Source organism: Pantherophis guttatus, chromosome 5 (genome assembly GCF_059756535.1).
Source record: "Pantherophis guttatus breed Tessera chromosome 5, ASM5975653v1, whole genome shotgun sequence".
In the NCBI taxonomy this organism is placed as follows: domain Eukaryota; kingdom Metazoa; phylum Chordata; class Lepidosauria; order Squamata; family Colubridae; genus Pantherophis; species Pantherophis guttatus.
This window is the reverse complement of record NC_142067.1, coordinates 55,092-116,039: the sequence shown is the minus strand read 5'-3', so window position 1 is coordinate 116,039 and position 60,948 is coordinate 55,092. Positions and strand designations below refer to the sequence as shown.

General features: G+C 49.4%; 1 protein-coding gene across 4 annotated transcripts; it reads right to left on the bottom strand.

Annotated features, from left to right (window-relative positions):
- Window positions 1-941: 941 nt before the first annotated feature.
- Window positions 942-47,250, bottom strand: DCHS1 (dachsous cadherin-related 1). 4 transcript variants are annotated; one of them, XM_034426389.3, is made up of 21 exons: window positions 46,499-47,250; window positions 42,739-44,553; window positions 36,746-36,934; window positions 36,216-36,447; window positions 35,855-36,091; window positions 34,366-35,370; window positions 34,046-34,233; window positions 33,691-33,787; window positions 31,891-32,048; window positions 30,949-31,786; window positions 30,297-30,536; window positions 29,576-29,701; window positions 28,130-28,339; window positions 26,681-27,544; window positions 25,073-25,186; window positions 7,179-7,390; window positions 6,918-7,072; window positions 5,961-6,091; window positions 5,503-5,789; window positions 4,879-5,017; window positions 942-4,670 (listed from the first exon to the last, which is right to left on the bottom strand). In XM_034426389.3, exons 2-21 carry the CDS (start codon window positions 44,470-44,472, stop codon window positions 2,119-2,121), a joined length of 9,708 nt encoding a protein of 3,235 aa, XP_034282280.3. In that variant the 5' UTR covers window positions 44,473-44,553; window positions 46,499-47,250; the 3' UTR covers window positions 942-2,118. The 4 variants fall into 4 exon arrangements, with proteins under 4 accessions (XP_034282280.3, XP_087750682.1, XP_034282282.3 ...); XM_087894556.1 differs by lacking the exon at window positions 46,499-47,250 and adding an exon at window positions 46,074-46,126; XM_034426391.3 differs by lacking the exon at window positions 46,499-47,250 and adding an exon at window positions 45,941-46,034.
- Between the last annotated feature and the right edge of the window lie 13,698 nt (window positions 47,251-60,948).

Sequence of the window (60,948 nt, the reverse complement as noted above, 5' to 3'; positions counted from 1 at the left end):
CAAAGGAAGGGTGGAGTAATATTCATTGCACTTACCACCACAAGGTGGGTTCAAACAGTGGCTCCAGCCCCCTTGTACTCTGAAGCGAAATAGTGACTTGTGCAGCTCTCACCACGGGGGTGTTGCGCGACTGCATTGATTGGTACCCATTACTGTTCAGGCAAAAGGTTTCGGGTGGTCTCCAAGGGCAGCCCTGGAGGTGGCACATTGCAATTCTCTACAGGAGGTGATGGTGTTTGGCTGGCTCTAGACCATTTGGTGCCCTGGGTCGTCATATTCTGGCATCCCCCATGGCTTCCATTCTTATTAGGAATTTCAAAAAGGCACCCGTTTCATTTTCTCTTCTAAGATTTTGAGCTTTACGGTTGTATTTTCAGCCATGGACATTTTTTCCGTTTCTCAGCCCAGACTTACTTTGCAGAGTGAGATGGCAGCATATAAATTAAATAAATAATATTTTACCCTGTTTTCATGGTAAGTAGTTGTAATAGCAGCAGCACCCATTGTTGCTATAAAGCAAAAATTTTGCAAAATTATATTAAATCTCAAATGATCAATTGATATTTTACTTTCACCAGATGACTATGTGGAAAATTGCTACGGTTGCATTTGTTCAACAAATTTTCTTTTTAACTCCCCTTAAAACATGCATTGGCTTTCCAGCCTCAGCCGGATGTCTTTTTTAAAATGAACTTTTCCAGATTCCCCTCCCCGCCACGAAATAAGTTGCTTTCTAGCTGCGCCTGCTGCTGTGAGAAGCGTGAGGCAGGGGAGCTCCTGGTGGAAGAGGGCCCACAGCAGCAGTGCCACCTAGGGTGTCCTGCTTCCTGGCACCCTCTTCCCCAGGACAAGTGGGCCCATCTGGCACCCGAGGACACAGGAGCCCAGCTGGACTGCCTCCCCAGCTGCTTCTCCGCTCTGGTCAAAGCAGACAAGAGAGGTCTGGTTACACGGTGTGGTTTATTATTAAGGCATTAATTATGTCAAGAACTTGGCACTTGGGTTCTGGCCCATCAACAGGAGGACCAGGATGGGCAGTGCCCACCACTCAGGCTGTCCAGCCACACACAAAAGGATACAGAAAGAAAACAGGACAATAAATAAGAGCTCCCCTCCCCCCATCGGAGTGGCAAGCTGAAATGAGCTTGGCGAACTTCAGGTTCTGCCTCTGTGACAGGAGCGAAGGTACAAAAAAAGGATCCTTTGGGCGGCAAGGATACAAGACCTCCCCCCCCCCCCATCAGCCTTTCTGGGATTCATCCCCACCCCATCCCCTGCAGGAAGAGCCCAGAGCTCAGTGTGCAGCGCCCTCTGGAGGCAGCAGGGAGTGGGGACCAACAACCGGAAGGACTTGGCACCATCACCACCCTTCCCATCCCCTTGGCCTTTCCACCCTGGAGCCCTCAGGCATGGGAAGGCCAGCAGGAGCCCAGAGCAGAGACCAGGAGGGGACCTGAAGGATGCCATTCTCCTGTGAGGCCATTTTCCTAGGGACGTCCATTAGGTTGAGCCAGAGGGAGCCTAGTCTGCCTCTGAAGCGGTTGCTTCCATCTTCCCAGGTGCCCTGTGCTCACTCCCCACTGCTGTTGGGGGAGGGGAGAGCTGGAGGGCATTATTATTGCTCTACGTCGATCAGTACCGTTGATTTCCCCCATCCCGTTTTGCATGCTGCCAGCAGGGGTAGAGAGATAGGGCATTGTGTTGCCCTCCACAGCACCATATAAACTTCCTGAATTGGAAAGGGGGGGGGCTTTGGGGTCAGGGCAGCCGTGAGAGAGGGCCAGGTCTTCTTGCTGCCTCTGCTGCTTGCAAGGGGCGAGGCCCAAAGTCCCAGGGATGCGGGGTTGGCGTGACTGGCCTTCCCTCAGACTATGTGGGAAATCCAGCAGAGCATCCCAGCCCATGTGCCACGAGGGGAGTGTGCCATCTAGTTTATGTGTGCTCTTACAAGCAGAGCCCACTGACAGGCAAGCCCCACAGAAAAAGTCTCCCTGGATCTGCAGCTTCCTTCCCTAGAGGTCAGGAAGTAGTAGGATCGACTGAGGCAAGACCAGCCCCAATGTGGCTGCTGCTCAGGCCCGTGCCCAGCTGCTGCCAAGGGCGACTCCTGGGCTGGCCCTAAATGTGAAGTTCTGCCTCTTCGGGGGCCTCCAAGGAGTGCTCGATGCTTATGGTGGAGGAGGCGGTGGGCCCCTGGGAGACCCCAAAGGGGGACACCATGGGAGATCGGGCGGCCAGAGGGGAGAGTGAGGGGGAGAAGCTGGGAGACATGGCTGCCGAGGAGAGGGAGCCCTCGTGGCTAATGGGGGACCGTCGAAGGGAGGACAGGTGGGGGAAAGCCCGGCCGACTGCTGGCTTGGGGGGCACCGACTTGGCCCCGGGGTGAGCCACGGAAGTGATGAGGGGAGGGGGGTCAATGCGGGGCTTGGGCTTGGCAGGAAAGGGCTTGCGCAGGGAGCTCTCGTCCTTGAGGCGGGCGATCTCCGTGAACACGCTGGCCAGAGGCTGGAACTGAGGACACCAGTTCAGAAGATAGTCCCAGTTGTAGCTGCCACGCAGTTCCTCGTCACTTGCCACAATGGCAGTCAGGGAGCCGTCCACGCAGGGCTTCCCATCCTCAGGAAAAGAGTAGTCCTTGGCGGAGGAGACACTGAGGCCACAGCCAGAGCCCAGGTAGGCCCCACTGCTGCCACCATCATCCCGATAAAGCTGCGGGGGTTGCCCAGGAAGCAACAGACTTGGCCCCTTCCTATTCTTGAACCAGTGGGTGGCATCAAGCGTGGCCGGTTCACAGGAGATGTCAGAAAGCCGGTCAGCATCTGTCTGAATGCCAGAATCAGGCCCGCGTGCCACGAGATGCTCCTGCAGGGAAGAGGTGACGCTGGACATGCGGGGACATTCGTTGATCATACGGATCTCGTCATCCTCGGCAGCTTCAGCTGAGCCTCGCCCACTTGAGTGGGATGGGTCCAGTGATCCCCCTCTCGTGGTGTAGGCCCCCCCTGAATCTGTGCCATAGCCAGGCAGTGCCTCATGGTACAGACAGTCCCCCCCAGGCAGGGCTGGGTCTGCGTGGCCCAATTTCTGCAGGGAGCCACTCTGCATGTGTGCCAAATCAGCCTCCTTATGGCTACGGCCCTGCTGTGACCGGAGGAGAGCGAGCACAATGGCCACGGCTGCCAGCACCACCACCACACTAAGCGAGGCAGCCACCGCTATCACCAGCAGCAAGTTGAGATCGGGCACCAGACCAAAGGCCGTATGCGTCACATCGATGGTGACCTGAGTGGAGGCTGACCGAGAGGCACGTAGGGGACTGTGGGCTTGTACCTCCAGGACCATTTGCCGTGGTTCTGACCTGGTGGCCCCCCCTGAAGGCGCCTGGCTGTCCATCCGCAGATACAGAATCCCGCTCGTTTGGTTGATCTCAAAGAACGGGGATGGCTTGGTCAGGGCATAGAGGACTACCCCATCCGGGCCCTCATCCTCATCTGTGGCAGTCACTTGCCCTATACTTTGGCCCCGACGCGCCCCCTCCGGAACATCAAAGTGGAAGCTTGAGCTGAGGAAGACAGGGTCGTACTCATCTTCTCCAGTGACCAAGACGCGCACCGTGACTGTTGCAGAGCCATTGCCAGCATCCATGGCCTGCACGAGCAGCTGGAAAGCCTTGCTGCGCTCGTAGTCAAAGGGCAGGCGCGAATGTAGCTCCCCAGAGCTGCTGTTGATGTCAAAGGCACCCCAGTCCTCTGCCTGCAGAAGGGCATAATGCAGCTCCCCAAAGATCCCAACATCAGGGTCCACTGCACGGACGGTGGTAACCAGGCTTCCTGGAGGTAGGTTTTCCCTCAGGCTGGTGCTCAGCATGGCTATCGGAAAGTAGGGAAGATTGTCGTTCACGTCTTTCACCTCCACAGCCACGGATGCCAGGGAAAAATGCCCACCTGCTCCATCTGAGGCCTGAATCACCAAGTTGTGCTGGGTCCATTTCTCACAGTCCAGAGCCTTGACTAGGCGAAGTGCTCCCGAGGATGGATGCAGCTGGAAGAGCCCACTAGGGTCCCCGGAGCTGATGCTGTAGTGTACTTGGCCATGTGGGCCCAAGTCGGGGTCATGAGCTGCCACCCGCAGCAGCTCTGTACCAGGCATGGTGCTCTCACTCACAGCCATATGGTAAGCAGAGCGGCCAAAGACTGGTGGGTTGTCATTGACGTCCAGCACGGTGAGAACCACAGGCACTATGGCACTGTGCTGTGGCACTCCTCGATCAGCCACTGCCACAGTGAGGTTGTAGAGAGCCACACCCTCGAAGTCAAGGGGTTCAATCAGGACCAAGGCACTGGCCTCACCCACGTGGCCCTCCAGCTGGAAAGCATGACCGCTGTTCCCACTCACAATAGTGTAATCCAGAGCAGCATTGTCCCGAGTCACATCCGCATCTGTGGCTTCCAGAGTCAGCAGGATCGTTCCTGGGCGCAGGTCCTCTGTCACAGAGGCATTGTACTGAGGCTTCAAGAACTGAGGTCTGTGATCATTCACATCCAGGACCTGGATCTGCACAGTGGCCCAGGCCGAGAGGCTGGGGAGACCCTTATCACAAGCTTCCACTACTAAATCCAGCGTGGGACGTTCGAGCTCCAGCATCAGACACTGGGTGGTGAACAAGGTTCCTATGAGGAAGAAGAAGGAACAGTCGGAATTTGGAGAGAAGACCTTGGTGGAAGGGGCTGGGATCAAAGGCTGATAAGGAGGCACACAGCCCTTTGCACCCAACGCAGGGACCACCTAGTAGAACACGAGGGAAGCTAGGACTGTCCTTCCTGCTGGAAAACCAGTTCCTTGCTCCCAAACCAGCATGGGGTCTCCATGAGCACGTACCATTGCTTGCATGGATGGCCACAAGATTGCTTGCTGTAAGCAGTTGATAGGTGACTTCTCCATTGGTGCCCGAGTCCAGGTCTGTGGCGCTGAGAGTCAGGATGGGAGTGCCAGCAGGGGTTTGTTCTGGGACGAGCACCTGCAGGGGCAATGCAAAACACAGCTGCCACTACCTGGCATTTGCTGGGCATCAGGCGTGACTGCTGGAACAGCTGGGGCAGCCCTTCCCCACCCACGGGCAGGATGCTCCCAAGACCAAGCTGGACACTATGCAAACCTCCCCCCCCCATTTCTCCTATTAACCCAATTTGTCCACCATTTGTTCTATCATCTGGGATACTTTGCTTTTAAAGCTTCGCTTCCATTCGTGGAGCATGCAGCTTTAGAGAGCACAGGAAAATTTTCTTCCACCCCAAGCAGAGGAGACCCATTTCCATTCCTGCTCTCACTTTTGGAGGAGAGATCACCTGCTGCTCTTTTCCTCTCTTTCTAGTCATTCCTTCTTTGGACGGGAGGAGGGCCACTCCAGAAAGGGCCTCTGATGGAGGGACAGCGGGCCACTGCCTCTCCAGAGCCACCTTGGACAAGGGAAACCTGAACCTAGAGGGGTGAGAAGGCAGGTACCTGGTAGAGTGCCTGGCCAAAAGTGGGAGCATTGTCGTTCACGTCCTCCACCAGCACCGTGAGGTTGGCCTCTGTCTCATGCTGGGAGTCAGAAGCACGCACCGTGAGGGTATAATGGCTGCGCTGCTCGTAGTCCAGAGGCTCTGTTAGCACAATGTGGCCCCCATAGGGTAAGATGCTGAAGGTCCTAGTGTTGCCGCTGTCCAGGAAGAGTGCGTAGATGAGTTGTGGTCCACAGTCCACATCATTCCCAGTCACCACAGTGATCTCGGTGCCTAGCAAGGTATCTGCAGGAGCAATAGAGGAATTCAACCGAGGGACTTAGGCTTTGCAAGGGGACTCACTAAGTTACCTCTGGGAAGTGTGGGCCCAAAGGGAGGTCTGGGTTTGCAGTGAGTTTCCAGTGGAACAGGACAGCCCCAATCACCACAGAGGGGACTTCCCTTCCCACCACTTACCCTCCGCTACCCGCACTTCCCAGGGTGCAGGGATGGTGGGACTATTGTCATTGAGATCCATCACCACCACTGTGAGTGTGGCTGAGCCCACAAGGGGAGGGTGTCCTCTGTCTGTTGCAGTCAGCACCAGCCTGTGGAGAATAGGGCTTTCTCAGAGGTTTTGTGGGCTGGGAGCAGTGATGGGTTGCCCCCAGTATGGACCGGTTCTATAGAACCAGTAGTAAAACTGGCAGGAGGCTCCACCCACCGACCCCAACATCATCAGGAAGCTTCTGTGCATGCAGCCCCATTGCAAACCGTTAGTAAAGGTAAGTAGAATCCGCCCCTGGCTGGGAGGCCCAGTTCAGATTTGCCCTAGGAGACAATTCCAGGGCTTGTGTGGCACCACAACCTCTACTGTTCTTTCAGCTAAGTGTCCACTGTTGTATTCACCCACAGCATTTATCAAATTGAGTTCCAACTCAATTTCTCTGGGACCTGGGCCACCCAGAGCTGCTACTTGGAAACAGACTGACTCTCTGCCATGCCCTCCAGCCCTGACTGGTACCCTACAAAGCTTTGTGCCAGCAGAGTTCTTCCAAGGTTTCGTGAAGTCCCTTCCCCAGTGGGCTGCAGGCAGCATAGGTTGTGAGAAACATGTACTTTGTTAGCATGTGCCAGGCAGCCTGAACATGCCAATGACTTTTGCAACGGAGCACCTTTTACATCTCCACCTCCTTTTCATGGAGATGGGCTGGAGGTCTGAACCCCAGCAGTGCTTAGTTGCCTGGACCTAAGCTTGCAGCACAGCTTGTTTGAGTGGAGGGTGACTCACCACGGACCCTCCCCGAGTTGAACACTGATTGAATTAGTGGACTGCAGAAGGTTCAGCTGCCCACTATCTCAAGCCTTAGCTGCTGGCTCCCAGGCAGCCAACCCCACTGGTCTTCTGCAGAATTGCTGGGCTGGCTGACTCACCGGGTTTGGGCCCAGATCTCCCTGTCCAGAATGGCTGCTGTGGTGATGGCTCCCGTCTGGGCATTGATTCGGTAGAGCCCATCCATTGGCTGCGTCTGGTTGATCCTGTAAACCACCTGGCCATTGGGGCCCTGATCCAAATCGTTGGCTACAACCTGCAGCCAGAGAAGCATAAGCACCGCTGCCCCAGAAAGGATTCTCGCCTCCCCTCCTCCTCCAGCCCCGAGCCCCCAGGACCAGCGTCTGCTTTCGCCAGAGTACCTGGATGACCGGCAAATCGTAGCCCTGGGCCTCCCCAACAAAGGCCACGTAGTTCTGCAGCTGGAAGCGTGGCTGGTTGTCATTCACGTCCTGCAGGTTGACGGTGACGGCCATGAAGCTGAAGGAGGTGGGGGATTCGGCTTGCAGCACCAAACGCAAGCGGGGCTGCAGCTCAAAGTCCAGCCCTTCAGTGTTGGAGACGGAAATCACTCCTGGAGGGAGGCAAGGCGAGGCTGCTGGCCTGCTCGGGGAACCAGCAAAAAGGCTGCCCTGGCTGAAGATCCCAACGGGCAGCTGGGCAGCCTTGCTCATGTATAACCAACCCTGCCAAAAGCTGAGTGGGGTTAGCAGCCATCTGGGGAAGCAGGATGACTGACCCGTGGCTGCACGCAAGTGGGGCCAAGGGAGGTGGGGAAAGGGCTTCCCAGCGGGGGTGGTGGTGGTGGTGGGAGCGGGTTTGGAGCAAAAGCCCTATCTGCTCCTAAGCCTGGAGCTCGGTAGGATCTATCTGTCTCTGAACAGGCAGAGCAGCTCAGAACCAAAGGCTTAAGATGCACGTGCGGGCGCAGGAGGGAGGTAAAGGGGTACCCACACATTTAACAGCATGATCCAAGTGGGTTCATGACCCTCAAAGCTGAGGCTTCAGGCCTCCTCTGCCATTTCCTCTCTCTTTGCCTGTCTCTTATCTTGCTCTCGGGCTCATTTGCACCAGGGGTGAAATCCAGCAGGTTCTGACAGGTTCTGGAGAACCGCTAGTGGAAATTTTAAGTAGTTCGGAGAACTGGCAAATACCACCTCTGGCTGGCCCCAGAGTGGGGTGGGAATGGAGATTTTGCAATATCCTTCCCCTGGAATGGGGTAGGAATGGAGATTTTGCAATATCCTTTCCCTGCCACGTCTGCCAAGCCACGCCCACCAAGCCACACCACACCCACCAAGCCACGCCCACAGAACTGGTGGTAAAAAAAATTGGATTTCACCACTGATTTGCACCCATGTGTGCACATGGAAAAACTTCCCTCTGACAACCCCGCCCCCCACCATAGGGGATGGTTCTGGAAGCAGCATAGTAGAGAGGTGACCCCGAGGTTGCCGAGTTTAGAAAAACAACAGTTGATCAGTGAAAATCATCCACTTCATCTAACTAGGAAACTCCTCTCTGTCTTGTATCAAAAAGCTAGAAACATCAAATAAAATAATAATAATAATAATAATAATAATAATAATAATAATAATAATAATAATATTATTATTATTATTATAAAATAGTTGCTGCAGGGTTCAAAGGGAGGGGCCCTGGGTAGAGTTCCAGGCCAGAGTAGGACACTGGTGGGTCCTTCTCTGTGCGTAGTCTCAGGCCCACTGCCCCACCAGGTCTCTCTCTAGCACAGGGGTGTCAAACTCAAGGCCTGGAGCCCACATCCGTCCCGCAGGGTGCTTAGATTTGGCCCGCGGATCTGACTTACAACAGATAAAAAACTTTAGATCGATATCTTTATTGAATGCTGACTACAAAATATACACCTCAATAATTGCAGAAAGGCTAAAAAGATTCTTTAATCAATTTATACATCCAATTCAAAATGGTTTTTTACCTAAGAGACAAATCAAAGACAATATGAAAATAATTTTAAATACACTGGAGTATTATGAAGGACATCCACAGAAACAAATGGCCTTGATTTTCCTAAACGCACAGAAAGCATTTGATTATGTGAACTGGCACTTTATGCTAGCACAATTAAAAGACATGGACTTTGGGGAGAGATTCATTAATATGATTAAGGCGATATACTATAAACAAAGTGCAAAGGTGATGGTAAATGGAGATATGACTGAGAAGATTAGCATCAAAAAAGGTATAAGACAAGGATGTCTTCCTTTATGTACACTGAGAGCATATGCACCAAGATAAATTCCTTGTGTGTCCAATCACTCTTGGTCAATAAAAAGAAATTCTAATTCTATCCTATGTCCTTTGTCTCCCCTATTATTTATATTGACACTGGAGGTATTAAATAGAAATGTTAGAAAAGATATAGAGATAAAAGGTATGGAAATAAAAAAGGAAAAGTATAAATTATAGGCGTTTGCAGATGATTTAATCTTCATTTTGGAAGATCCACAAGAAACAGGGCTTAAATTAATAAAAAAAAAGAAGAAGAATATGGCGAAGTGACAGGATTGAAAATAAAGAGAAAACTAAGATTTTAGTGAAAATTTCTACAGATAAACAGAAAAAAGAGTTAATGAAGAGAATAGATTATGAAGAAAGTAAAATACTTAGGGATCCAGTTGACAGCAAGATGTGTAATGATCAAGGAAGATAATTATTATAAACTAATGCAACAAATTAAAGTTGACCTGGAAAAATGGTAACATTTGCAACTATCACTGGTAGGAAGAATAGCTACAATTAAAATGAATATACTGCCGAGATAATTATACTTATTTCAAACAATTCCGATAAAATTGGGAAAAAAATATTTTGAGAAACTTAATAAAATAATACTAAAGTATATCTGGCAAGGGAAAAAAGCAAGAATTAGTTTAAAAATGCTACAGGACAAGAAATAGAGGAGGCTTTGGACTACCAAACTGGGAGTTGTACTACCAGGCCGCAATATTAACATGGATGAAATAATGGGTTGAATTGAGGCATACAAGACTATTGACTTTGGAGGGACATGACTTGCAACTGGGTTGGCATGCTTTCTTGTGGTATGGGAAAAGTAAAATACATGGTTACTTCCAAAGACATTACATTAGGAACGCACTGCTGCTAGTATGGGAGAAAATCAGAGAGCAACACTACTTGATACCAGATTGGCTTTCAATGATGGAAGCACTGATTCACCCAAACGTTATTAACATGGGAAATATTGTTAGATATAAAGATATTTTGAATGAAAATGGGGAGCTCAAAACTAAACAAGAACTGAGTGATCAAAGTATTGATATGACATGGTATTCACAAGTACAGATAAATTCTAGATGTGAGAAAGATATTAAATTATATGGTTTCTATAAAGAATTGACAGAATTAGGTAAGATATTAACAGGGACAAAAGAAAGATAGATAAAGAAAACCTACAGCTACTTACTGGGCATCAAATTGGAAGATGAACAAGTGAAGGAGACAATGATAACATGGGCAAAAAACTTTGGCTACACAATAGAACTAGATAAATGGCAAAAATTATGGGACAGGAACTATAAATTAACAATTTTTTAATAGATGTTTTATAGATGGCACTTTGCACCAGCGAAGTTGGCAAAGATGTTTAAAGATAAATCAGCTAAATGTTGAAAATGCCACCAGATACCTGGGTCTTATTATCATATGTGGTGGACATGCATAGAAGCCAAAAAAATACTGGACAAAAATTCCATGGATGGAAAAGATGATAAAACAGCACACTGACTTATAACCAGAAATGTTTGTTGGGGATTTTACCTGAAATCTATAGTAAGGGGAATGCAAATTTAATTACTAGCTGGATACCTGTGCTTTGCTATGAAACTATGTGATTGAGCTCGATAAATCGACACAGCTTGAAAATTAATGAGTAGTTACAATTGGCCTCTCCTCTCCCTTTCTCTTCCTCACCCTTGCCCCACAGAAGTGTCTCCTATCCCCCTCTCCCCCCCAGGCTTGCCCCACAGAAGCCTCCCCTATCCTACTCCCTTCTCTCCCTCAGCCTTGCCCCACAGAAGCCTCCCCTATCCTATCCAGTGGTGAAATCTGAATCGGTTTACTACTGGTTCGCTGGCTGTGCATGCGCAGTGCACACCACGCACCAAATGTGAGGTGCGCATGCTCAGTGCACGCCAAAAGGAGGCATGTGGTAAGTAGAACAGTGCGCGAGGTGTGGAGATGATTAGCTGTGGTGCGCAATCTTTTTTTTTACTTTTAAAAGCATTGCTTTTAAAAATAATTTTAAAAAGCCTCTGATGATCGCACTGCTCATCTGGGCATGTGGGGGGGGCAGGGATTTTTGCTACCGGTTCTCCAAACCACCCACCGCCATTGCTACCAGATCGGGCGATCCGGTCCGAATTGGGAGCATTTCACTCCTGATCCTATCCCCTTCTCTCCCTCAGCCTTGCCCCACAGAAGCATCCCCATCCTATCCCCTGGTTGCTGCTGTGAAAGTAAAACTGAAAGTGAAACTCCTCTCCTCTGCTTGTGTTTTGCATTTGGAACAGATTTCTTTTCAGGTGGGGAGGGGGAGTAGAACTCCTTAGCATCAGAGGGTGTTAATCATAATATAGGAAATACCAATGCTCTGATGGTCATTTCGAAAAACCCTTTCTTAGTGAGCACCTAGAAGCCAAGAGGAACATGCGTGGCAAATTTCAAGTTTGTAGGCTTTATGGTTCTGGAGATTTAGTGATTACGGCATGATTGGTTTTTGCTTTTATATATACAGATTATGACTATTAGGATCATTATGTTTAATACTACTATTATATCTTTATTAGAAGATATGTTAAGAGGGAGAAGTGAATATATTTATGATTTATTATTTTATTTATTTATTTATTAAATTTTTATACCGCCCCCTCTCCCGAAGGACTCGGGGCGGTGAACAGCCAAGATTAAAAAACATATAATATAAACATTAAAATACATTTAAAAGGAAAATTAAATCCAAAATGGCTCCCCAATTTAAAACGCCTTACCCATAACCCTATAATTAAACAAATTTAAAATTTCCACATTTAAAAGGGGGAAGATTTAGGCCTGGCTGGCTTGATGAAATAGAAGAGTCTTAAGCGCGCGGCGGAAGGTGCGCAGATCCGGGACCCTCCGTATCTCCGGGGGGAGCTCGTTCCAGATCGTAGGTGCCCCCACAGAGAAGGCTCTCCCTCTAGGGGCCGACAGCCAACATTGTTTGGCTGACGGCACCTGGAGGAGCCTCTCTCTATGGGAGCGTACTGGCCGGTGGGAGGCTATTGGTGGTAGAAGGCGGTCCCGTAAATAACCAGGTCCTAAGCCATGGAGCGCTTTAAAGGTGATAACCAGAACCTTGAAGCGCACCCAGAAGACCACCGGGAGCCAGTGCAGCTCACGCAGGAGAGGTGTTACATGGGAACTCCACGTCGCTCCCATAACCACCCACGTGGCCGCACTCTGCGCCAGTTGGAGCCTCCGAGTGCACCTCAAGGGGAGCCCCATGTAGAGAGCGTTGCAATAGTCCAGCCGAGAGGTAACGAGGGCATGAGTGACTGTGCGTAGGGAGTCCCGATCTAGAAAGGGACGCAACTTGGGGATCAGGCGAACCTGATGAAAAATCCTCCCGGTCACGGTTGTCAAATGCTCTTCTAAAGACAGCCGTGAATCCAGGAGGACGCCCAAGTTGCAAGCCCTATCCGTGGGGGCCAATGATTAGCCCCCAATAGTCAGCGATGGCACCAGCTGACTATATCGGGACATCGGAAACCACAGCCACTCGGTCTTGGATGGGTTGAGCCTGAGCCTGTTCCTCCCCATCCACATCCGTACGGCCTCCAGGCACTAGGACATCACTTCAAGGGCATCGTTGGGGTGGTCCGGGGTGGAGATGTACAGCTGGGTGTCGTCAGCGTACTGATGGTACTTCACCCCAAAACCACGGATGATCTCACCCAACGGCTTTACATAAATGTTGAACAAAAGGGGCGAGAGGGCTGATCCCTGCGGCACCCCACATATAAGGGGCCTCGGGGTTGACATCTGCCCCCCTGTCAACACAGATTGTGACCAGTCAAAGAGAAAGGAGGAGAACCACCTTAGTACGGTGCCTCCCACCCCCAACTCTTCCAACCGGTGCAGCATGATACCATGGTCGATGGTATCAAAAGCCGCTGAGAGATCTAACAGGACCAGGAGAGAGGAACAACCCCTGTCCCGAGCCCTCCAGAGATCATCAACCAACGCAACCAATGCCGTTTCCGTGCTGTACCCAGGCCTGAAACCCGACTGGAACGGATCCAGATACGACGCTTCATCCAGGTACCGGGGAAGCTGTCCCGCAACCACACTCTCAACAACCTTCGCTACAAAACGAAGGTTGGAGACTGGATGATAATTAGACAATATTGCCGGGTCCAGGGAAGGCTTCTTGAGGAGGGGCCTCACCACCTCCTCCTTAAGGGCGGCGGGGAAGACACCCTCACCCAGTGAAGCATTTATAATCCCCTGGAGCCAGCCTCGTGTCACCTCCCGGGAAGCCAGCACTAACCAGGAGGGACACGGGTCCAACAAACATGTGGTCGCGTTCAATCTACCCAGAATCCTGTCCACGTCATCTGGGGTCACAGGATCAAACTCATCCCAGATAACAGTCTCAAGACCTGCCTCCGTCACCCCCGCTGGATCTACCCAGTCAGAGTCCAGACCTTCCCGAATCTGAGTGTTTTTGTCATGCAGATACTGAACAAAATCCTCGGCTCTTCCCTCCAAGGGGTCCTCCCGCGCTTCCTGGTGGAGCAGGGAGCGGGTCACCCTAAACAGGGCGGCCGGGCGATTATCTGATGACGCAATAAGAGCAGCAAAATGAGCACATTTTGCTGCTTTTATCGCCACTAGGTAATTCCTAATATGAGATTTTACCAGTGTCCAGTCCGATTCAGAAAGACTAGCCCTCCAACTACTCTCTAGGCGTCTTTTCCGGTGCTTCATCTCCCTCAACTCCTCAATGAACCAAGGAGCCAGGCGAGATCGGCGCCGGGTCAGAGGCCGCAAAGGCACGACTCGATCCAGAGCTCCAGCGGCTGCCCTATCCCAGGCGGCCACTAGGTCTCCAGCCGAGGTGTGAGCCAGAACCTCAGGAATTGGCCCAAGCTCCGTCTGGAACCTATCAGGTTCCATCAGGCGCCTGGGGCGGTACCATCTTATCGGTTCCGCCTCCCTGCAGCGGGGTGCCGCGGTTCGAATGTCAAGGTGAAGGAGAGAGTGATCCGACCATGACAAGGGCTCGATGACTATATCCCCTATCTCAAGATCACTCAACCACTGTCCAGAGACAAAAACCAGGTCCAGTGTGTTTCCCCCAGTGTGCGTAGGGTCATGAATTAGCTGGGTCAGGTCCATGGCCGTCATGGAAGCCATGAACTCCCGAGCCACCTCAGACACCTCACCCACGGATGGCAGGTTGAAATCCCCCATGACCATAAGTCTGGGGGTATCAACCGCCACCGCGGCGATAACGTTGAGTAGCTCGGGCAGGGCTGCTGCCACGTGGCAGGGAGCCAGGTACGTGATCAGCAAGCCCATCTGAACCCCATGGCCCCACTTCACAAGGAGGGACTCACAACCGGCCGTCTGAGGAACAGTGATCTCCCTCGGCCTAAGGCCTTCTCTAATAATAACCGCTACTCCCCCTCCCCTCCCCTGTGACCTCGGCTGATGAAATGCATGGAAGCCTGGTGGGCACATTTCTACCAGAGGGACTCCTCCCTCCGGGCCCAACCAAGTCTCTGTAATACCCGCCAGGTCCGCCCCCCCCCTCCTGAATAAGATCACAGATGAGGGGGTGATGATGTTCAATATTAGTATTGTAAAATCAGAGAATTAATATTAATGCAATGAAACTTTTATTATTATTGCACAAAGATATTTGTACCCAGACAACACCCTGTTTAATGGAATTATTATACTAAAAAATAAAAATAATAATAATAATAAAAAAGATCTGGCCCGCGTGGCCGCCCTGGAAACAGCAAAGGACTGGCCCTCGGTGCCTATGCCATCAAAAACAGAGCTCGGAAGGGCCACGTGTCGCCCTCCCGAGCTCTGTTTTTGCTTGCAGAGGGTTGTAGGAAGCTGTTAGAGCCGAAAATAGAGCTCATGAGGGCTGTGTGCAGCTCTCCTGAGCTGTTTTTGTTGGCAGAATACTCGGGCCACCACAGGTGCCCCCGACACAAGTGATGCTGAGCTGGCTATGCCCACCCTGGCTACACCCACCCTAGCCCCCTGAAGTCAAACACTACCATGATGCAGCCCTCAATGTAATTGAGCTTGACACCCCTGCTCTAGCGACTGGGGGAGCCAAGTCCGCCAGTCCCGGGGGGCAGGGCAGAGGACTTGGAAGGGCATCCCTTGGACTCTGGGAAGGTGCAAAACAGAGGCAGCAAATAAACTTGCCTCAAAATTTCAAGGTAGCCACACAGTGACTTTTCCAGAACTTGTCAATTCTGTGGCTTACACAGTTTAAGAGGAACTTTAGTTGCCGGTGACTTAATGGGCTAAGTATTCCCACAACTAAGCCCGTTTTCTGATTTCATATTTAGGCACATATTAATAATACATGGTTACTAGCACACAGAATTGCAGATTCAAATATAAAATTGTTTCAAAATAATTATGAGGTGTTGTGGCAAAAGGTACAAAAGGATATGGAAACCTGGAAAAAACTGCAGCTGTCTCTACTTGGAAGAATAGCAGCAGTTAAAATGAATGTTCTACCTAGATTTTTATTTCTGTTTCAAATGATTCCGGTGCTTAAAAATGATAAACACCTGATGGAATGGCAAAAAGGAGTGAATAAGTTTGTTTGGAATGAGAAAAAGCCAAGAGTTAAACTGAAAATTATGCAAGATATTCGTGAAAGGGGTGGTCTTAAACTTCCAAACCTGCGATTGTATTATGAAGCAGCAGCGTTTACACAAGCAAATGAAAGACTGGAATATTGAATATCGAGAGCTATGACCTTGAATTTGGTTGGCATGCATATTTATTCTATGAAAACAAGGTGGATAAAGTATTTAACAGCCATATACTTAGAAGCTCCTTGATGAGAGTTTGGAAGAAGCACCGACTTACATGGGATTATAAAATACCATTGTGGTTGGATCTTGGCCATATCATACGGAATATAAATATAAAGTCACTCGGGGGGGTTTATACAAAGAAGTACTTTTTAATGATGGGGGCAGATGGCAATTGAAGTCATTAAACACACTGTTGGAAGAAGGGATTAATCTAACTTGGTTACAGTATAATCAACTTCAACTGAGATGGAGAGAAGATCAAAAAACTGGTTTAATGTTGCATGAAGAAGAATTGGTTAGACAGATAAAAGATAGAGGCTCAATGCATATCAAGAGGGTTTATAATGTTTTGTTAGAAAGAGATTCAGAAAATGAATTGGTTAAAGATTGTATGATAAAATGGGCACAAAATTTTGGAGAACCAGTTATGATGGAAATGTGGGAAAAAATATGGGTTCAGAATGTTAAATTCACACAGTCGCAGAATTTGAGGGAAAATTTTTATAAAATGTTTTATAGGTGGCATTTAGATCCTAAGAAATTGTCATGCATGTATCCTAATGTTCAACCAAAATGCCGGAGATGTGATTGCTTAGATGCTACATATTATCATATATGGTGGACATGCAAGAAAGTAAAGGCTTTTTGGATAAAAATTTGGCGGGTTATGCAAAATGTTTTGAAGAAAAAAATTCAATTTTCTCCTCAATTGTTTTTATTGGGTATAGTTAAGGGCTTTTCAGTGGGTGAAACAAAATTGATATTGTATATGGTGACAGCAGCTAGGTTATTGATTGGTCAATATTGGAAAAGGGATGATATGCCTACAATTCAAGAATGGACTTTGAAGATGGCCAGTTTTGCAGAAATGGCGAAGATATCAGCATATTTAAAAGACCAGACTCAGGAGACTTATGTATGGGAATGGAAGAAATGGATAGATTATGTGCAGAATAAATATCAAACTAGGAAGTACCAGATAGCTTTTAGCTGAATGTTGTGTAGAAATGTATAGTATACAGGGGGCAATATAGCTTATTGTTATGTAGAAATGTATGGTGCACAGGGGGGAGAATAGAGGGGTGGTAAAGCATGTTATAATACAATGTGGACGGATTTCACCTTGGGGAAGTCATGGGAGGAGGGGAGGGTTAGGGGAGGTTAGGGAGGGATGGGGGGGAAATGGGGAAAAATTGGTATTTGTAAAACTTTTTCAATAAAAAAAAAGAAACATACTTAGACAGATTGGAGAAAGAAAAAAAATGGAATATATTATGTAACAAGATAACAAAATACTATAGTTTGATTTAAATGGATGTAATGTTGCCTGGGTGTTTGATGTCTGAATAACATTAGGACATACTTTCCTTCTTCTCTTCGTTCTTTCTCTATTTCTTTTTTTTTTCTTATTTTCTCCTTTGTCTTTTTTCCCCTCTCTACTTTTTCTAATTCTTCTTTTTTAATCTCTTTTGTTATATTTCTATTCTCTTTCCTTTCTTTATTTTTGCTTCTTTTTTCTTTTTTTTCTTTTAACTATTATTAATATTGTTACTATTCTCTCTCTTTCTTTACTATTATTTTTATTGAAATTGATCGTATAAATATACAAATAATTTGACTACAAGAAAACAAGAGTACAAATGATTGAAAAACATGATTTCTGGATGTTCTAATGCCTTTTTAAATTTTAAATTTAAATTTTGAATTTTTAATAAACTCTATTTACAGACCTAATAACTTAGAAGAAAATGTTTTTCAAAGCGCTGGATATTAAAAAGAACTATTTACAGACTTAACAATTATAGAAAATTGATTTTAAAGTGACTTAAAATGTTGTTACTTATAGAAAATAAGAAATAAGCATGGAATGGGAGAAAGCCTAGGAGAGAATAGGTGGTTTTTTTGTTTTTGTTTTTGCTTTAATTTATATGCCGCCCTTCTCCAGAGACTCAGGGCGTCTTACAATGCCTTCATACTTCTGTTTATTTATACAAAGTCAGCTTATTGCCCCCACAATCTGGGTCCTCATTTTACCTACCTTTGAAAGGATGGAAGGCTGAGTCAACCTTGAGCCTTGTGAGATTTGAACTTGCAGTAATTGCAAGCAGCAGATTCTAATTACAGTGCTTTAGTTCACTGTACTACAGGCTCTTCCTTAAGTTAAGATTTAAGATTTTTGTTGATATACATTCTTATTTTAAATTAGTAAAAGATATGAAGGAGAATGGATCGAAAAATAAATATGGGTAATACATTGTGAATTAATTTAAAGTTAAATAACTGAATAAGAGATGTAGGAATAGAGGAAAACATAAAGCTGGACAATAACTAAAATAAAATGCTAGGAACCAGCTAAACAAATGAAGTTAGGAGTGGAGGGAAGCATGATTCTGGAGAACAGTGAAAGCAAAGCTGCGATCCAGTCTTACAAATAAGGTAGGAGTGGAGGAAAGCATCATACTGGAGTGGAGGAAAGCATACGCTGGATAACAGTTAAAGCAAAACTGTGAACTAGCCAAAAAAATAAAAAGTTAAGAGTGGAAGAAAATATATCTGGAGATCAACTGAAATAAAGTTGTGAACCAGTTAAAAATAGAGGTTGGAGCGGAGGAAAGCATTGCTGGAAAGCAACTATTTGAGTTGTGAACCAGTTTCATAACAGATCTAGGAGGAGTGAAGGAGATAACGTTGGTGTGCAGTTAAAATTGTATTGCGAACCAGCCTAAATAAGTAAGGTTAGAAGTGGAGAAAAGCATCGATGAACAATATGGTTTCAATTTGGGGGAATCAGAGTTGGATCAGATAATGAAAGGATGAAAAAATGATTAAAAGACTGTATCATTATTTGTTGCAAATTAGATTGGAAGATGAAGAGGTAAAAGACAACGATAACATGGGCGAAAAATTTTGGATACGCAATAAAATTAGAGAAATGGCAACAACTATGGGAAAGGAATTATAAATTGACAATGGCAATTGCATATAAAGAAAATCTATATAAAATGTTTTATAGGTGGCATATGCCATCAGAAAGATTAGCAAAGATGTTTAAGGATAAATCAACCAAATGTTGGAAATGTTTGCATTTGCCGGGATCATACTATCATTATGTGGTGGTCATGTTTAAAAGCAAAAAAAATATTGGTCTAGAATACAGAAATGGTTGGAAGAAATATTACATAAATCTATAGAATTAAAACCAGAGGTTTTTTATTGAGTATTCTCCCAGAGAAATATAGTAAAGAAGATGTATATTTAACTATACATATAATAACAGCAGCAAGAATTATATTTGCACAATATTGGAAGACGGAAAAAATTCCATCAGAAGGTGAAGTAATAAAAAAGATTTTAGACTGTGTGGAAATGAATAGATTAACTTTAAGAATAAGAGATAAAGAGGAATCAGTGTATTTCAAGAAATGGGGAAGATTTTATATATGGTTAGAAAAGAAATATGAAGATAAGACGATAGATAAATGATTTAGATAATAGAAAGTTAAACGAGGGAGAGGATAAAAAAAATAGAAATCCAGATGACACCAGAGTAAATGAAAAAGGGGGATGGGAGGGGGGAAAAGAAAGAAGATAATAAGAATAAATGTACAATTATGATGATAACACTGATAGATAGAATAAATCTGAAAAGAAATTGAAAGAAAGTATATATACTGTTAGAATACAGGAATTGCTCAGATACCAAAGAAGGAGACTATTCCACAGCAAGGAAGATAGAAAGGAGAGAGGAATAGAGGGTAGGAAGAGGAGAGGGAGGGAGAGGATAGGAAGAAAGGGAAAAGGAGAGGAAGGAAGGGTAGGGGACAGGAGTAGGAGAGAAGGTGAGAAGGGGGAAAAGAAGAGAGGAGTGGGGGAAAGGAAGGGGAAGTAGATGAGGTAGGAGAGGAGGAAGGAGAAAGTAGGAGAAGAGAGGAGGGAGGGAAGGGAAAGAGGAGAAGAAGAAGGGTTGTTGCGAAATGAGGGAAGAAAGGGTAGAAGAGCAACTCCGAATGTAATTAAAATGTCTTATTTTAATGCTTTCTTTAAGGAAAACATGTATATGTAGGATTAATTATGTATAAGAAAATGTACATTTTATGTTATGTGTATAAGAAATAAAGCTGAAAATTTTTTCAAAAAAATAATTGTTAGTGTGGACAACAAAGATGTATAAAACTATGGATATAATATGGAAAAAATTGTAAATAAGCTAATGTAAGTAGAAATTTAGTTGAAGTTTTCTTTTCTTTTTCCTTTTTTTTTTTGGTTGCATTACTGTAATTACTGTTAGCATAGTACAGTTATAGTTATTAGCTTGTATGTTGAGATTTACCATTGATTTCTCTCTGGTTCTGCTTTATTTGCATTGTTATCTTGACATGGCACTGTCTTTTCAATAAAATAAAATAAAAAAAAATCCCAGCCTTCACAGAACTGGGGCACACACTCGCTTGGAGCGAAACCGACCTCTGAGCCTTCGACTCTACATCTGGGAAGACAGCCATTGAGAGCTCTCACAAAGCCGGAGAAGTCACGAGTGAAGGGAAGAAAGAGGAAGCAAGACATAACATCTGATGAGAAAGGAATTGTTGTCTTGGAAATAAAACTTCTACTTTTTAAGAGATAACCTGAACTGTAAAAAAAAAATAATAATTAGAAGAAAAAGGAATGGCAAGAGTGAAAGGGTAGGAAGTGGATACTTGGCAACCTCCCCTTTTTCGGATCAGCAGCGACATAAGAGCTGGCCACATATAAAAATTAATTTTTTCAAAGAATATGAACTGATTTAGATTAATAAATAGAAAGTAGAATGGGCAGAGTGAATTAAGATTGAAATACGAATGATTTGGGGCAGGGGTGAAATCTAAAATTTTTGCTACCTGTTCTGTGGGCGTGGCTTAATTAGTGGGCGTGGCTTGGTGGTAAGGTGACTGGGAGGGCGTGGCTTGTTATTCAGTTGCTTGCTGATGCAATGGATTGCAGGGATTACAGCAAGGCATTGCGACCAGCAGCTAAGATAAGCAAGCTGAGGGGGGGGAGGGAGAGGGATTTTTGTTACCGATTAGCAGGCAACAGCTGAGGTTGTCAGAGGAAAAAAGTTTTTTTCTTTTACATGGCTCTGGCGATCCAAGCTGAGTTGCCTGATTAGCAGGCAACTCAGCTGGGATCGTTAGAGCTTGGCTTGTCAGAACCATTTAAAGGGAAAAAAAGGCTCTGATGATTGCATGGCTCAGCTGGGCATGGGGGGTGGGGGCAGGGATTTTTGCTACCGGTTCTCCAAACTGCCCGCCACCATCACTACCTACTCGCCCGAGCCGGTCCGAACCGGGAGTATTTCACTCCTGATTTGGGGACTTTAAGCTAGAAACCGGAAAGATCTAAGTCTGAACAATAGACTTTAGATCAGTGAAAATAAGTTGTGAAGGTATACAGTGCCATCTAGTGGTGAAAAAAAATCCTTTTTTTGGGGGGGGGGAAATGTGGAATGAACAAAGAATGACCTTGAATAACATTTGAGATAAACTGTCTTATGAATAAAAGAGAAGGGGAAGAAGACTACTTTGTTGGAATTGTTTTTCTGCTGATATATTATTTTTGCTGACTATCTGGAGTACACATTTTTGGATCTTTTCTCTTCCTTTCCTCTATTTTTTTGTTTGTTTGTTTAAAACCTGAAATGTGGAAAAGCTTAAATTTGGATATTGTATTTTTCTTTCCTTTTTTTTCCTTTTTTGGATTTTGCATTTCTTGATATTTAATATTTTGCATTTGGGATAATTACTCTTTTTTCTCCTACTTATTGTTTTTTAGTTCATTTCGATAATCAGATTTTTATTTTTTATTCGCCTACATTTTTTTATTCTTTTTTATAGTTGGGTTTTTTATATTTTTTGGCTGACTTTTTAATATTTAATATTAATAATATTTTATTCAATTTATATCCCGCCCTTCTCCTAGTGGACTCAGGGCGGTGCACAGCCAGAACTAAAACACATACCAATACAAAATTTAAAATTATTAAAAGAATTATATAACTGTGGCTCAAAATTTTAAACATTGAAACTAAAACTCATTTGACAATTTAAAAAGCTAAAAAAGGCTAAAAGGGGGGGGGGGTTTCACGCCAGCCCTGCTTGATGGAAAAGAAAAGTTTTTAGGGCACAGCGAAAAACCCGGAGATCCGATATCCTTCGTATCTCCGGGAGCAAATCGTTCCAGAGGGCAGGAACTGCCGCTGACATTGCCTGGCTGACGGCACCCTGAGGAGTCCCTCTCTATGGGAGCGTACTGGTCGGTGGGAGGCTATCGGCAGCAGAAGGCGGTCCCGCAAATACCCAAGTCCCATGCCATGGACTTTTTTTGGACTTCTTGCTTTTTTTTCTGGATTATTAAAAAATTTTTGGCAGTTGGCGGTGTGTTTTTTTTTCTTTTTCTTTTTTCTTCCACTGCCTGGATATTCTTTTTCTTTTCTTTTTTTTTCTTTTTTCTTATTTCAGTTTCCCTTTAGGGGCAACATTAGTGTGTGGTTTGGTTAATATTATTTTTTAAATGTATGGATTAGGGTATCAAGAACCTGAAGATCTGTGGTGATCAGGACGATAAACATGGATTATAAATATTGATTTACAAAATTTGGATTATAAAATTGGGCGATTTGAAAGTAAAGATTAAAATGAAGAAGCAACCACAACATTTATCATCACCATCAATAACAGCAGCACCAAGTTCCGCAGCACAAAAAGCAGCAGAAACAACAAGACAACAAGACAAAACCAACATGGAATTAAAAAGCATGATACAGGCAAGGCATGATGATCTCAAGGAAATGAAAGAAATGATGGGAAGAAATGAACAAAGTTTGATAGTAGTGGAAGAGAAAGCAGAAGCAACAGAGAAAAAGGTGAAGGAGATGGACTATAGATTCACAACTACAGATAAAAGCCAGGAAAAGACAATTATACAATTGGAAATGGACAAGGCAGACTTCTACTTAAGATTCCAAAACATAGAGGAAGAAAAAGGAGAGAATTTACCAGAAAAAATTGCTGAAATATTAGCGGAAGTTATGAAAGAAAGTCCAGAAAAGATAATTAACGAGATAGATGAAATTTGCAGAGTATATACAAGATATGCGATGAGGAACAATCTACCTAGAGAAATACATGTTAGATTTACCAAAAAAACGCTGAGAACAGAAATCTTGCAACTTATGAGGAACACAACGATACAATATAAAGGCAGAGATATAGTGGCATTGAAACAAGTTCCAAGAAGAGTGAGAGATCTAAGAAAAGAATACCAATTTTTGACAAAACATTTGATTAAAAAAGGAGTGAGTTTTAGATGGTTGATACCAGAAGGAATCCTGGTGAACTTACAAGAACAAAGGCACAAATTGGATACAGTAGAAAAGGCAGAGCTATTTTATCGGCAATATATAGAACAACAAGAAGAAATGAAAGTGAGAGAAGAAGAAGGGGTAAGCTGCCAGGAAGAGAAAAGAGAATAACTAACGCAGACAACCAAGGAACAAGAGGAAAGAGCATTGAGAGAGGGGGCAAGAGCAAAAGAATGGAATGGAATGGAATGGAATGGAATGGAATGGAATAGAATAGAATAGAATAGAATTGGAAGGGACCTTGGAGGTCATCTAGTCCAACCTCCTGCCCAGACAGGAAACCCTACACCACTTCAGACAAATGGTTATCCAACATCTTAAAAATTTCCAGTGTTGGGGCATTCACAACTTCTGCAGGCAAGTTGTTCCACTTATTAATTGTTCTAACTGTCAGGAAATTTCTCCTTAGTTCTAAATTGCTTCTCTCCTTGATTAGTTTCCACCCATTGCTTCTTGTTCTACCCTCAAGTGCTTTGAAGAATAGTTTGACTCCCTCTTCTTTGTGGCAACCCCTGAGATATTGGAACACTGCTATCATGCGTAAAAGAGGACCATGGTTTTGTGGTTCTGCTTCTCACCTGAGCTACCTAGAAGGGGAGACTGGGAAAATGTAGAAGACCTAGAAGCCAGGCCCCACTGGCCCATTCTGGCCAACAGCCTGTTCTCCAGTGATCCTCTGACCGCCCAAGGAAGCTCACTCTCTCCTGGCAGGGGCCTCTCAGAGGTGTTCTCATGGACATCCAGGCAGACATTTCTGATCCCTATCATTTTCATGAATCGATCTAACAGTTTTTAGAAGCCCATCAAGCTGCTTTGAGCACTACATCTTGTACTAAAGAATTCCAAAGTTAAATTAAGCATTGTGCAAAACCATATTTCCTTTTCTCTGCCCTGATTCTGTCAGATTCTAATTTCATTGGGTTAAGGCAGAGCAGGGAAAGAATCTGGCATTTGACTATTCTGCTCTGAACAAAACATGGCATGGCAGTGTAGCCCCCCCAACACAATGGATACCCAGGGTAAAGAGTGGGGTCTGGCCATCAGCTCACCCAAGTGCCGGCCAGCCAGCTGGCCGAGAGGGAGTTTTTTGGTAGGATGGCATCATGGAAGGAAAAGATGCCACTTGGGCAGCTCTTGGTGGCTGCCTTCCCCAGAGCCTCCTTGGCTGGTGCTCCAGCCTCCCCTCCCACCCCCGATGGTGACTTGTCTTTGCTGGGGCAATCAAGATGGGCCTAAAGGCTGGCAATGCAAGGCTTCCTTTCTTATTAAAGCACCTCTGGGGATATGTTAATGGGGGAAGCCAGAGGGCTACTTTGTAGGCATGCTGATTTGATATGGAGTTGAACATTTGTTGCTGAATGTGATAAGAGTAGCATAAGGCTGAAGTAAAACCCATCTGAAAATGTTGGCGTAATAATTAATGTTCTTAGCGAATGGTGAAACTCTGAGCCGAGAACAGGACAAAGATATGCAAAGACCTCTTGATTTTTTAATGGATGTATGGATAAATGGGATAAATCCTATATGTGGATGCACGCCAGAGACTCAGGTCTTTGCCCTGTTTGGGGCCCAGAGCCTGTAAGGGCCCCGAATGGGCAGCTTGGCTCCTTCTCAACTGGGACCTTGGTGTTGCCTGGTCGGGAAAAGGGCCTACGGGGAGGACTCCCCTGCCCTCCTCTCTGAAGGGAGAGATTCTTTCTCAGCACTCCCCACCCCACCCCACCCCTGCCTTGCCAAGTACCTGAGTCGGCCTGGATCCGGAAGGCGCCATTCTCGTTGCCACTCACGATGCTGTAGGTGATCTGGCCGGATGATCCTGTGGTGTGCCTGGCTGGGGTGCTCAGCACCAGTGTGCCTGGAAAGACAGTCAGCATCAGTCAGGAATGGGGAGGGATGGGGGTGCAAAAACCCCAACGGGCATGGAGAGTTGTGACCTGGCATGGGGAGTTGTGACCTGCCTGTCAAGTTTCCCTCCCTCCTGCTCCTGGCAACTTGAAAGCTTTGCAAGTTGACACTGCCCTTCATGGGGCAGAGTGCAGTGCATAAACCAGAAAAAAGGAACATATGGGTCATAAAGCTTGCTGAAAGGATGGGACTATCACCTGTATTGGCTCACCTCACCCAGGAAACAGAAGCCCTCTATCCGTTTCTTGGTTCAGGCAAGGTGAAATGAACGTGCAGCAAGACATGGTTTCAGTATTAGAGGGTTGCTCCAGAGTGTCCCCCCATTCTGGAGTTGGCAATGGGGAAGGAGGCAGAGACCCAGACGATGGTCTCCAAACTGACCCTCTCCCCTCTTGAAGTGATGGGGGCAGGTGCTAGGTTATGAGTGGGGGGGCAGCCCAGTTCCAGTCCCTCCCCCAGTACAGGAGCTTTAGACCAGACCCTTCCCCTCAGCCCAAGAGCAGGGGGGCATAGAGGGGAAAGGGGCTGGACTGCCAGGGGCAGACCGAAATTCTACATCCCTCAGCCTAGGAAATTTAAGGAGGGAGCTGCGGATGCTGCTGCCTTAGGGACAGAGGGGAGAGGCATCCAATCAATCAATCAATCAATCAATCAATCAATCAATCAATCAATCAGTAGTTAACACCTGTGGATCTAAAGGTCCCACTCACCATCTGAAGCTGTCTAAGAAGCAACCACCAAAAGTAAATCAGGAAAATTGAATTGTGGCCACTCCCAAAAGGGAACCCACTTCTGGGATGGTGCCACACAATCTGTGCAGAAAGGCTGTGTGACGGATTGGCTGCTTCCCGACAGAGCTGTGGAAAAGGTAAGTGACTGAGTTGTGGCAGGGGGTGGGAGGAATGTGTAGGACCCAGTGGGATGATAAGGGTCCAATGGGGGGATGGGAATGAAGACAGGCGGGGGGGGGGGCACTGCAGCATTCCTGCGGTTGGTCATAAGAGTGGACAGATTGCCAAGCAACTGAATCAGACACTGTAGCAGCCGTAACTTTGGGCAGGGGTGGTAAGTCTCTTCATTCAGCACTGTCATAATTTCAAACTCTCTCTGAACAAACGGTTGCAAGTCAAGAATCACCTTTTGGGATTTTAACTTGGGGTTTCTTCCCCATTTCTTTCTTTTCCACATTGTACCTATCTTACATGAATGTAAGATATTACATGAATATTTTACATGAATAGGTACTCTTGGGGTGAGGAGGACCAGCGGCCCCCCCCCCGTTTGCTCTTCCCTCCACATCAGGGCAGAGGCCTCAAGATATCTGGGAAGTGGCAGCCATTCTGCCAGGTAGCTTGGTGCTGGGCTTCTGTCTCAGTCTGCCACTTGGGACATGCCCCCCCCCTAAGCCCCCCACTCGCAGACAAGGCTTGTGCCCTGGCAGTACCTGGGGCAGTGTTCTCAGGAAGGACCACGTCACTGGTGCTGCGTGGAAAGTGGACTCCCTGGTGGCTTTCATCCTGCAGATGAATGACCACCACGCCAATGGAGGAGAGGGGGGGCTGCCCCAGGTCGCTGGCCAGCACGAACAGGGTCCGCTGGCGCTGGCTGAGGCTTCCCAGGGGCTGCAGCAGCTGGATGGCCCCAGTGTATGTGTTGATGGCGAAGGCTGGGGCAGGTGCAGCAAAACGATACAGGATGGAGGCGTTGGCCCCGGCATCATGGTCCTCCGCACGCAAAGTGGCCACCACTCTCTTGGGCGGGGTGTGGCGGGGCAGGGTGATGGCGAGTGGGCTGAGGGGGAAGGATGGGACATGGTCGTTCACATCCTGGACAGTAACAGTGATGACTGCAGAGGCGCTCCTGGGGACTGAAGGGGAAGAATCGACAGCCAAGCCCTGGAAGTGGTAGATGGCCTCGCGTTCCCGGTCAAGCGGCTGGGTGCTGTACAGGCGGCCTGTTTGCGGCTCCACCTGGAAGGCTCCCAGTGACTCGTTTGCCAGGAAATACGAAATCTGTCCGTTGTTGCCTTCGTCTGGATCTCGTGCCTTGAGTTGCAACACGGGGGCTCCCACAGGCAGGTCCTCGGGCACCTCTGCGGTGTAGGCCTCTTGCAAAAAGTGGGGAGTGTTGTCATTCAGATCCAGCACCTGCACTTGAATTGCTGTGCTGGCACACCGGGCAGGAAAGCCATTGTCGCACGCTTGAGTGGTTAGCATGTAGGTGGGTTTGCGTTCCCGGTCCAGCCCTTGCACAGTGGACAGCTGGCCAGTTAAAGAGTCCAGAGCAAAGTCCCCTTCGGGGTCCCCAGCTGCAGAGAGAAGGATGGGGGCAATTAAGAGCTCCTAGGCCAAGACTAAGGCTAAGGCTAAGGGTCATTTCCCCAAGAGCCTGTAGTACAGTGGACTAAAGCACTGTTATTAACATCTGCTGCTTGCAATTACTGCAAGTTCAAATCTCATCAGGCTCAAGGTTGATTCAGCCTTCCATCCTTTCAAAGGTAGGTGAAATGAGGACCCAGTTTGTGGGGGCAATAAGCTGACTTTGTATAAATATACAAAAGCATGAAGGCTATTGCTTAACACATTGTAAGCCGCCCTGAGTCTCCGGAGAAGGGCGGCATATAAATTAAAGCAAAAAAAAAAAAAAAAAACACAACATGATTCAATTACAAGGCAAGCATAAAGGTCCAGTTTCCAAAAATCTATTATTTACTTATTTTAGGGTATCTATAAATTGCACCACCTAGTTACTATAAGTTTCTTGGTTGAGAACGATACCCAAATAAAATCATCAACAAAACTAAGAACAGTGAGAATTCCGTACCTTCCAGCCCAAAGGCCCCCAGGTTTCTTGTGGGATGCTGCCTGCCATGGAGCTCCCATCCCTCATTTACCTGCCAGTGAGTAAGAGATGCGCCCATTGTCCCCCGCATCGTGGTCTGTGGCTCGCAGGGTGAGCAGCTTCTGGTGACTTTGGTTCTCTGGCACAGCCAGAGAGTAAGCATCATTCTGGAAGACGGGGGCATGGTCATTCTCATCCACCACAAGGATACGCACGGTGGCCTTGGCCTGGCGGGGGGGCAGGCCCCCATCCTGGGCATACACTGCAAGAAGAAACAGAAGGGCCAGCATGGCACATATTGGCCCCAACTTTCTCTGCCCCAGAAGTCTGTGCTGGGTAACTCTGATGCTGCACCAAAAGCTGCTTACTATCTCCAATAGAATAATTACTCCAAAAGTAATATCTCCAATAGAAGAGAATATGTGAAGCTCAGGGTTAAACTGAAGCTCAGGGTCCTTGGTGCTCTCTTTGCAGATGTTTTGTTAACCAGACTAGGTAACATCATTAGTTAGGTTTCCAGGAATTCCCCAGTCAGAAGACACAGTGAAAGCTCCTTAATCTCGCAACACATGCACAGGCTCAAACAGTTTCAGTTGGGAAACTGTAACCAGCCTAAACCCAGCCAAATCCAAAAATGCTAGGGAATTTCTGGAAGGCTGGCATTGAGACAAATCAGCCATCTATAGACAAATAAGCCACATTCACACACTACTATGAAGGAAACAAACAGACCAGAACTCATCACTGCAGCAACCGACATTCAGTTACACAAGGACTAACACCAAACAAGCAAGCAAGCAAACAGAAAACAATGTCCCATCAAGGAACTACCAAGCAGAAAACTGCACCCCTGCAACACTGGCAGGGCAAGCTGCAGTGTACACGTGGAAAGCCAACTCCCCACCCCACTCCCTTGTACTGAAGATGTGATCTAGTCAGCTAATGATACTGTATGTTTGCAAGCATATCAGCAAGCTCAGAGAGCACCAGACTCCAAAATAACGCAGAAAAGGTCATTTTAGACATTACTTCAATGTCCTGCTGTTAGAGCCCTGTGCACTACAACTGGCAGCTGCCTTAGGCGCCAGGGGGGAGGATGATGGTTTATGTTCACTCAGGCACTGCATCAGATCCCTTTGTGGATGCTGCTGCCGCACTGTGGGCATCTGCTTATATGCAAGGGAAAGACGCACACGGCGAAAAGCGAGTCCTGCACTGGGGAAAATCAGCACTGAAAATGCTGATTTGAGCAACTGCTGCTTTTCCCTCTAGCACTGGAGAATTTGACTGGCAAAGGTGAGATTTTGTGCATAAGGACCATCCAGAGCCAGGTGTGACCCTGTGCAGTCACCTATTAACAGAGTTTAGTTTGCTCAGATTTTCACAGTCAAGACTTCTGTTGCCAAAAGGGTGCAGCCTGCTAATGAAGGACCCTGGGAAGAGGATATCTACTCCTCCCCCCAACCCGCTACAGGCCTTCCTTCCAGGGGTCCATTACCTGTCAGGAGGTGTTCAGCTCGCTCCTCATGATCCAAAGGGCCTAAAGTGCTGATCAGGCCCGTGTGGGGGTCAATCATGAAGTCATCCCCAGCGATGCCACCGTAAGTCACCTGGCCATTGGTCCCTGTGCAGGAAAGGGGAAAAGGTCTTCTTTTTCCAGGCTTTTGGGAACCCTCTTAATCACAGCGATCCACCACTACATGGGTCAGCTGACTGCAAGGCAAGGAGGACCACCAACCCTTTTTAGCGGTGGGAAGGGGCTTTGTCAAGATTCATGGCTTGGCCTTTTGTGTTTCCCATTTAAGATGAGACCATTCAAGACCATATGGCCAAGAGAAGACTTCTGTCCCTCTGGAGGACCAGTCGCTGCAGCTGGATTTAGGCCTGGCAGGGAGTCCGGTGGGGAGGGAGAAGGAAAGCCTTATCAGTCACTGGAGGGTAGATCTCCTCACTGGATCGCTCAGTCTCCCCATGGGGAGCACAGGGCACCCTGTTACAGATACTGATGGGCTCAAGACCAAACTGACACTTTGCTTTGGATGTTGTGGCTGTCCAACCGAAGGAGGTTCCCTGGGCAGCAGATGTCCCTGCAGCCTCCCCCAGGGGCGTATCGGGGGCTCAGGGCCAAGGAAGGGCCCAGCTGGGCAAGGAAGGTAGCTCTGCTGCCTGGCCATGGTCTTTGAGCCTTTCCTGTCTCCCGGGGCAGATGAGACTCCTACCAAGGTCCTGGTCGGTGGCGTGGAGTTGCAGCACTGGAACGCCAGCAGGAAGGTTTTCGGCCACCTGGCCTTCATAGACGCTCTTCTCAAAGGTCGGTGTTTCATCGTTCACATCCAGCACCTGCACTAACAAGAGCTGTGTGGTGGTGTGCCGTGGGGATCCGTGGTCTGTGGCCACCACGGTCAAGTTATGCTGAGATACTTCTTCCCGGTCCAGACCCCGCACAATGGATAATGCCCCTAAGAAAAGAGCAAGAGAGAACAAAGCAAGGCAGCTGTTCTGCACATCTGGGCATAGGTTGTGCCCCAGGAGGCAGGCAGGTGGAGGGAGACTGACAACAGAAAAGGCCTCGGCTGGCATATCCCTTGGCAGCCCTTACCAGCACCTGGCAATGAGCTCAGACTGTAAGCACTGAACTGGCCAGCGTGATGGGGAAGGACAGTTCACCTGGTGAGGGCATAATTATGTTCTGGATGCACTTAGGTAATCTTGGAGAAGTTGAGATGGTTTCCCAACAGCTCTCATGGCTGGTAGGCTGTTCTCAAAGGTGAGAACTCCACACTGGCATGGACCATTTGCCTAAAGGCTGCTCCTTGTGATCGGCCCTGGGGAATACATGCTCCACCTTTTCTGCCCGCTTCTGCTGCCTACCTGTGCTGGGATTGAGGTGGAATTGACCATCAGGATTCCCTGCTTGCAACAAGTAACTGACTCGCCCATTCTCGCCCATATCTCGGTCTCTGGCCACCACCTGCAGCACCAGAAAGCCTGTTGGTTGATCCTCGGGAACATTGACTCTTGGTGGAGAAAGGAACTCGGGTGCATTGTCGTTCTCGTCCATGATGAAGATGTGAGCGGTCACGGCGGCCGAGTGGCGCTGGCTGACATTGTGGACTTGGTCTGTGGCCATGACAGCCAGCAGGAAGGCGGACTGGCTCTCTCGGTCCAGAGGAGCCTGCAGGCTCAGTTCCCCCGTGACGGCATCCAGCTGGAAGATGGGGTGCAGGATGTCCTGCTGCAGGAGGCTATAGCGCAGCTGGCTGTTGGGACCGGGACCGTCGCCATCCAGAGCCTGGAAAGTGAAGAGAGCAAGGTCCGGCGTAGCGCTCTCCGACACCACCACTGTGATGGGGTCCTGGGGCCAGGTGGGGCTGTGGTCATTGCTGTCCTGCACATGAATCTCAACCAGGAGCAGGTGCTGGCTGGGATAACCGTGCCATGAGTCTTCCACGCTCACATGCAAGGTATGCCGCCTCTCTGCTTCATAGTCCAGCTCTTGCACCAAGTAGATCTCGCCCGTGCTGGTGTCCACGATAAAGAAACCATCTCCATTGTTGCCCCCAACCAGCATGTAAGTTACTTGCCCATGGGGTGGTAGTTCCAGGGGAGCCACCGAGCCAATGCTGGAGCCAGGTGGCAGGTCCTCCATGGCATAGAAAGTCAGTACGGTTGTTTCAGGGCGGGGGAGAACATGGCTGGAAGAGACCACCTATGGAGGGAGGGAGGGGGAGGAAGAGCATTAGGGGAAGAGGAGGAGAAGCTTCCAAGCGAGGAGCTGAGGGCTAGCAGGTTCCCCAGAAGCTCTGCAAGTACCTGAATGCGCAGCGTAGCAGCCGTACTCCTGCGAATGGCGCCTCGGTCACTTGCAGTGACAGTGAACAGATATTCTCCCTGGTCAGCTTGCCGCAAGGGGTTGGCCGTGCGCAACTCCCCCGTAGATACATGCAGGGAGAAGTGTTCTGCCCAGGCACCTGCCAGCGAAGGAAGAAAATGTGACCACATGGAGAAGCCAAGGAGGGGAAGAAATGGCTGGCCCTGGCCTTTCCCTCAGGAGGGTGAGACTAAGCAGCTGTGCCCAAGACCCAGCTCCATGCCAGCCCACTTGAACCAGAAGGGCTGCTTCAAAGGGCCAGACCGAAAGGATCCCTGTCTTTCCCTTTTCTGGTCCAGGGTCCTGGCCTGGGCATACATGGCCATCACCTGCATTTCACGAACACAGCAACGCTTTCCCTGGGAGACTCCGGAAGAACCAAAGGAGCAGCTCAGCTACAAGGCCACCTTGGATGCTGGCTGCCAGTGTGCCTCTGTGCCCTCCGTGCCTTTTAGGGGCAGCATGTGGAAGGACCATTTTTCCTGTGATGCCTACTCCGGGAGAGCTCCTCTGAGGAGAGGAAGGAGATTGGGGCCAGCCCTGCTGTCTTATGAAGGACTCATTCCTGCGGTTGTAATAGAGGCTGTAATAGCGATTTTATAATGTTTTACAGTGCTTCAGTTCTGAATTTTCACTCTCCATACTTTCTTCTTACAGCTCTCCCTTTTGCGTACAACTTCTGCAGCAAGAGCTCCGGCTGACCTCACCTGGTGGTCAGCACAGCCTGCCCTATGAAAGGGCTTTGCACACATTTTCACCTGTGGACTGCACATCACAGCGAGTTCTGACCAACCTCAATTTTTGGGAGGGGGAGGAAATAGGATAGACTGCGGCCACATGGAGAGAGAGGCTTGAATGGGTGGAATATTCCTTCTGTATCCCCCTGCTAACCTCACCCCGATCTGTATCTTTGAGTACAAGGACCCAAAGTGGCCTCTGAGCCCTGGGTCTCTGGGTAGTGGAGTCCAGCCAGTCAATTGGTCTGGTGGGCAAAGCAAGAGATGGAGACGCTTCTGTCTGGCCCTCCACATGTTCCCCCAGTAAGGATCAGGCCAAGAAGAGAGGAAGCAATGAGAGCAGAGAGACGTGCTGACTGCCTTTCGTGTGCGCAGTTGCTGCCTTCCTTGTTTTCCTGTATTTCCCTTCTGATCCTAAAACATTTTATGTCGGGAGGTTTGATTTAAAAAGGGGGTCTTTCATTAAAACTCTCTTCCTGTGCACGTTGCCCAGCCCTTCACTCCTGACAACCATGATCAGGTCTGTTGGCTTCCCAATTGCTAGAGCTGCAATTCCAAAACTCCTTCCTCTCTCTCTCCCCCCCCCACATCTTTCTGAGAAGGGGACTGAAGGGAAGGGAGTGAGGAGACTGGCTGGTGGCCAATCATCTCTTGGCCCCGGAAAAAGGGCCCTGCCAGGAGAGGCCACATCTCACCTCACCCTCCCTGCTTATCACTTGGACCAAATCTCCAGACAGCCAATGGGGAACTTTCCACCCCCAGGGCCACCTACAGGCCTTCCTTCATCCATAGGGAGGTGCTTCCCCTACTTCCAGATTGAGATTGATCCATCTGCCTCTTGCCCACCCAAGCGGACATTTTGGCGAAGCAGAAGAGGCTATGATAAGGGAGCAGGAACTGGTTCCCTTACTTCCGGTTCCATCGCCCAGAGGCTGGCCCAATGCTTGCGGGCTAGCAGTGGTGGGGAAGACTGCTTGAGACGGGAGGCTCACTAGGGCTCCTCACCTGACAGCGTGTAGAAGACGGTTCCATTCTCACCCTTATCTGGGTCCTTGGCCTGCAGTGCGGCCACCAGCAGCCCAGCTGGCTTATCTTCCAGAACCTGATGGACAGAAAGCCAGTAAGTGGGGAACTGTAAATGACCGCTGACTCCTCCTCATGCCCTCCTGGCCACTAAGGCAGTTTCCTCGCCACTAAGGCCTGCTGAGAGACCTGGTGTGTTGGTGTGCAAGGAAGCCCACCTGCTCTTCAAAGAAGCTAGGATGCCTTTGTCTGGTACCCAGCCCGACTGCACAGGCTCCCTCTACCCCCGAGAGAGCCTGAGCCCCCTGCTCAGAGATGACCCACTCAGCCCCCTGACCTGCAAAAGAAGCTCACGTCCCTCGGCCACATGTAGAAAGGCCGGCGCATTGTCGTTCTCATCCAGCACAGTGACGTAGATTGTGCCTGTGGTGCTGCGGGGCGGCGTCCCCCCATCTTGTACCAGGACTTGCAACTGATAGCTGCTTTGCTGCTCCCGGTCGAGGCTCTTCCGAATGCTCAACTCACCTGCAAGCAAAGCAGACAGACAGAATCCTTCAGGCTGGTGGTGCTTGGGCAGGAAGGCCTCACTTGCACACAGACGTTCCTCAGTGGGAACATCCAGGCTTTGTTCTCCCCCCTCCCCCAGAACCCTCTCACCAGTCTGGGTGTGGATGAGGAAATGGCCCTCGTGTGGCACCAGGCGGAAGGTCAGGTGGCTGTTGGACCCAGCATCCCAGTCGGTGGCTATCACTCGGCCCACACTGCTGCCAGCGGGCCGGTTCTCCACCACTGTGAAGAAGTAGCGCTCCTCGCTCAGACGAGGACTGTTGTCATTCTCATCTGTGACAGTGACCCGGACTGTGCTGGTCCCTGTCTGGCGCCCTTCACCCTCTCCAGCTACAGCCAAGACGGTCAGCACATACAGCTCTTGCACCTCCCGGTCAAGAGTCCGGCGCACGTGCAGCCACCCTGTGTCAGGTGCAATCCCAAAGCTGGTGGCATCGCCATCTGCACGCAGATGGTAGGCAAGGAAGGCATTGTGCTCCCGGGCCAGGGCCCTCACTTGCAAAAAATGGGTGCCCACTAGCACTCCCTCCCGCACTTCCACACGGTAGGTGAGAGTATCAAAGAGGGGCCCCAGCTGGTCTTCAGCCTGCACGTGGACTAGGAGGGTGAACGTGGCACTGAGCCGTGGGGTCCCTCCATCCTGCGCCAGAATGAGCAGCTTGTAAGGGCTGAGGCTCTCCTGATGAAGGGCTCCCATCAGCCGCACCTTCCCTGAGAGACGTTCCACGCCAAAGGCAGCCATTCCACGGGACGCCAGCTCAAAATGCACTTGTCCGTTGGCTCCGCTGTCAGGATCCTCGGCCTGCACAGTGTAGACAATCGTGCCCAGAGCCACCCCCTCTGGCAATGACACAGAGTCAGAGGACAAAGGGAAGCGGGGGGGATTGTCATTGACGTCAGAGACAGTGATCTGCACCCGGGCACTGCTGTACGCGGGTGGGGAACCGCTGCGGGCCTGGACCTCCAGGGTCAGAATGGACTGTGCCTCATGGTCCAGGGCCAGGTTGGTGTGCAGCTGTCCTGAGCTGGGGTCAATGGAGAAGTGGCCCTGTGGGTCCCCCGCAGAAATGGAGTAAAACACACTGTCTGTTTGGCCTGGAGAGATGAACAGACCACCACTGAATTAAGGTCGCAGTGCCCAAACTCTCTACATCCCACCCTTGATCTCTCTCTCTCTCTCCCTCCCTCCCTCCCTCCTTCCCTCCCTGAAAGGTCAGAGTTCACAGTGCTTCTTCCTTTCCTTTGGGGCATCTTTGGGAGCTAACCTGGACCACATATGAACAGACATGGCACTGAGCGCATACATTAAACACAAGGAGCAGCTCAGGTGCACTTCCCTCTGGAAGCCTGTGCCAGGCAAGACTCTGCCAGAGAGAGCCGCTTCCCAGAAGTTGGACATGGGATTGGAAGTAGGGGAAGGGAGCAGCAGCCAGGAGCCCCTGTCTTCCAGGTCCATCACACTACTATGAGGAGATTTAGTAAACTGAGTGGAAGCTTCCTGATTCCTCAACGGACCCCCCCCTCCCATACTCTGGGAAAGAGCTACACAAGGTCACTAAGCAAGGTGTGGAAGTGATACCTTGGGCATTGTATGCATGGATGGATCCCACACTGCTGCCTGGCCGGGTATCTTCTGGGACTGTAAAGTAATACTGGACCCGCTCAAAGCTCGGAGGGGAGACAGTGCCTGCCACAATGCTGATGTTGACCTGAGCAGTCGGCTGGGCTGCCAGCCCTCCTCCGTCTTCAGCCTCTACCTCCAGCTGCACCAACAGGTTGGCCTTGCCAGTGAGCGGCCTCCGCAACGAAATGACACCTGTACAATAGAGGAAGCCAAGGTGTAATTATGGGACAGGATCCAGGCTCCCTTGCGAGAATGGGATTTGCAGCCCATTCTGCCAGAGACCCAGAAAGAGGTCCCCCTCCCTGCCATGCGGTACCAGTATCAGGGTTGATGGCAAAAACGGTCAGCATGTTGCCATTGGCAATGCGGTAGGTCACTCGCCCGTGTAGGCCCTCGTCCTTATCATGGGCAGTGACTCGCAGAACGGCAGAACCCGGCTGGCTTTGGGTGCTGATGCTGGCAGCGTACTCAAGGGGGTAGAATGCCGGTGCGTTGTCATTGACGTCTTCCAAAAAGACTTTCACGTAGGCTGTGGAGCTGAGACCACCCTGGGAGAGAGGGAAGACCCTCTGGAAGTGCTGCCAAGAGAAGCAACGCTCTTGGCCGCATTAGTGGCTACCCGGCCTAAGGAACAGGTATTCTCCAGAGGCCTCTGATGGGGCACCGGCTGATGCCTTCTGCCTTGGCACTGTGAAAGTGCTGAAATGGCTGGCAGCTTTTAGGGTTTCTGAGGACTTTCTGTACACCCCGCTTCCAGTACCCAGCAAGGCCTTTTGCTAAGGGGGTCCCCCCCCCCAGAGCCTAGAATGCCTTTCTGAGGCTGCTCAACTCCTTGTGGCTGCTCACCCCATCAACGGCTGTGACTGTGAAGTCGTAGGCAGAAGGCCCCTCGTCCCGGTCCAGGCCTTGTGCGGTGCAGAGCTGGCCGGTCTTTTCGCCAAGAAGGAATGCCGAAGGAACCAGGCTGCCGAGCCCCGTGCCCAGGGCATAAGAGATGCTTCCCAAGGAGCCACTGTCTGCATCAGTGGCCATGATCTGTGGCAAAAGCGGAAGCACCTCGCTGACCCACAGGATGGGAAGATGCCAAGGGTCAGTTCCACCTTGCTAAACGACCCTTGTTGCACCCCCTCGGTTCTGCTGGGACAACAATCAGAGGACTGGAGGATTTCTCCCAAGCCAGGACAGCCTCTGTTCTAACACACACACACACACATCCTTGCAATAGGATGGGGGCATGGGGGAGGGGAAGTTTCCCTCTCTGCTCCAATATTGAGACAACTAGAAGAGGAGGGGCTCCTTCAGTGAGGACTTCAGGCTGCCAGGCAGATTACTGCAAGGGACTTTGCTAACAGGGACACCACACCCCTTTTCCCACAGGGTCCGGAAGCAGAATCTGGAAGTGACCAGGTGCCAGCACCCGAGGAGTGAGGGGCTCAACCAGTCCGCTCACTTGGGGCTAGGCTGATGATACTGCTCTGCCCCCTCATCCCCCCACTCCGGCCTTCCCCCTCATCTTCTACCCATATTGGTTCCACTGGGTGGCTTGGAGGAGGTTTCTGCCCATCAGGAAGAGGAAGAGAGCCCCTAAGCTGTGGCCAGTGGACAGGAAGGAGGCTATGGGAACGGGTGCTAGACACAAATGGGACAGGGAGTTTGCAGTGGACAGTCCCCCCCCAGCTGATTTTTGTCTTAAAGAAGGAAGCTGGACCTGATGCAGCTAGTTCTGGAATGGGGGACCTCAGAAAACCCTAGACAAATTGATCCCCAAGAAGAGATCCCCTCCCAAAAAAGCTCAGTGGAGGGAATTCCTCTCTGCTTAAAAAGGACAAAGCCCGCAGCCTGAAGAAGCATGCATCTCTGCTCAAGGGGGGGCATAGGTGGGATGGGGACCTCTTCTGTGGGCAAAGCAGGGCAGACATGCTGTGATCTAGTAAAAAAAGAGGCTGGAGCAGTGGTGGAATTCAAATTATTTTACTATCGGTTCTGTGGGCGTGGCTTGGTGGGCGTGGTGGGCATGGCAGGGGAAGGATACTGCAAAATCCCCATTCCCTCCCCACTCCTGGGGGAAGGATATTACAAAATCTCCATTCCCAGTGGTATTTGCTGGTTCTCTGAACTACTCAAAATTTCCACTACTGGTTCTCCAGAACCTGTGAGAACCTACTGAATTTCACCCCTGGGTTGGAGCCCACCCATCCCCCACCCTGCAGGAGATTTGGGATGGAGGCCCTCCTGTCTGTGGAGCCCAAGCTCACCTCACTTTTGCCACACGATGTTTTGTTCATAAGTCTTGGAGGGCCCAGACCGGATTCCTCATCCCACTAAGTCATGCCCCCCCCCACTCCAAGGGCCGCTGCTTAGGGCTCTCTTGGGAAAAGGGACCCTTTTAGGGTTTCAAGGCCTAATTGTAGGGGAAGTCCATCGTCCAGAAGCGACCCTTTGGCACACACAACTTAAGTCCAACTTGAAGGACTTGGAGCTGCCCTTACATCAGAACCCCACCCCCCACCCCGAGGCTGTCCTGCGCATGGAGGGCAGGGCATTTATGCTCCCTCCAGGGGGGAGCCAGAGAAAAGTTGACCTACTGCATTTGTGTGACTGGAAAAACAGGCAAGCTGAGCCAAATATTATTTTCTTTTTTTTCATTTTCATTGGACATATAAATTTTAAAACTCCCCAAATTTTTCTGTAGGCATGCTGGTAAATAGTTCTCAGCTTCGGCTGCCATCCCATCAATTTTCATGGTCTTGGGGGGACAACAGGATGTTTTTCAGCTTCCACAGTAGCCTCTGGCAGGACACTCAGGATCTTTCCTTTTTTTAATAGCAGTAAAACCTACGGAAATCATTTGAGCTGATTGCTCTGAGGGGAGCCCTTCCTTTCCAAGCTCAGCACATTCCCCCCCCACCCCCGGATTTCCTGCCACTTCTTTTAGTTGGTTAAGAGCGACAGGCTCCCAACTACTCTGCAATAACCAGCCCAGGACAGACTTGTTTTACCAAAAGTTTGTGCAGCTTTTTCTCCAGCAGTGATTCCTACCTTGCCTGCTGGCCTGGCCCACCCCATCCCCGAGGCGCTGAATGGCAGGCTGCCCAAGAGGCCCCACTCTACAGATGTGCAAAAGCCACAGCTCCACATCTGGCTTTGGTTCAGGCTCGAGAGCGGTGGGAGCACTGGCGCCAGTGTGGTCAGCAAACCCACGCAGGCTCCCTGCTCAGCCTTTCAGGCAGCTGCCCTCCTTGGGCCTGGCACAGATGCCGAGTGGCTAAAAACAGCTGGGCTATTTCAGGAAGGGCTGGCTTCCAGCTTCAGGCTGTTGGCCTCTGGGGTCAGCCAGGAAGCGGATGGCCTGCATGGCTGGGTCAGGAAAGGAAGCTGCCCTGGGAGAAAAGAAAGCAGCGGCAGCAGAGTTGGTGCTGGCGCTGGAGACGCTTCCCTTGCAGCAGCCAGCTGTGTGCCTGAAGTCCTCCAGACCAGAAGCAAAACCAAAGAGGAGGGAGGAGGAAGAGGCCCTGATCTGACCGGGTCCAAACTCTCCACAGGGGAGCCCATTTCATTCAGCAAAGAGAGGATGAATCAGCAGCAAAACTCTTAATACAACCCCCTCCTGGGCTGCGCCTTCGTACCCTGGCACAAGCTCACTAACCTGGCACAAGCCCCCTACCCTGGCACCACAACCCTCATACCCTGGCACCATGACCCCTGTCCTCTGTGGCACCACAGCAACAGGACACTCATCAAAGCAGCCAGAAGCCACCGCAGGGAGAAGAATCAGAGACTGCCCTCTTTCTAAAGGGCTTTTTTGTTGTGTAAGTTATTTGGGTTGTCTGTGGAGATTCTGAGTCATCCAGATCATGGTTGTCCCAAAGGTGCTTTTTCAAGAGGCAACTGGACTTTCTGGTTTTTCTTTTGAAGACGTTTCACTTCTCATCCAAGAAGCTTCTTCAGCTCTGAGTGGATGGTGGGGAATGAAAGGATTTATACTCCTTGCGGACAGCTGGTGACCACTGTCTGTCAAGGAGCATAAATCCTTCCATTCCCCACCAACCAGTCAGAGCTGAAGAAGCTTCTTGGATGAGAAGCGAAACGTCTTCAAAGAAAAATCAGAAAGTCTAGTTGCCTCTTGAAAAAGCACCTTTGGGACAGTTATTTGGGTTGCTTCTCAGCTGCCTGTGTTTTAAGTTGTATAACGTTCATTATTGCTTTTACTCAATTCTGTTCGCCACCCAGAGTCACTCACTGTGATGGCTGGCTACATGAATTGGATAACTAAATAAATATAAATTAATGAAGAGACCAAATCAGGGAGCACAAACACCTCCTTTTGAGAAATGGTTCAAATATGGGAACTGGGGTGGGGGGATGCTATGCAAACTCAGCCAGAGGATGCTTCTTGTGGGGTGGGGCTGGAAATTTTGGGTGATCTTTGGACTATCCTCTTTTGGAGTCCTCCATTTGGTTGTCTGGCCGGTTTTGGGGGTTTTATGGGTCCCCAGGGCCCAGGGACGTTCTGGGGTCTACCGCTCAGTGCCTCTTTCAACAAAAGCTGGGCCTTCCTTGGCCTGGCACAGGAGTCGTGCCATTGCACTTCCGTTCAGGAGGCACCGGGAAAGTGTGGCAAGGGGCTTCAGAGTGGGCACAGGCATGCTGTTGTGGTGCCTCTTTGACACAGGGGTGTGCTTTCTGAAGGGGTATTTGGCAAATGTGGCTACTTCCTACTGCAATTTAGGAAAATCCAAATTCCTTTTGCAGCCCCATCTTGGCTTTGATACTTCTAAGCAATGCAAAGAGCAAAAGGGCAAAGATGCCCTCCTTTCCCTCCCTTGAGGGAAAATACTCCCTTGAGTATTAATTTTAGGATTCGGGAGGAGTTTAAGCCTGGGAATAGGAAACAGGGATGGTCCATTTGTCCCTAACAATGGTGCTGCCCTTCCCAGCCTTCTTCTAGCATTCCTACCACTGACTGGTTCTGCTGTTGCTGATATCTGGGCAACTTGACAATGCAATTTTGGGGAGCTGCAGGGCTGCCAAAGGTTTGTTTGGGGCCACATATTCTCCAAGCAGGCCCTGCTTGCTTTCTCAGGCAGATGCCATTCTGGCCATCAATCACATTCTGGGTTGTATTATTGCTGTGGTAGTGCTCTTCACGGAGAATATTCTACCATTAGAAAAGCGTATGCACACACTACAAAAATGCCACTCATCCTATGTGGCATACCCCAAAAGCACACCCCACAAAACATACAGATACCTTGATCTCCTCTCAAATAAAAAAATACCTTGAAAGCAAAGAGATTCCCACAAATGCTGAAGGAAGCTCATCCTTTATTTGCTGTAATTTGCAGGAGCCCCCCTGGACCAACAATTGGATGAAGAAACCAAGTTCTGCTTCGTCATCTGCAGAAATGACTCTGGCTCATTAAAGAAGATCCTGGGTTACAGCTGTTTGCAGATTCAGTTCCAATTCTAATTTGTCAGGAACCAGCTTTGCTAGGCTTTGTACCACCGTGACCCTGCTCTGGTGGCACCTTTTTAACTTGAGCCCAACTTGGGGAAGGGATTCTAGTAGTAGCAAACACCCAACCGTGTCATTTAAGCCAAGATAAATGGGCTCAACAACACTCATGTCTGGGGTTTATCCCACACCACTGGAGATCAGTTGTAGCTGGGTCTCTGCTTAACAAGGAACTGGAGAGGGATTTACACAGGAAAGCCAAAAGGTCCTTCCTGTAACACCAAGTATTGCTCAAGAAGGGGGAGTGAGTGTAAGGGAGAGAGTGAGTGCTGAGGGGAGGGGAGGGAAAGGGAAGGGAAGGGGAGGGGAGAGAAGAGAAGAGAAGAGAAGAGAAGAGAAGAGAAGAGAAGAGAAGAGAAGAGAAGAGAAGAGAAGAGAAGAGAAGAGCTGTTCCATAGATTTGGCTCTGAAAAGTGCAGGATTGGGGCCAGGCTTACATTCTTCTTGGGTACAAAGCAAAGGAAACAAAAGAAACACATGGTACACGCTGCAATTGGAAAAATAAAAACATATAACTGAGGAAAACCAAAGGAGGTTAAAATTAATAAATTCTAACTGTGAAAATCAACACAGAACTGCACGGCCAAGAGGCCAGCCAAATCTCAAAAACTAAAACAATTGTGATCAAAGATGGATGAAGGAATGATTATGCATGCATCAACAGTGCCCCAAAGACCGGAGGATACAACACTGATGCGCTGCTGACTCTGCAGGAGCAAGGTATCCTTACTGTGGCCCTTTCGACCAGCAAGAACTGGCAGGAGGGTCGCAGGCTGGGCTTCTTGGCTGTCCTGATGGACCCAGAGGCAGAGGGCAGGGAGTCTTTCTCCACTGTCATGTCCCCACCCACAGATTTTAAGTCCTGCTGCCTTAAAAGCAGCAGCCTCAATGCAATAAGCCCTCGCTCCCACTGGGTCTGGCCTCAGTTGTGGACCATCTGAGTAGTGGCCACCACATCTGCTGGCAATGAATTTAACACAATGACTTTTCCACTGCTCCCAAAGCACAGTATTCCTCTATTGTTTAAAACAAGGTTTATATAGCCAATGTTTGCGAGCAGTGGCTCCTAGGAAGCTGAGGAATGGCCAGGGAATCTCGACCAATGAGAATCAGCAGCCAAAGCAGTCCAGAGGTGCTGAGCAGAGGGTGCATGAACGTGGGTTTCAGAAACAGCATCCAGAGTTCACCTCTGCATGCGCCAGCAAAGGCAGGAGCCACATGGTGAGAAGCTGCCTTTACTACCCAAAACATCCCTCCTACCCCAAGGAAGCCACGCTTTTTCCCAAGACGGATCGCTTCTAACTGCATCCCGATCTTTGCTCACCTGGAGGAAGCAGGTGCCAGGGGACACGTTCTCCTTCAAGGAAATATTGTAGAAGTTACTTTCAAAGACAGGCTCATTATCGTTGACGTCCTGCAGGGTGACAAGGACCACTGTGGTAGAGGAGAGGGGGGGCTTGCCGCGATCAGTGGCCAGCACAGTCAGCCGAGGCTGCGGGTCGGTCTCATAATCCAAGGCGGAAGCAGTGGTGACAATGCCAGTGGCCGGGTCAATGGCAAACCAGTGGGAGTGGGAGTGGTGGCTGTGCAAGATACTGTAGCGGATCTCCCCATTGGGCCCTTGGTCTTTGTCACGGGCGGTCACTTGCAAGACAAAGCTGCCTGGGTAAACTACTTCAGGGACGCTCTGTTCATACTCCTGGGCATCAAAGAGAGGAGGATTGTCATTGATATCCATCACCTGCAGCACGAAAGCCGACTCGGCCCGCAGAGGGGGAGTTCCAGCATCTGTGGCTGTGACTCGCAGCTCGTAAGAATCCCGTTCCTCGCGGTCCAACATTTGATCCACACAGATCAAGTAGATGATATTGTCTTTGGTTGTGAGAGCAAATTTCCCCTCGCCCCCCTCCAAAGAGACGTTGACATTGGCGTATTCTCCATAGTCAGGGTCAGAGACAGAAATGCGGGCCACAAACTGGCCGGGCTGAGCCCCTTCAGAGATGCGTGGGGAGCCATCCTCGCTGAGGAAGATAATTGTCATGGTGGGCTGATTGTCATTGTAATCCCGGACCTGGATTGTAACAAAGGCGGTGGAAACTTCTGGGTGAATGGCCTTGTCCCGGGCCTGCACCACCAGCTCATGCACTTTCCGGAGTTCGTAGTCCAGCCCCTTGTTGAGCTTGATTACTCCCGTGGATGCATCGATGGTGAAAAACTGCTCTGGGTCGCTCTGCCGACGGTTGATCTCGTACACCACTGCCCCATTGTCTCCCTCATCGGCGTCCCAGGCAAAGACCTGGAGGATGCTGCTGCCAGGGAGTAAGTTTTCTGGGATTAGCGTATGGTAGCGGCTCTGGTTGAAGGCTGGCACGTTGTCATTAACGTCTTGGACAGATACCTCCAAAGTCATTTGGGAGCTCCTTGGCGGGGATCCGCCATCATAGGCCTCAAGAAGCAAGGTGAAGGCGGACCGGACCTCACGGTCTAGAATGCTGCTCACTACCAGCTCTGGGTGCAAGACCCCATTGGGTCCGCGGCGCGTCTCCAGCTGGAAAGCCTGATCCACGTTTCCAGCCTTGATTGCATAGCCCTGGGTACTGAGCAGGTTGCTGTCTGCGTCAAAGGCAGGATCCAAAGGGAAGTGACTGCCGGGGTGTGTGTGTTCCGGGATGAAGAGGGCAGCCCGCTGTTTAGGAAAGGTGGGGGCGTGGTCATTGATATCATTGACCTGGATGTTGACTTCTACTGTGGCACCATCTGGGGTGACAGCAATAAAACTGTAGTGGTCGCGGCTTTCGTGGTCCAGCACCCCTGCTGTCTTGATGATACCCGTGTTCTCATCAATCTCAAGATCTGTGGCAACACCGCTGCCCTCCTGGGCAGAAATGAAGTACATATAGCTGGTGGTGCCTGTGGGCAGGCCTGCACTGATGTCCCCAATGATGGTCCCTGCGGGCATCTCCTCATCGACCTGCAGATCCAGAGTGCCTGGCACTGCCGTGCAACGGCCCCCAAGAAGTGGCAGCAGCAGCAGCAAAATTCGAGCAAGTGGCCCCATCCTCAGCTGCCCCCTGGAGCTCCTTTGGAGGGTGCCTGGGAAGAACTGCAGGGCCCACTTGGTGGGACAGGCACCTTAATCCTGCAGGGGATGCAAAGAAAGCTGGTCAGGACCAGAGTTGGGTATGGCAACACAAACCAAGAGACTGACGACACTTGGAGGGGCACAGCAAATGAGGTAAGAGCTGATGGGCGACTGGGACATGGGGAAGCACTCTCCCCATTCATCACTCCTGTCTCCCCAAATCCCTTCCTGATATCTCCACTCTGATCGACCCAATTAATTTGCCAGGACTGGCACCTACTTAGGGAACATCTGCGGATGGGTGAGGAAGAGAAGGGTTAGGGTTAGGATCCCTTTTTCTCAGCAGAGAGTTAATTATCCTCAAGAGCCTTGTTGGCCCGGATAGAGCCAGGACCTGTTTCAGGTAGCACTCTGTTCCCTACCCTCCCGGATGTCCCAAAGGTGGGCGCTGAGCAGTGGGGGACGGACTGCCTGTACTCCAGCTACACCGCCCGCCTTGCGCTCCAGCCGCAGGGCAGCGGGTCCTTGGGGCGGGTCGTCCCAGCCAGCGAAAGTGGAGAGGGAGACCCCCGCGTCCCCAGGGCTGCTGCCTGCCAGACTGCGGGAAGCCACAGAGCAGGAGTTCTCGCAGCTGCGAAAGCCCACCGGCCCGCGTCGGCCAGCCCAGACTCCGGCGAGCGCGCAAAGACCCTCGGTAGGCGGGCGGCCGAGCGTGGCCACGACCCCCTTTGTTTCGGCTTTCCTTGCGCTCGCTCGCGCGCGCGCGCCCCTCTCTCCCTTTGTCTGCGGCTCCCTGGCTCCGGCCCACCGCTCGCTCCCCCTGCCGTCGCTCTCTCTCACTGCAGGGCCGCGAGGGAGGGGAGGGAGCGGAGCTGGCTGCGGCCCCAGGAGCAGGGGCTGCCCCCGCCCCCTCCCGCGCTGAGGCCCCGCCGCGCCTCGCAGTCCGGGCAAGGCTGCCTTAGCGGTCTGCGCGCCGAGAGCCGCGCGCCTGAGCTCATACTTGGCCGGGCTTGAAAGCACCACCGCCTGCCCGGGCAGGCGGAGGCTCCGGGCCGATGGAAGGCGCGCCCCTCCTGCTTCGGCGGCGCGGCCGGAGAGGGCGCACGGCACAGCAGGCACGCGCGGCCGCCGCAGGCAGGAGACGAGCCGGCTCCCGCCTGCAGTCTCGCCGAGAGTTCGTGCCTGTCGCCGGGCCAGATCGGGCGGCACGTCTCGGTCCTCACTCCCCCACACCACCACCGGCCGCGAGTCTTAGCGCGCCCGCACTCTTCCCAGTCCAGCCGCAGCAGCGAGTCCTTCTTGCTCGGGGAGCCTCCCGAAGCCCCCGCCCGCGGAACCACGACTCCTAATCGGCCTGACCCGCGGCTGCCGAGGAGAACATTCGGCGGGGGGCAAAGAGCTCTGCCTCCCTTCTGGGTGAACCTCTGGCCGCAGCCTTGGGTACCCGATCTGGCGTCGGCGCGCGCCTCTCCTCTCCGTCGGGCGGGCAAATGGCGCCCGGGAACCCCGCCACCCGTGCCTCCCCCCGCCCTCCCTGCCGCCGCCGCCGTCGGCCCGAGGGGGAGGCCAGGCGTGACCTCAGCTGCAGCAGGCGTGGAGGCGCCCAGCGCCACAGCTGCTTCCAATTTGCCCAGCGCCGATCGCGGCGGGGGGGGGAGGCGAACGAGAGCGGGCGGGGCGGTTCCAGGCGGGCCTGTGAATTTGAGCCCCCGCCCGCCCGCCCGTCCCCGGCGGAGCCCCTGCGAGCTGCGCTTCCGATGACCGGACCCGACGGCAGGGAAGAATTTAAGCTGCCGGGATGGCCGAGGCCGAAGGAGCCGAAGCGGGACCCGGGGCGGGAAGAGGAGCACAGAGCCCGAGGGTGATGTTGTTCCCCTCGCGGCCCCTCCCCCGCCCGTCCCCAGGGGGGCTCAGCCGCTGCTTCCCTTCCCCGCCCGGCAGCAGGGCAACGCCAGCGAGCGGCGGATTGCTGGGGACCCATCCGGGCATCCCGGTCACCTACGTCCATCGTCTTTGCTGGCCATCCGCCTGGTGCTCTTCTAGTCGGCGACGCAGTCCCGCGATGAGAAGAGGCTGCCGCCGTTTGATGCCTGTTCGGCTGGGCAGACGCTGAAGTCGGACTGGGTGGGAGAACCGTGGAGCGAGCGACGAGAGAACGAGCGAGCGGGGCTCCAATGAAACCCGAGCCGCGCTGCCTCGCCCGCTCCGCTCCTGCCCGGCCCTTCTTTCGCCGTGGCGCCGCGCCCCCTCCCCTTCATCCCCCCCCTCCGCCAGCCAGTTCCCACCCCTCAACTCCTCGACGGAGAAGCGAGGCTGGGCGGTGGAGCGGGCGGGAGGTCTGCGCCCTCGGAGCCAGGGAGCTGCTATGGGGCCCATCTCGAGCCCGAGATCGTGCCCCCCGCCGCCTGCTCCCCTCGGGGGGGGGGATGAAAAATCCACATGCTCGGACACCTCCTTCGGTCCGGTGACGCCTCGCCTCGCTTCGATTGGCGGCGTTTGAATGGAAAAGTTGCCCGCTAGTTGTTGGGCAGCCGAATGGGGTTTGTCCGGTGGTGGAAGAAGACTGGAGCCCCAGCCGCAGTTTTGCCAGTCGTGTGTAGTTGTGCGTCCCGAGAACTAGAGGAGAACTGGCAATTCCTCCTGCCTGTTTCAAGGGGAAGATTTTGCCTCCAGACTTTGCTTATTTCCTTCTTTTTCATGGCACTGGATGTGTGCAGCCACCCATCAGTTCGAACAACAAACCCCAGCACCCCTTCCGTCCCTCCCACCCTCTCCCCAGTCAGCACACAACCACATCTTGCGCTTCAGCCCAGAATTCAAAGCATCCCAGAGGGGGGTGATGGTACAGAGCTGGCGGCTGCTAGTGAGTCCCCTCACAGCCTTGGAAGACCTGGCCCTTTCTCCTCTGGGTGGTTGTGGGGGGCGGGGGGGTGTCCTGCTGTCTCCTAAGACCAACATGCAGCCTCCCTGTCCAGGAAACAGAGCTTCTCCTGCAGCAAAGTTTAGCTTGCCGGAAGGCTTCATGCGAGTCTGACTGCCGCCAAAGCAAAGCCAGCCCTTCTGGGGTCACTTCTGCTGCTATCCTCTGACTCTGGTGCCCCTTGAAGGCTCCCTACAGCTGCTCTATTCTGCAGCACTCTGAAGGCTCTTCTGCCCTTTCAGTCAGAGATCTTGCCCACCATTTGGGCAGCCTGTCGGGATGGATGGGCGCTTGCCCTTCTCCACTTCTTGTCCATCAGCAGCGTTGGCACTCCGCCCCCCTGCTCGGGAAAATCCCTGGCTTAAGGAAACCTGCAATCTTTGATTGGTGCTTGGCTGGGAGACAACCAGGAACTCCTAGGTTAGGCCCTGGCTGGGAATTGGAAATGGGCTTAGGCATCTCCAGAGGGCAGAGAGGGGAGCCAGTGCCCATGCCCATATGGCCTGGCCAGGAGATGAGCTGGATTTAAGCCCCACCCCCTGGGGCCCTGTGCTGGGAGGTGCTTCCTGATGGATACTTACGATGCTTGTGTAAGGCCTGGCCGCCAGTTCCTGAGCCTCACGGCTCCCCCAGAACTGAGTGATCTTGGCCCAATCCCTCTCAGTCCAGCACACCTCTCAGGGTGGGAGTGGGTGGGGTTGGTTGTGGGGAAGATAGGAGATGGGAGCATTATGCATGCTGCCCAGTTGTACAAAATAAGGGCAGGATGTACGTCTAACAATAGCAAGCTGCCCTTTGTGCAGTCCAAAACTCAAAACAGGCCTTGAAGCAAAGGGAACCCCCACCTCTGCTTCATTAGGATTGTGGCAGAGAGGACCTGTTGCCATCTCTGTGCCCCTCCGTGGGGTCCCTGGCAACACCTCCAGTGACAGCCTCTTGGTGTGGGTCCAGGACATGCTTTCTTTCTCTTTCCCAGAGCAAGGAAACAAAGGTACCACTTGGGGGGTGAGATGGAGTTTCTTTACACACACACACACGCTTGCTGCTCTCTTCCCAGCTGGGTGAAACAGGGATGTCACCCATCAAGAGTTCCCAGGCTCCCCCCAACTCCCCACCTGGGGGAAATGCCCAAAAGTGGGGGAGTGATTCTCATATGCTCTGAGTGGCTGGCTGGAAGAAGGACCCTGGTGGTGGGAAAGAGTTGAAAATGATCAAGCAAGAGTTGCAGCACACCTAAAAGCAAATAGCCAATGGGCAGATTCGGTCAGGAGTCCAAAGGAAATGGGGTATTCCTCTAAAATGCACCCTTGAAAGCCGGTTTGTTCTAGTGCTGGAAGGCACCAGGCTAGAACCTGGGGGACTTAAAGATCCTTAACTCTTGGCCAGGAGAGCAGTTGGGTGACGCTGGGCCAGTCCCTTTCTCTCATCCCTAGGAAGGAGACCATGGTAAACCACTTCTGGACAACCTTGCCAAAAAGCCTGCAGGGACTCCTCCAGGCAATCTCTCAGAAACAGATGGAGGAAAAAAACCACACTTGGATGGATTGACAAAGCAGAGCCAAAAGGTGGGCCCAGTGACCCCTGGGTTCAGCCAGGGTGCCACAACCGCAGCTTTTTAGCCTCAGAAAGGAACTTTTTGCATAGGAGAGCAAGGGCAAAGGTCTCAGGGCCACGGTTTCTGGTGTTGCCTTTCCAGCATGGGTGTGACTGGAGCAAAGTACCGGGGTTAGGGGGGAGCTGGGCATGGGACTGATGCCACCCCCTCCACCGCTTACCAGATTACCCCTTTCCTGAGTCCTGACCAACTTTCCTGAGTCAGGTTGGTTTGTCCAAGGAAGAACACTGAGAATGCAGCCACCCTGACCTGTCCAGCAGCTGTCTGGGGTAAGGACCTTCTGAATCCAGGGTGGCCTTCAAGGAGCAAGAGATGTAGAAGGGCTGCTGGCTGCTCCTTGGCCCCCGATCTGGGCTCTGCTGCTGCTGTGATTCTGTCCTGGAGCAGGTCCTTCTTTGCTCTTGGGATTTGAGAGGTCTTTTCAGTTCAGTCCTCAGGTGAGAGAGGCATCGGTCTCTTCCATGGGCTCTGGAAATGCCCCAATCCTGTTGGCCGCTTTTGAGGTGTTAAGGGCCTGGCTTTTTCCTCCAACTTTGGGGCTGGTGGGGACCCCTCGCTAGCTGTTTCATGTCTGTCTTTCTGTCTGATAGAGGGATCTGTTTAGACTTTTGGCACATTGTATGTGGATTGTTACTGTAATTCTCATTTGGGATTTCAGTTCTGTTCTATTACTTTATTACTGGTAGCAATCCAGAGTTGCAGCAGGTGGACATTTGTTGTTGTTGTTGTTGTTAGTTGCGAAGTCATGTCCGACCCATTGCGACCCCATGGACAACATTCCTCCAGACCTTCCTGTCCTCTACCATCCTCTGGAGCCCATTTAAGCTCACGCCTACTGTTTCAGTGACTCCATCCAGCCACCTCATCCTCTGTCATCCCATTCTTCTTTTGCCCTCAATGTTTCCCAGCATTAGGCTGTTCTCCAGTGAGCCCTTCCTTCTCATTAGGTGGCCAAAGTATTTGAGTTTCATCTTCAGGATCTGGCCTTCTAAAGAGCAGTCAGGGCTGATCTCCTCTAGAACTGACCAGTTTGATCATCTTACAGTCCAAGGGACTCGCAGGAGTCTTCTCCAGCAACATAAACTTTTGCACTCTTCTTCATCTGCATCAAGAGGCTCTTTTGTTCCTCTTCGCTTTCTGCCATTAGAGTGGTATCATCTGCATATCTGAGGCTGTTGATATTTCTCCCGGCAATCTTAACTCCAACTTTTGATTCATCTAGCCCCACCTTTCTCATGATGTGTTCTGCATATAAGTTTAATAGGCAGGGTGACAGTATAGAGCCTTGACGGACTTCTTTCCCAATTTTGAACCAATCAGTGGTTTCATGTCCAGTTCTCACTGTTGCTTCTTGACCTGCATACAGGTTTCTCAAGAGACAAATAAGATGGTCTGGTACTCCCATCTCTTTAAGAACTTGCCACAACTTGTTGTGATCCACACAATCAAAGGCTTTAGCATAGTCAATGAAGCAGAAGTACATGTTTTTCTGGAACTCCCTACCTTTCTTCATGATCCAGCATATGTTGGCAATTTGATCTCTAGTTCCTCTGTCTCTTCAAAATCCTGCCTATACTTCTGGTAATTCTCGATCCACATACTGCTGGAGCCTAACTTGTAGGATTTTGAGCATAACCTTACTAGCATGTGATATGAGTGCAATCGTGCGATAGTTTGAACATTTTTTGGCATTGCCTTTCTTTGGAATTGGAATGTAAACTGACCTTTTCCAATCCTGTGGCCACTGTTGAGTTTTCTAAATTTGCTGGCAAATTGAGTGCAGCACTTTTACTGCATTGTCTTTTAAGATTTTGAATAGCTCACCTGGAATACTGTCTCCTCCACTAGCTTTGTTGTTGCTCAGATTTCTTAAGGCCCATTTGACTTCACATTCTAGGATGTCTGGCTCGAGGTCAGTGACCACCCCGTCATGGTTATCAGGGATGTTAAGCTCATTCTTGTACAGTTCTTCTGTGTAATTTTGCCACCTCTTCTTAATCTCTTCTGCCTCTGTTAGGTCCCTGCCATTTTGGTCCTTTATCATGCCCATCTTTGCATGAAACATTCCCTTCATATCTCCAATTTTCTTGAAGAGATCTCTGGTCCTCCCTATTCTATTGTTTTCTTCTATTTCTTTGCACTGTTCATTTAAGAAGGCATCTCTTTTAGCTTTCTCTGAAATTCTGCATTCAACTGGGTATATCTTTCTCCCTTGCCTTTTGCTTCCCTTCTTTCCTCAGCTATTTGCAAAGCTTCCTCAGACAGCCATTTTGCTTTCTTGCCTTTCTTTTTCTTTGGGATGGTTTTAGTTGCTATCTCTTGTACAATGTTGTGAACCTCCGTCCATAGTTCTTCGGGCACTCTGTCTATCAGATCTAATTCCTTAAGTCTATGTGTCACCTCTACTGTATATTAATCAGGGATATGATTTAGTCCATACCTGAGTGGCCTAGTGCTTTTCTCTACTTTCTTCAATGTAAGTCTAAATTTTGCCACGAGAAGCTAATGATCTGAGCCACAGTTAGCTCCTGGTCTTGTTTTTACTAACTGTATAGAGCTTCTCCAGCTTTGTCTGCAGAGCACATAGTCAATCTGATTTCTGTGTTGACTGTCTGGTGATATCCATGTGTAGAATCATCTCTTGGGTTGTTGGAAAAGAGTGTTTGCTATGACCATCATATTATCTTGAGAGAATTCTATCAGCCTGTGCCCTGCTTCATTTTGTACTCCAAAGCCAAACTTGCCTGTTAGTCTGGTTATCTTTTGGCTTCCTACCTTAGCATTCCAATCCCCCATGATGATAATAATTTTTGGTGTTAATTCTATAAGGTGCTGTAGGGCTTCATAGAACCGGTCAATTTCATCCTCTTCAGCACCAGCGGTTGGGGCATAGACTTGGACTACTGTGATGTTAAATGGTTTGACTTGGATTCAAACTGAGATCATTGTATCATTTTGGGGATTGTATCCCAGTACTGCTTTTCCTAGTCTTTTATTGATTATGAAGGCTACTCCATTTCTTCTGAGGGATTCTTGCCTGCAGAATTATACCTGATGGTCATCTGAATTAAATTCACCCATTCCTGTCCATTTTAGTTTGCTGATTCCTAAGATGTCGATGTTCAGTCTTTTCATCTCTTCTTTGACCACGTCCAGCTTGCCTTGATTCATGGATCTTACATTCCAGGTTCCTATGGAGAAAAAAATCGGACAACATCGGACTTTCCTTTCACCACCAGATGCATCCACAGCTGAGTGTCCTTTCAGCTTTGGCCCAATCGCTTCACTCTTTCTGGCGCTAATAGTACTAGCCCTCTGATCTTCCACAGTAGCATATTGGTCACTTTCCGACCTGAGGGGCTCATCTTCCGGCATCATATCTTTTTTCCTTTTGGTACTGTCTATGGGGTTTTCATGGCAATACTGGAGTGCGTTGCCATGTCCTTCTCCAGTGGATCAGTGGTCAGAACTCTCTGCTATGACCTGTCCGTCTTCATTGAGCTACGCAAACCTCTTCGCCATGACAAGGCAGTAATCCTTGCTTAAATTGCTTAAATAAGTTAATGGTAGTCATAATAGTGACTTTGTTTTCCTGCATGCCAGCAGAAAAAGCCAATTCCTCTTGTCTTTAGATATCTGGGCAAATACAATGTACTCAGGGGCGAGTTTCAAAACCCATCGCTACCGGTTCACTCTTGGGTGTGCCTGCGCATGTGCAGAAGTGTCCAGGCAGATCCTCGATTCGGGACGAATCGGTAGCAACCCACCACTGAATGTATTGAAATAAAACTTACATAACTAAGCTCCTCATGGCAGGTGGTGGGGTGGAGTGAGTTGTGCATTTCTGTGGGGGGATGAGTGAAGAACATTGGGAGTGGATTCCAGGAAGCCCCCCAGCCAGCAGGGTCACCCATGACGTGAAGGTCACTGCAGCTACCCCACTATTTGGGGCAGCAGGAATGGAGGCTGATGCTGGGGACAGAGGATCTCTTTGGCAACAATGGCAAAGGGAGCCATTGATACTGTGAGGAAAAGGCAATGCTAAACCACACCTGTATTTTACCAAGAAAACCACCTGGATGGAAAAGAAAAAATTATTTGACAATGGCAGATGATGGTCCCTTACAGGGGATGGCACTCAACCTGCTATTGAGGAAGAGTTGAGGATCTTTAGGAGTATTAAATGTGTTTTTGGCACAGCTAGATTAAAGCCTTTGAACATCGAATTGCTGATGTTGTCAGGCAGGAAACACTGAAGCTGCAAAGACAGAAATACAGGGGGATGACAGAAGGTAAGAAGCACAAACACAAGAAAGCTCAGCCCAGTGAAAGAAGAAATGACCACAAATAGACATTGAAGGCATGAGTGGATCGAGATGGACTTTCCTGGGATGCTTTCAGTCAGAAGATCCCACCATCTATCAGTCGGGGACTGAAAATCAGAAGCTTCTGCACATTCACAGAAGCATCGCACACACGTACCCACGAGCAAACCAGTAGCAAACGATATTGAAACCCACTACTGGTTTGGATGCTCAGTTTGCTTTCTCCTGTTATTCATCTTTCTTTTCCTAGCTGAAAGAGACAAGAAAGATGAATAACAGGAGAAAGCAAAACTGAAAGAAAAAAGACAGCTGCTTCTTCTTTAAGCTCATTCCACTGATTCAAGACTTCCAAGCAAATCCTGATATTCTTGTAGAGTATCTGGCGATTATATGCTTAGAGCCATCTTATGGAAAGGGGCAGACTTTTCCCTTTTTGCTAAATTCGAAATGTGAACAGTTCATGATCAGCTCCACAGGCAGTCAGTCCCCTTATCTAATTATAATTACAATTACAACTACAACTACAACGATAACAACTACTACTACAACTACTACTACTACTACTAGGAAGAATGCTGTGGAATCCTTGGTTCTCTCCTGAGTTTGGTGGTTTTCTCGCAGGCATTTCATTACCAAACTAGGTAATGAAATGTCTGTTCTGCACTTAAATTGTTACCTACTTTAGTAATGAAACATCTGTGAGAAAACCACTTAAGTTTTCTCACCAAGCTCAGAGAGCACCAAGAACCCCGCAGTTCAACCCCGAACTACAAACATTGTCTTCTATCAATAATACTTCTTCATTGGTTAGCCATGAGGCTATATCAAAGTACAATAACAAGGCCATCCATACTATTGTAAAGCTGTCTACATGGGGCTCCCCTTGGGGTGCACCCGGAGGCTCTAGCTGGTGCAGAATGCGGCCGCGTGGGGGATTATGGGAGCGACGGGGTGCTCCCATGTGACTCCTCTCCTGCGCGAGCTGCATTGGCTTCCGGTGGACTTCCGGGTGCGCTTCAAGGTGTTGGTGATCACCTTTAAAGCGCTCCATGGCTTAGGGCCAGGGTACTTACGGGACCACCTTCTGCCACCAATTGCCTCCCACCGGCCAGTTCGCTCCCACAGAGAGGGCCTCCTCATGGTGCCGTCGGCCAGACAATGTCAGCTGGCGACCCCCCAGGGGGAGAGCCTTCTCTGTGGTGGCACCTACCCTCTGGAACAATCTACCCCCAGAGATGCGAGTGATCCCAGACCTCCGGACTTTTCATCGGGCCCTAAAAACCTATTTTTTTCAGTTAGCCGGGCTGTCCTAATTTTATGGTTGGTTTTAAAATTTTATATGGATTTTAATTGAAATGTTTTAAATTACGGGCCAAATTTATTTAATTATTTTAAATCTATTTTAACTTTTGTGTACAAATGTTTTATCTTGGCTGTTCACCGCCCTGAGTCCGAAAGGAGAAGGGCGGTATAGAAATCTGAAAAGAAAAGAAAGAAAGAAAGAAAGAAAGAAAGAAAGAAAGAAAGAAAGAAAGAAAGAAAGAGAAAACACAGTAAAAAGAAGAACTAAAAAAAATAATACAGATAGTCCTTGCTTTAACAATAGTAATTTGGACTGGAATTTCCATCACTAAGCAATGCCATTGTAAAGCACATCATCATTTTCAGGCTGAGTGGGGGAGACTTACCAGAGCACCTTCCCTGCTGGCTTCTCCAATGACTTCGCTTGCAGGAAGTGGCAGGGAAATTCGCACACGGAGATCATAGGACAGTGGGGTGCTCCAATGGTTGTTGGTGTGAACCAGTTGTCAAGATTGTGATCACATGATCGTGAGGGTGGTGCAATGGCTGAAACTCTGAGGACCAGTCATAAGTACCGCTCATTCACCATCATCATGATTTCAAATGGTTGTTGAATGAATAGTGAATACAATTCATATTTGTACTGCACATATAATCACTATAACAGACCCCAATCAGTTTTCAGTTGTACTTTTCTATTCAGATAAAAGCCCTTGTGGTATGTAATACCTGGGTTCTGCCCACAGATAAAATATGTTGTTTGAATGAATGGATCCCAATGGGCCATTTGTCTAATGTGTGGTTCAAGCTATTAAGCTCCCTCTTTACTATAATTGGCATTCGAAAATATCTCCCTTCTCTCTCCACAAATACAGTCACAGTCACCGTGATGGTTCTCCTTCTGAATAATCCCAGTTTGGCATTCCACTGGCATTGGCATCCTTCAGTCTCAAGAGACTAAGGTATTGTGCTCTGGAAAGAGGTCCTAAAACAGCATCTAGTGTGACTAAAAAGGCCAATTCGAGAGTGGCAATCCCTTCCACACTGAGGGCAGATACATTCTGTCCCCTGCCCAGCCCCCAGAGTTCGCTGGTTCTGGGACTGCCTTTTTGTCTCAGCCTGCCGAACAAGTGTCTCTTCGAATTGGAGAAGGCCATGCTGCATCTTTAGCCTCCAAGCTGAACAATCGGAGGTCAAGGTTTCCCAGTTCTTAATGTCCATTCCCAGGGCCTTTAGGTTCCTCTTGCAGATATCCTTATATCACAGCTGTGGTTTCCCTCTGAGGTGCTTTCTCTGCACTAATTCTCCATACAGGAGATCTTTTGGAATCCGACCATCAGCCATTCTCACGACATGCCCCAGCCAGCGTAGATGTCGCTGTTTCAATAGTGTATACATGCTAGAAATTCCAGCACATTCCAAGACTGCGCTATTTGGAACTTTGTCCTGCCAGGTGATGCCAAGAATTTGTCGGAGACAGCGCATATGAAAGGTGTTCAACTTTCTCTCCTGCCGTGCGTAGAGGGTCCAAGACTCACTGCAGTACAAGAGTGTGCTGAGGACGCAGGCTCTATAGACCTGGATCTTTGTATGTTGTGTCAGCTTCTTATTAAGCCATATTCTCTTTGTAAATCTGGAAAATGTAGTGGCCGCTTTACCAATACGTTTATTCAGCTCAGTATCTAAAGAGAGAGTGTCAGAGATAGTTGGGCCGAGGTACACAAAGTCATGGACGACCTCCCGTTCTTGTGCAGAGATTGTAATACAGGGAGGTGAATCCACGTCCTGACCCATGACTTGTGTTTTTTTCAGGCTGATTGTTAGTCCAAAGTCTTGGCAGGGCTTGCTAAAACCGTCCATAAATTGTTGAAGGTCTTCAGCAGAGTGAGCAGTGATGGCAGCATCATCAGCGAAGAGGAGATCCCGTAAGCATTTCAGCTGGACTTTAGACTTTGCCCTCAATCTAGAGAGATTAAAAAGTTTTCCATCTGATCTGGTCCGGAGGTTGCAGTTCCAAAAGCATGTTTCAGCATGACAACAAAAAAGATCCCGAATAAAGTTGGTGCGAGGACACAGCCCTGCTTCACTCCACTTCGAATATCAAAGGAATCTGAAGTTAAGCCATCAAAAACTACAGTGCCCTTCATTTCCTCATGAAAGGACCTGATGATGTTGAGGAGCTGAGGTGGACAGCCAATCTTGGAGAGAATTTTATAAAGGCCATCCCTGCTAACCAAGTCAAAAGCCTTCGTAAGATCTATGAAGGCTACGAAAAGTGGCTGTCTTTGTTCCCTGCATTTCTCCTGCAACTGTCTAAGGGAAAATACCATGTCAGTAGTGGACCCGTTGGCTCGAAATCCACACTGTGATTCTGGATAGACTCTCTCTGCAAGCACCTGGAGCCTCTTCAGTACGACATGGGCAAGCAGCTTCCCTACAACACTGAGAAGAGAGATGCCACGGTAGTTGTTACAGTCGCCCGTGTCACCTTTGTTCTTGTACAGTGTGACGATATTTGCATCCTTCATGTCCTGTGGTACTCCACCTTCCCTCCAACAAAGACAGTAGATTTCATGCAGTTCAGTGGAGATGTTCTCTTTGTAGCACTTCAGAACTTTGGCAGGGATGTTATATTTCCCGGGTGCCTTGGCAGAGGCAAGGGAGTCCAGGGCCACATTTAGTTCTTCTAAAGTTGGTTCACTGTCAAGCTCCTCCAAGACAGGCAGGCAATCAATGTTATTTAATGCTTCTTCAGTTATCACATTTTCTCTGGAATATAACAGAGTAATGCTGCACCCAGCATGCCATCTGCTGTGCTCGGTCCTGGATAACCTCACCTATAGCAGATTTCAGAGGGACAGATTTCTTCTGTGTTGGACTTAAGGCCTGCTTGATGCCATCATACATCCCCTTGATGTTACCTGTGTCAGCTGCTATCTGGATCCGAGAGCAAAGCTGCAGCCAATAATCATTTGCACATCTCCTGGCGGTCTGTTGGACTTTGCTACAAGCAGCTTGCAGAACCTGTAGGTTGCACTCACTGAAACAGGCTTTATATGCAATTAGAGCTCTCCTTTTTTTCCTCGATGGCTGGCGTTAACTCCTCCGAATGGGCTTCAAATCAATCTGTTATCTTTCTGATCTCCTTACCAAATACTGACAAGGCGGTGTTATAAACAGCATTCTTGAAATATTTCCATTGTTCAGATGCATTTACTTCAGCTGGGCCTGGGAGAGTTTCCTTAAGTGCTTGTGCAAATTCCTCCACTTTGCCCTGATTGCGGGTCTTGTTGATGTCAATTCGTGGTCTTCCTTCCTTCTTCAAGTGATGCAATCTCTTTGTTTGCAGTTTTATTCTGCTGCACACCAAGGAGTGGTCTGTATCGCAATCAGCACCCTGATAGCTGCGTGTGATTGTAATATTGGGGAGGTTGGAGTGCCTGGTAAGAATCAAGTCGAGCTGGTGCCAATGCTTCAATCTTGGATGTCTCCAAGAGACTCTGTGTTGAGGCTTTGTTTTAAAGTATGTATTGCTAACGCATAGTAGCAGCAAAACTCCAGTCGTTGGCCATTGTTGTTCATCTTTCTGACACCAAACTGACCTAAACAAGTGGGCCAAGAACTATAATCAGCTCCAACTCTGGCATTAAAATTGCCAAGGATAAACAGTGGTTCTTTCTCAGGGATTTTCTTGATAGCAGCAGCCAGATCATCGTAGAATTTGTCTTTGGATTCTACTGAAGATGATAATGTTGGAGCATATGCGGTAATAAGAGTAACCAGCCCTGCTGATGAATGGAGCTGCAAGGACAGAATTCTTTCACTTCCTGTAGCAGGTGGAGTAATGGATCCTTGTAGGGTGTTTCTGACCGCGAAGCCAACCCCATATTCCCTAGACTCATTTGATGGTTTTCCCTGCCAGAAGAACAAGAAGTTTTTCTCCTTAATAGATCCTGAGTCTAACAGTCTTGTCTCTTGAAGGGCAATGATGTCCATCTGCAGTCTGCTCAACCTCATGTCAATGGCAGCTGTCTTCCGTACATCATCTATCTCTTGAAAATCATCAGAAAGGCCGGAGGTCATTGTCCAAACATTCCAGGTGCCCAACTTTAGGGCTAAAGTTTTCTTATGTTTGTTGCATGATGCAAAGTTATCGATCTGCTTGTCGGCTTTGACCCTAAACCCCATACACCCTGTGAGGTTAACAAACTGTGGTGGGACAGCATCTTACTGGCTAGGGGCTGCCCAGCTTAAGGTGGGTGGTAGCTGCCCAATGAGGTACAATGACCTCTCCCACCGACGAAAGTGGCCCCTGGTGTCACACTCTATGCCAATCAAGCAAAGACTTATAACCGGTAACCGCCACTTCCCGTGTTGTTTCAATGTTGTATGCAAAGCTGGAGTGTCATCTCCAGAGCATGAGCCCTGGGTAGATTAATATGGAGGATAGACTGTTACCCAAACAGCAGATCCCCCGTCTCCACGTTGCTGAAATAGTCCAATGGAATGGCAAAGCCAATACAATTAGTTCCAGCTGCGTTGCAGGAGTTACCAGAACGTGATTGTACACAGTCACAAACTGCTTCCAGGACTCCGGCTCTGGATTTTGCTTCGAGGTTGACTCCTGAAGCCTTTTCCAGTAGTAGATATAGCCACAAGGCAGTGGAGGTTTGTAATCAGAGTTTCCCTTCTCCTAGAAGATGGTTCTGCCGTTTTATCTGCCGTTGGGCATAAAGCCCTCTCCTGCCTTCAAAAAATTGACCATCTTCTCCTGTAGCCCTGGATAGGGGCCCTTACAAGGTGCTACCAGCCGGGCCAGGTGGACCATTTTTTTTAGAGAGGTATTACTTCTCTAGCACTCCTCCTCACTCCAGGACTCCTGCTCCAGGTTTTGCCTCGAGGTTGACTCCTGAAGACACTCCTATAGATGGGTATAGCCACAAGGCAGTGGAAGTTTGAGATCGGAGTTTTCCTTCTCCTACATAAGTTGCCTTCCAAGGCTAGTGGACACCATCTAACCTTTTTTCCCCATGCACACAGCTAACAAGACTTCCCACTTACACTCAATCAAACAGCCCCTCTCCCCTCTCCCTAGAAACAAGCAGATTCATTCATGAGGTGAACTGGAGCACCTTCCTCCCTGCAGTCACACGATTCACTCACTCAAACAGACACCCCCCCTTCCCCTTAAAACGAGCAGATTTACCCATGAGGAGAGCTGGAGGACTTTCCACCCTGCAGTCACATGATTCACTCACTCAGACACTCCCCCCTAAAAACAAGCAGATTTACCCATGAGGAGAGCTGGAGGACTTTCCTCCCTGCAGTCACATGATTCATTCATTGGCATTCCAGTCTCCAAATATAAACAGCATGTCTTGTTCGTGTTTTGTCAGTTTCAGATTGAACCTGGCCAGAAAACCTATCGATCTTATTCCGCATCACTGGCCATAACTTGGATAATTGCCATATTGAAGGGTTGCCTACAAAAACTAATTGATAATATTCGGCTGCTGTTTGCCTTGTGGCCAAGAGCTGCTCTTAACCTTCTGAACTATGAAAGCAAAGCTGTCCCTTCTGCGCATGTGCAGAGACATCCAGGTGGGTGGGCTGAGCCTCTTGCCACTGCCACTACTGGTTCTCCCAATCCCACCACTGATCCAAACAAACTGGAAATGTTCAAGAAGGGAAGAGAAGCCAAAGGCAAGAAAGACAAAGACCTTGGGAAGGAATTTAACAATGAATTTCAGAGAATTATTAGATGAGCAAGAAACAGTAATACAACATTATCTATAAAAACATCAAAGATGGTGTTAAGGAATTTGCAAAGTAACCCTTGAGTAGCAAGGGTGTGCACATGAAAGCGATTGAGAGTAGTTATGAATAAACACACAGCCAACACACAGATACACTGAGTTGTGCTTACTTTCAGGAAATAGTAAGGTACAGTCCAATAAACAGTCCAGGTCATACACAGATAAAGCAGTAGATAGTAAAACAATAGTCCAGGGATAATCCAATAACAAAGTCTTCTTACCAATTGTTGTAGTCATACACAATAACAGTTGCAAACAGTAGTGGTTTATATATTGCCAACCCAAAAAGTTAGGTAATCACCTTTTCCTAACAGATGGAAACAGACATAGAAAAACAAGGAAAGTCTCCCAAAATCTTTGAATTCTGAAAGAGATTCCAGCCTCAAACTGGTATGCTAAAGTATGTCAATGGGCAGATTTAAAAAAGTTGGAGATTACTACCACCAAAACCCCAGGCATTTTGGAGGAACTGAC

Excerpts from the sequence above, each read along its gene's own strand:
- DCHS1 (XM_034426389.3), bottom strand. The coding sequence starts at position 44,472 with ATGGGGCCACTTGCTCGAATTTTGCTGCTGCTGCTGCCACTTCTTGGG. Across the intron at positions 36,935-42,738 it reads CTGGCACCTGCTTCCTCCAG|ATCATGGCCACTGATGCAGA; the intron begins GTGAGCAAAGAT and ends CTTTTGCCACAG. Across the intron at positions 34,234-34,365 it reads CCTCATCCACACCCAGACTG|GTGAGTTGAGCATTCGGAAG; the intron begins GTGAGAGGGTTC and ends CTTTGCTTGCAG.